Consider the following 72,089-nt stretch of genomic DNA (forward strand, 5'->3'; position numbering starts at 1 on the left):
CTGGGTGCTGAAGATACCTTGCAAAATCTTGTGATCCATTAAAAAAACCCCATAATATCTGACTGGTATTCTTTTGTAGCCGAAGGCTGATTCCATCTCAAATGAAGTCATTACCAACTAGCTTCAATACGAACATCACCTTACTCTATCAGGTCATTAAACAAGCAGAGTGCATTAGGCCAGGGTTAAGAATTCCTCTCTTTCATCATCACATTACACAGATCCAAAATGAGATACCAGATCATGGTCCAAAGCCAGGATTGGCCAAAACACAAGTGACCCAGGAAGATACTACCAAACTTTCCTCTGGGAAAGGGATACTGTGCAAATGGAAAACATATCTGTGTGCTGAACTGCCTACATCTGAAGCGATTAACCAAAAAGAAAATTATTTGGTTGTGGAAGCTATCCTAAATTTATGTAAATTAGTATCCTAAGTTCATTCACTTTTCAGGTGTTTATTCACTAGCTGATTCCCATCTACTATGCGTGAGATCAGAACCACATCTATCACACCTCTATTAATAGAAGCTAATTTTGGTTGTCTCTTTTACAGCTTGGAAAAAATTAGTAAATGATCACACACACAGCATAAAGAGAGTGCCATTAAAAGTATTCAACACATCTAGTTGCTCAACTAGGACAAAAGCAGTTCCTTTTAACTACAAATCTAATTAAAACCAGCTTATACAGAGCATCTCCAGGGCATAGTGAGACAATACAGAAAACATGCATATTTAAAATCTCTGGATTTAAATCTAGCAGAGCCAATAATGCAAAAGAATTTAGAAATATTTTCAATTAAGTTTAGAATCCTAATTATTTTTTATTTCCTTTTCAGGTAGGGTCTTAGGTTAGTTTGGCACATTTAACCATTTTATTTTTGGTCTAAGAGACAAGTTTCCTAGTTGGGTCACAGAATCTGTAGACAACACTCAGGATGAGTAATCTGGTTGTTATCATCACAAATATTACTTGATAGAAGAACTGAAGATTTACATAATTCTCCTCCTTCACTGGAAGATCCAGGGAGATCTCATGATGAAGCACGTGCTCCATTTAAGCAGAGGTGACTGAAAATGCACCCCTAAATAAGGATCTTCCTCCCACTGTTGTCCACAGCAATATCTGAACAGCATCTAGCACCAGAGAGAAAATGAAATCACAGAAATAACCTCAGCAGCAAAGATGGAAACTCCAGATAATAAAGACAACTCAAAGAAATCTAAATCATATTCAGTACTTTAAAAATGGCTCCTGGTGAAAAGAACCAGCAGAGAATAGTCTGATAGTAGCTGATTCCTGTGCTCTTAATGTATTTTGGTTGGCAATCACATAGGGGCAGCTGACTGCGCAGATGCATTATGTATGACTGAGAAGAATCATACCTCAGGTAAGACCAACATTTGTTTCAAAACATTTATGTCTTGTGCTTGGTAACACAAGAAAACCTAAACTTTGAAAATGTTTGTTTCTTACCTAGGACTGAAAAGCAATTTGCAACTCTTAGAGGATTAGCTGATATAAAAGACCAACTCTTGGTCAGTCTAAAGGACAGAAATGTCATAGTGAGATTCAAGAACACTTAGAATGAGCTCCTTACAGGGAGATCCTCATTTGCCCAGGAGCAGCCCCCATGCTGATCAGGCTGTAGTTTCTGACCACACAGGTGAGATTAAAAATACAAAGGTATCACAAGGAAGGGCTGGAAGCAAAAAGCAAGGGGGCTAGTACAATGTCTTTTTTATAATGCCTGGAGATTGCCCAAAGTGCCAAAACTGAGAAAATGTAATAAGGCAAAAAAATAGAAGGGATGCAATTTATTTTTAAGAATGAATACCAATATCCAGATTCAGCTGAATCACAGAAGGAATGGTGACAACACTGGGTCTATATGACAGCATACACCACCTGCCTACAGTATGCTAGGGACCCAAAATAGGCATATTTGCTCATTTGCAGAAATGTATAGTCGAGAAACAACTCCACTCCCTAATGACAGAATGGATACAGAGAAACACCTTAGTCTGTGGGGGGTGTCTACTACCTAAACTTGAGTGCACCTACCCCCACCTAAATTCTCCACGCAAATAAAGTCAGTTGGTGTGTTTAGAACAAATCTAAAATTTACTAAGGCAACCTTCCCTGACAGAAAAGGGAAGCTCACACAGGGCAGACAAAGCCAAGCCTACCTTGGTGGGACATCCAGTAGGTAGCACAATTGCCGACAGAGGCAGGACCCAGCCCTTCCCAGCCTGAGAATATTTGTAACTCACTGCCTGGGAGTGCCCTGCTTATCTGACAAGAGGCACAACTGAGAGGGAGATGCCTCTGTTCAGAGCTGGAAAACCAAGAATGGTAGAGGCAAAGAGCTGAAGAGAGAATGAGCATTTAAAATGTTGATATGGTAGCTTTATACCTATTCACAGACCATTGCATATAGCTTAGAAATGGTTTTCAGAACTGGGACCAGCTTCCTGAATTCCAAAAGCAATTTGTTCTTCACTGGGCTATAAGTTGCATACTTGACATTTAACTTTAAATATATAGTCTACTATTATAGTAGGCTGTAGCTTGCAATTTGCTACTATAATTTCCTAGGAAACTATCACAGTAACTTATGAAAGTCTAAGCAGCAAGTCAAAGTGCTCAGTCTGGTCTGCCTAAGCATTTGACTATATCAACAAAAAAATCAGCAGTTTATGAATGCTTAAATTACATAGGGTGGGAGAGGACGGGTCAAGGTCATACTTCTGTACTTTACATTTCTGATTTTTTACAGAAACAAAATATGCAGGGCAGCTCTCCAAAGTTTTACGTGTCATTCAATTCTGGTGCTGACCTGCTTAAAAGCTTGAACTTTATCCTCATGGAATGACTGAGAAAACTGTGAGGCTGCATTTGCCTTGATAGTTCAGACCTCATCAAGAAACATCCAATTGCTGAGTCAGTAAGATTTTTAAAAAGCTTCTCTATAATGCAGCTCTAATACTGGATTACTTCCAGTCTACTTTTTTGACCCTTTGTTGAATTACGTGGCATGGATTTTTCAAACAAAGCCTTCATTGCCTGCCATTAATCCTTTTGGGTAGGCAAATCAGCAAGCCTTTTAATCACTGTGATTGATGCAACCACTCCTAGAAAAGCACCACAAGCCATCTGCCAATTTCACAACTATCAGATCCATGAGTGAATGAAAGTACAAAATAAACAGCATGGTACAGAATGCCATGGCTGAATAAAAAATTAGAACCACCACTGGAGAGATGAATTTCTACTTTGTTGTACTGCAATCCACAGAGCAGTTAAATCTCAACATATAATTTCTATTATAGTAGTCTTTGCTCTGAACTGCAAGTCTAAGCACAAATCCTTTTCTGTGTATTAAAACAACAGAAGAATGCAGTCACATATGCAGCAAATATGGATGTAGGTTTTCATAGGTTACCTTGCTCCTGCTGCCTACAATCACACTTTGTCTGAAACAATACTTCAAGTCTTTGTATGCTTTACACTTTAAAATGTTGTGATTTGTGTCCTATACAGTTAAATAAACTCAAAAGTGCTTAATGGGATATGAGATGCCCCTTCAAAGTGATGACAGCCCTATCAGCAAAGGCTACTGCAGCAAAGCATTTGATAAAACTAGGTGCAAAACAAAACTCAAGGCAGGTATTTTTTTGAAACAGTTGAAGATGGAGAGTTACAGTGGAGACAAGGAAGGGTCACCATCCTCCTCCTCTGCATATATGGATTAGAATAATTTATCTTTGTTTATATATATAATTTATATTTGTTTTCTTTTAACATACTTCTTGAGAACATAATGGAGAAAACCCCTTAAAATACATTGAAATATGAAATCATTGGAAAAAAAAAGTCTAACCACCATCACAACCCATTGGAACTAATAGTGGCTACAAGCAGAAAAAAAGACACTATTTGATTCTCTGCTCGAAAATGCTGGCAACAGCACAAGCAGCTGGGGCCTCTTTTAAGGCTCCCTCAAACTTGCAAAGATCAACCCTTTTCAGCATAAGTCCAAAATTCAGAGAACCAATTATTTAACAGTACCAATCAGAAAAAAAGGCCAGCAGTAAACAAAACCAAAAATTATAATTATTGCTGCCTTTCTCTTCTCTCAGGGCAGAGATTTCCACCTCCAGGAACAGCAGTTGCATTCAAAGTTTAGAAACAGAAGTTATTTGAGCATCAGCCTGTTGTCATCTTATTGAAGGGGTTCCATATTGTTGTCTCCTAACACAAAAGTTTCATACCTTCTTGTTGTTTTCTCGTGGGTATGTCCTCAGAGCACTGACTCTTCTTCACAAAGCAGCCAACTGACCCCAGTTCCCTTCTCACCCAGCCACCCCACTCTTTTATAGCACTCTTCTTCTCACTGGTTACAGCTGTGGCCTGTTAAAGTCAGGCCTGTTCCTAATCTTTGATAATTGGCCCAGCTGCAACTCCTTAGGGGTAAGATTACTTTCTACACTATCTTTATTTTCTTATATTCTATCCCTCTACATCAACCACTGGTTACAAGTGGCACAAATAAACTTGCAGTAGGAAGACAACATAGTGAGAAGGTAGAGACTTTCCTGCACTGGTTTGGCTGATTCCCAAGCCCCCCGTTTTGCAAAAAAGGAGCTGCTCCTCCCTCATCTGGGCAGGCTCATATCCAGTACTGTTCCTCAGGCTGAGGGAAGAGCCACCACTGGCAGGGTAGAAGCAGGCAAGAGTCTCTTAATCTGATGCTCAACCAGTAGCAGCTTGGGAAAATGAGGATCAATAACCACTTTACCTGAATGCTGAGAAGGGAGTCAAGCTGACCCTGGCAACTTCTAGATGGATTCCTAAGGTGAAAGCAATCAGTAAAATGTCAGGAGATGAGAGAGACCTGCAGTCCAGCTTTTGTTACTGGCATGTGGTAGCTTCAGTCACCTTCAGTGAAAAGCTCCACTGGCCTCTGGGCTCTTCTGAGGTCTCAGTGGTTTATGCTTCTCTGAGTAGTCAGGGAGAGGACAGCCTCCTTTTTGGATCCTCACTTAGAACAGGGACCAGATGAATCACAAAGTTTCCTGCCTAAGGGTGAATGGCCAAAAGTTGCTCTATTTATGTTCCCATTGCTTAGGAAACTTCCACTCAGCTGTGTCTGAGGCAGAACAAACTGGAGAGACCAAAACAGTGCCTTTGTTTGGGGCTCTTTGTAAAGCAGTGTGGAGGCCTTTAGCCAAAACCATGTCCCAGACCTCTTTATTACCTGTATCCATGTACTAATAGAGAGCACAGGCACATTCTTACTAAGGAAAAAAAAAAAAACCCCAAAAGCATTAAAGATTTTTTTTGTTTACATTTTTTCTAAAAAGCATCAAACCATTGTTGGCATTGTGAAAAAATTTGATCAGTGTTTTCAAATTTGAATGGCCAAGTTCTACAGAAATTAAAGCTGCCTGGTTGACAGAAATAGAATTAAATTTCTGAAATCTGGATCCTTTGGCAATCAATTTAAGTGTGTATTTCTGATGTGAAAGTGTGGATTTGGATGTCTTATTTAAGTATCTCAGTAAGACAATACCAGCATTCAATGTCCAAAGAGAAGATTTTAATTGAAATTATTTTATCTAATTCCATGTCTTGAAGGACATTTATCTGCAGAAGTGATACAAAACTTAAACCCACTAAAAACTGGTGCTATTCACTTAAACATATCTGTAATTTTAATAGCAGAAGTGATTCAGCAGGCCATGTGGCAACATTACTACAGGAGAAAGCAATCCAGAAATAGATTTCTTTCTTGGCAATGGTTTTGAATTTGTGCTGAACAAAGGGTTGATAATGGAGAGCTGTTTTTGTTAGCGCTGAGCAGGGCTTGCACAGAGCCAAGACCTTTCCTGCTTTTCACACAGCCCCATTGCTGAGGACATTGGGGGTGCATGGGGGGCTGGGAGGAGGCACAGCCAGGACAGGTGACCCAAAGTGACCAAAGGCACAGTCCAGACATGTGACATGATGTTCAGTGTGTAAAGTGGGTGGAAGAAAGAGGAGGAGGGGATGCTTGGAGTGATGGTATTTGTCCTCCCACATAGCTGACTAATACTGCTGACCCTGTTTATTGCATAGCTACAGTTTTTAATAAGAGTTTGCTATATTTTAAGTTCAACACTTACAAGGTTTACATTATTTGTTTATTATCTTACTGGTGGCTTCAGGCTGTTCCTGGAAATTAATGACCAATGACCAAACAAGGACTACTGTGAGGTGTTAACCTTTCCAGATGTCAGCAGTACCCCTATGAAGTAATTTACACAAGTTTTATTCTCATAAGAAATGCAGAAATAATCTCTTTCTGTTTTCTAATGTAACTGTTTTTGAGAAGAGCTACAGGGTTTTTTTTCCTTACTGGATCCCTTTCCTAAAACCTTTCAAAGATGTTCCCAATGTGCTGGGTCTTTCTAAAGGCTTTAAGCTTTGAAATTTGGTGCATTCAGTCTCATTCAAATGGCTAAGGTTCTGCCAACAGAATCTGGTCTTTTAGGCATCAGGGGGGAAATATGCTTTGCTAAAGTGGGCCAGCTGGCCTGCTCCTACTGGGGCAAAAGCTTTAGTGTATTCACAGAAGGACCAAGCTATGATCTGGCTTTATGTTTGCTATTATCTCTTGAATCAAAGAAGTCATCATTACTTTTAAATTCTGTGAAATATGTATTTCATTCATATTTATATAAGAAAATCCAGAAGGTTAAAGTCTCCTATAGGCAGAGCCTCCGAGACTTCCTGAATGGTCCTTCTACTTTCTATAGATTCTCCCTATTTGACATTTTATCAGTGCCTTTTAGCTTCCAAATCCCCCATTCAACCACCATCTCTTATATTTTCTGCATAAAAAGGGGCAAATTTTCACACTTTTGAATTTGTATATTCAGTTTTAAATATATACCCTATTTAAGACTCCCTTGAAGCATGAGAAAAAATGAATATGTGTTGCAAAGTTCAAGAACTGAAGTTCCAAAGAGTTGAAGGCCAAATCAGCTAGTATTCAAAAAACCCCAAAAGAGATTACCATTGTAGACATGGACCAAAAATGTCTTGCTCTTATATTAATATTGAGGCATTGCTCTAACGACGGAATCTAGTCTGCAGTATAGGGTGGTTTGCTGTATAGCAATTGCAACACTTATAAATATTACAGAGGTGTAAACTTTGCAAACCCACATGTCAACAAAGTCTTGTCCTCAACTCTAACAAGAGGCAGGAGAGACAGATAGACAGATAACCAGTGTAGATTCATCACTTTTGCCAGATTAAACCTGATCTAATCCAGACAAGCACTCCTGTCCACACAGCTGCATTCCTCTTTCCCCTCCTTCATTTGATGGGACCAAATATCCCCTCAATCACCTTATAAGTTTTGCAAAGGTTCTAAAAAATCTTGAAAAAAATTAGAAATAACAGTAATCCTGATCTAACTTAAGAAACTAAAAAAAAACTACAGGAAGAACATCAGTTAAAGAGAGCATATTTTCTGGCTGGTTTGAGAAAAATTCCCACATAGTTCAGGAGGCAAGTAGCAGAACCAGAGTAAGAATATGCAGGAAGCTACCCAAGACAGCCCACACCTGCAAAACAGCATCCTGGTCAATGTCACTTGTGGTCACAGCACTTTCATATACTGATCTAAAACCATGCTGTTTTAGGAAAAGCAGTTTGTCTTATGTCTGTCCTCTCTGTTTAGTGCTTCTATCCTCCACCTCCACTGTTAGTCACATAAAGAAAAATAACTTAAGTCAAGCACTTAAAATATATATATTTTGATATCCCTAGTTCCTATAATGGACAATTACAAAACTATGATTAACAATCACTGTCTCCACATCTCAAGAGACTACTATGCCTTTTACTCATGATTACTACTGAATAGTTACTTAGATGCTGAAAGGACGCATAAAACCCAATACAGCTGCTTTGTGAAGTCTGAGGTGCTGTTGTAAAACCATGAAATGCACTTCCCTATAGTTACTGTGAATATACTTGAAAAGAACACAGTGTATTTTTATGATGGAGTACACCATGCCAGAAATAAGGAAGATGAAAATTGCTATCAGATTAGAATTCTCATAATCAAGCAGTCTAGAAATTCAAAGATAACCTATATGCACGCAGAGATGTATATTTTTTTACATTTTATATCTTAAGACTATTGAGAGGATGAATTTTGTGAATCAACTCTGAATCCTTTAAAAACTTTCAAACATACCCTTATAGTAACTGTATGACCTTGAAGGTTTGTTCCATTTTACAATAGTCATTTTCAATTGAAGATTAGACTGAGTGAAAGAACCATCAGTCAGTGCAATTTTAGAACATTTTAAAGCACTACATAAGCAGGAGTAAACCTGGTCCTTTCATGATGTGAAACTGAATAAGACGTGACACTGTGGTAGCTACAGAGCATTCCCTTTACCTTCTTTTTGAAGGCTTTCCTCTATCATAACTGTGTTTCCATAGCCTTTTAACCAAGCTGCTGTAAAAACATGGAAATTACCTAGTCAGTCCTCTCTTGGGTAGACATTCCTCCCCACATGATCTACTGAGTCTGCCACTGAGCCTATCCAGTGGCTTACAAAGTCCCACAGTTCAAGTGCTGTCGACTGTGCTTATCACTCCTGGTATCCCAGAAGTGATAAAAAGAGGGCTCAGTCATCTCTGTGAGTCTAGATAGAGTATCTCCTACTTTGTCACTTGAGATATTTACGTATTCTAACATGTATGTATAATAGGCTGGGGATAGGCTCCAGCACTGCTCCATGATCATTTACTGTCAAAGCTGTAATTAATACCTTGTCTGGTGCTTTTTCACACACCAGGAAGCATGGGTGTGAGTGAATAATAGTCTGGTTGTAGCAAAATGCAAGGGCTGTTCTTAATAGCCTGTGTAGATGAGGACATGATATTTTTTTGAGGGAAAAAAGTGGTACAAACTCTGTTGTGCTACTTGAGCTTAAGGCCAAGGAGTGGGGCTTTGACCATAGATGCTTTCCCTACATAATCTACTTCCCTGCAAATGTGCTAAACTCCTGGTGAAACATGGCAAGAAAGCAATAACTGAGTTTCAGCAGTCAAGTTTAACCTCTGACTGCTCTGCCTGTGATTACTTCTCATTGGACAATTTTAGGGCTTTGCCTTCCCCATACTACCTCCCCACAAACATACACATTCTCCTCTATTTTCTGCAAAGATGATTAATAAATGAGAAACTGTCATTGTAATAGGGAAATGTCTCTCAGGCTGAAGGCGTTTATGGCACAGTGACCACTTGGAGCCTGTCACTGCAGCAACTGCCAAGCATCAATGGCAATTGTTGCTGTAAGCCACCCCAACAGCCAGTGAAGATGACACTGCAGAAGGAAGATTGCAAAGCAGAGCTGAGCCCTTGAAATAAAGTGGCAGTTTGCCAACCTGACACATTTTATTTAATTTTTCATAATCCTGCATGGTTTTGTTCAGTACGTCTTTCTTAACCTAAGACTCAAACAAATTTGTTGTCTTCATTAACCTTTCTTGATACTACTCCCTGCTCATGCACATAGTTTTGATTGGTTTATCAAGCACCTTGCAGGTATGTGGCACACACTATCCTCTTCGGTTATACTTTTTTCTTAATAGAAAATATTAAGATGTTCGGTAGAAGAACTAGTAACCAAGAACAACCCTGTTTCATGAGTACAACAGAAGCCAGCAACTGTTGGTGTGCTCAGAAAGAGCTCTTGGGGATTAGTTTTAATATTAATTTTTAATTTCTATTCTATCTTCCAAATCTTCTATTATGCTTCTAAATAAACCCTTATAACGAACACATCACTCCACTCCTGCAAAACTATATATCAGCAGTCAAGGAAAACACTGTCAGAGTCTTAAAATACTCATTGCAGAGCAGCTAGATCTCTGAAAGTAGGCATATACACTAACCTTCTAGCATGAACAGAGAAAAAGCAGATGAAACTTCAAAAACTACACCTTCTTTTAAAAAACTAAATGAAAATTGCAGCTCAAAGATCCAATGTACAGCTACGTACTGTAACTGAGGCAAAGGTTGTCATGAGTCTCTGTCTTCAGCAAATGAATATAGATTTTAAGGATTACATGTATATCTTGCCTAGCAAGCACCTGCAGTAATTGAAGATGCCGCTGTTCCACAGCAATATGTTACAGCCTTGGTGCTGGAGGTTACAGCATCGACCTGATTCTTCAGCCACTTTGTCTGAAATCCAGCAGCTCAGCCCCAAACCACATTTTCATGACAATATAAAATAAAACCACTTAATTTTGCACTGTTGATGAACACTTTTATAACCTGTTGACACATCTGTCTTAGAGGTTGTTGTTAAACTTTTGCAGCTGATTGCCATGTGACATGCACTTAAGATTTTAATTGTAAAAAGCTGAAAATTAAGTACAAGATTAAAATTTGGACCCCAATTTTCTTCTTAAGAAACCAGGCTGATCTCTGAAGCATCTTTGGTCTACTGTGTAATTAGGATTGCTCACAAGTCTAGCACTGGTGCTTCAGACTTTCCTACAACTAGCCCAAAGTTAGTACCCAAATTAAAATCTTCCAATGAGAAAAAAATCCCTTTTTTTAATACAGCTAGGTTCTGAATTTCATTACTCAGTCTCTTCCTGCAATACACTCTAAACAAACTAATTTAAACAAGGAAACATGACAGTTATGGTTTGCCCTGAGGCAAAAGCCCTAAAGAGATATGGGTTGCAGAACTAAAGCTGTGACAATTTGTACAACATACAGAACTGTAAAACAAAGTGATGGGGTAAAATCATCAAGCATCTGAAAAACAAAAAAAAAAGTCCATTCTCTATATCAGAAGTTATCAGTAGAGTACAACCAGCATACCACGTTTGCATGACTGAATTCAACACACATCACATTTAGACTGATGGAAACAAAGATGCTTGTAACCATGTTCTGAATTGCCTGAACAGTAACTCGAGACACAGTTTTCTAATAGTCAGAGTGGAGAAATGTGCTTGTGGCAGGGGACCTGAGGGAAAGAAACACCATTTTCAATTATTTACTTGATGACAACCTACACTTCACATCATAATCACTTCTGTAAATTACAAAAGCCTTACTCCTGGGGTAATGACTTGGTAATAAGTCCAAATGCATTGGAGCATGATACAACATCTAAACTACTACATAAAGTGTAAAAGATCATTACCTGGCTCAGAAATTGTTATTGTAAATAACATCTTGTGCAATTAACAATATCCACTAAATTTGAAAAATGACAAGTCATTTTCAGGCCACCTATACATTGCTTCTCTAACATTTGCATATTACTGTGAAACAAGGATATCTTTATAGTTAGAGCCCAAATCTTGAGAATTTGGAATGCATGTGTTTGAGCAAGAGAAAGCAGGAATGTCTTCACTGGATGTCTGTCCTCTGTTTGCTGTATGTTTTGAACTCCAGCATGTGATAACCTCAGACACTGTCTGAACTGGATAAACATTTAGTAATTTTCTGCTTAGCAGAAAATAGTTCAGATGTAGATTCCAGCTGTCATATTCCATCCTTATTCTTCTTATCTATAATCAAAACATAATAAGCTTGTTTCATCATAAAATAAATTTGGTGGAATAAGGCTTTCAGAAGAGTGCATAATGAAAGTTGCCTTCTATGATCTCTTCCTACAGGGCACAGGACAATTTCAGTTTTGAACATCACACAGTTGGTTTTTTATAGGATTTCTGAGAATAAAACATACATTTTTGTTTTGACAGTTTATGGGTTTGGATCTAAATCATCAATGTAATTGTCCTTAGTGAAAAGGTAATGTGATTACAATGACTGTGTCCAACTGTTATCAATAGGATTCTCTATTTTCAAAAGTGACTGCCTTATTTAAATGATAATTTATGAAAAGAATAATAAAAAAATCCCTACCATTTTTCAACCCTTTTATGTTGAGCCCTTTAAAGTCATAACTTCATAAAGTAATCAAAGTGACAGTTTCAACTTCCTGTGCTTCACCAGAGCACCTCATCAATAAAAAAAAACAAGAAAGGATTTTCTCCAATAAAAGAAAAATCTACAGCAAGTTCTCCTGCCCTTTTCCTAAGTCCAGGGATGCATTACTCAGGGAATACTGCATAGGTGCTCATTAGTGTGTTACTGCATTTTGAGATGTTTCAGGAGCCCCTTGGTTTTCCTCACTTTCCTCTCCACCTCCTTTTTCCTGATGTGTCTCCATCTTTACTCTCAGTGTATAGAAAACACACTAAAAGCAATTACACCCACTGCTGAGGCCTTTTGTACTGTATTTCAATACTTCAACATATAACTGTTTGTGAAACAGAATGTTGGTACTCTAGTTATAGTCACAATGATGGAATAATACCTTATTCCTTTAAATAATTTTTTATTTAAATATTTTATGTCAGACATAAAATGCAGATTTGGGTTCCTAAAGAAACATGGGGTGTTTATAGAACTATATGTGTTTCTTACAAATATAATGCAATGATCTTTAGATCTTCATAATACACAAGGCCCAGAAATAACATGAAATCAGATGCACAACAAACCCAGTCTTGACAATAGGGAAACAATTTCTTTTCACTGTTCTTTATCCAAAACCCAAATCACAGTCAAACTGAACATTTTCTGAGCTTTGAAAAACTTGGCTAAATTTTTCCCATAAGGATTTTCTTCTCCTATGACCACCAGATCACAGTTATTGTGGTCAGACTGATGAAAAGCAGAGGTTTCTTTTCAGTTGTGCTGGACTCGTTTGTGCAGTCAGTATATGCAGTGACTGAATGTTCACCTAGATTTCTGCAAACTTATTCAAATTGCTTGAGATTCTTCCAGAAGTAACTCTTGCATTCTAGCAAGTGCCACTTTTATTAGCTAACAATTCCATTCAAAAACAATGAAGAAAAACAACAAGACCTATTTTACATAAATTTATGGTCTAACCCACTCCCCACTTTTCTTATCATAAAGTAGCTATTCCAGAGACTTTAACAGTCCTTTTAATATGTAACATGATTATTAGCAAGACTGGGTCAAAGCCCCCTTAATGTCTTTAAGGCATTTCCAACTTGCCAGTTCCTACCCCTATAGAGTAAATACTGCAGAATAGCTGAAATGAAATCTACAAAGTAATTAATTTACAAGTGCACTCTTAAAATCCCTCTGACAGGGTCACATGAGGTGTGTGAGACACCAGACACAGTCAGTACACTTTTGGCAGTGAGATTTCATGAGAAAGTGTGTGACTGGACTACCTCCCAAAATGGAGATTTGCTAAAGCAAAGTTATGAAACTGATGAACAGCTGATAGAATCAATTCAGTAACCTTCCTGGAGTCTCCTTTCAGAGTGGGTGCTAAAACCTGGTGAGTGCCCTCTTCACTGAAAAATAGCCCAAGATCACAGCAGGATCCTGTGTGCAGAAAAGCTGGGCACTGCACCACCTAAAATATAATCAGTATTCTTCTATTTACCACCTAATATACAGTCATTAGTCTTCTACTCTTTGAATCTACAATTCTAGTTGTCTTCTGAATCACATACCACATTGTAATCTAAATGACCAACTGTCCACACCATATAGTTCATTAGGAACAGAGCAAAGCTGAACTCTCCTTCTTGCTCTATTTCCATAATTAACTCAAAATCTGCTCTCTCTTACTGTTTTAATGAGATATATTTTATTCATCTACTAATTCATTACAGAACTTTTATTTCAAAAACTGGATTCTGAAAGAAAGACTCGCAGTTTGTTGTTTTCAGAGTTCAGGGGTTTGATCATCTGATAGTCAGGAAACACAGTAGGAGATGCTTTGTATCAGGGAGGTAACAAGGGACTTAGGAAATCAGAGGATTTATTTGTAGTTAGTTGTGCTATCAATAAAACAACAGAGCTCCTGCTAAGGAAGCAGTTTGTTGGGGGCATGTAGCACAGTAGGAACACCATGTCTGTCTTTAAAGGTGACCTGAAAAAAATTATGTTATGCTGCTGAGCTGTTTATTATGGGCCTGTTCCTTTCACAGCACAAAACCTGTCACACTTAAAACTTACTCCAAAATGTTACTCCAAAAATTCTTCTTTGAAAAAACATTCAGGAAAGGCATAACATTACACAAAGAAAGAGTGTCAGAAGACATGCACCATACAAGTTCACGCACTGATAAATAACAAACTTCACCAGGAAATATCACTGATCTTTTGTTGTGCCCTTCATTTTTTCAGGAGTGACACATTTTAGTAAGGCCTGCTGCCATAGAACATAACATCTTCAAACTAAAAGATGGTAGATATCAGCTAGATACAAGGAAGAAATTTTTTACAATGAATTTGTTGAGACATTGGAACAAATTGGCCAGAGAGATGATAGTTACCTCCCACTGATGCTACATTAGGTGAGATGACAGTACTTTCCATAAACAAATAATAAAGTATGTAAATAACTATTCATCTATCTTAATTGGCTACCTGGTTCTTCCTTAGTTTAAATTCATGATCAATCTCTTCTTTGGCTGAAGATAAATATTGATAAATATCTTCACCATTCAGCTTTTAATTTGCTCAATATTCTACTATCTTCTCCCCTTCAACAGGGATGAAATTATTATTAGAGATTAAATAGCTTTCATATGCACACCTATGTAAAAATAAATCCTCTCTCAATGATACAGGCAGGTTGGCTGAATGGCAGCTAAGGTGTTTTACATCCCAGGCTGAGGCTGGCACAGCCTAAGTTCCATTTTAAATTTTTTCCTTTTAAAAGGGAAAGAGAAAGATTATCTCTTGAGGGATAATTTCAACAAAGGAGAAAAACATATTTGACAGAAAATGTAAGGATAAATACAATGTGATCTTACCAGGAGCTACAATACATATCTTTTGCTCTGTATTTTGATAAATGCATAATCTGTCTATGAAATGGAAAAATGTCTGATGAGAGCATATCCCTCCCAGAATGAGGCCCTCCCCACCAAGGTCATACAGTTATGAAGATGTTTTTCCTCCATTACAGCACATTTTCATTATGATTTATGACTGCAAAAACCTTTTCATATTAAGATTTGTTTGATTGTCTGTTTCTATTAAGGGTATCATAATAATATTTTTCTATTTTCCAAATAAATGTTCCACACTGCCTAGCATCCGCCAGACTTGCACAGGAATGTGACAGTGATTAATTTCTGTTGCTGAACTCTTTATTTCCAATAGCTAATTTGGGAAACTCACTGCTTTTAAATAACTAAAAGGTATAAATTCTGCAGGGTATTTTTGCTTATGTAATTGATAAAACATCTTCCTATAATACCTATAAATTATGACTGTATTGTATAAATCTATCTCCTCTGAAGTGTCCTGTAGGACATGGCAGTATAGGCAGGTGCTGTGCACTGAGGTATAAAATTTATACTATGAGGAATAACACATGACCACAATACCAGAACTTCTCTGAAAAAAATATAAAAAACACTTTTTCTGCTATAATTTTATCTGGATGATCTAGTTCTGATTATTTAATACAGAATAGAAATAAATTATATATAAGGTTTTTGAGACTGCTAAATATCACCTTCCCATAGGAAATAGCAAAAGCACAATTTGTATTGGGTTTTAAAAAGCAAATTAGACAAACCACTGGAAAATTGTTTGTGGAGAATAAGGGTGCAGTGGCATGCAAAAGGACAGGTCATTTAATAGAACTTTCCTAATATCTTAGAACTTCTCAGTTGCTGGTCCTTCCTTAGGTAAAACTCTAATCATGCATAGACAAAGTTGGAAGCAATTGCAAAAATAAATGGTAAACTAACACTCCATTTTTAAAGCAAGCTCATCAAATTATCCTTGCTTCCACATAATCCTTTCTGATAGCTGAGGCACACATTAAAAACCAGGAAATTTTCTTGTGTAGTATCATATATTATACGTGCTTAAAAACACTTTAATGTTTAGAAAATAATTTGGTCCTGGTATGACCTACTATGTTTGAAGAAGCGATAGGAAGTTTTTTCAGGCAGTGATGAATCCAAGTCATAGTACAAACGGATAATCAGACTTTTGATCAAAGTAGCTAAGAGTTTGGTTTCACCATTCCATTGAAGTGCAAACCACTAAAGCCTCCAGAAATTGTCAGCAGCCAAAATACACTGATATTTCATCAGGTTTAATATCCATATATTTATGTTCAATTTTATTGCACCTTACAGGAAAGTACAGTCCAAGTAGTTGGGTTAATAAAAGTTAAGATGACTTCCCATGCAAACATCAGGCTGAAAGTTGTGTTGAACAGAAACCCACTCCTCTGAAAGAGTCTCTGCTAAGAACATTGTCTTTGGGCACTTGACAAGACTACGGAGGGGAGTAAAAGCACGTTCTTAAAGATACTCAGCAGCTGTTCCTTATTGTCTATTTTACTGGAATTCAAAGACAACAGCATTTCAATAATGCATATAATCATAAGTATGGTACCTATATAGTGTGCAGACAGGGTCATCACTTATTCATTCTGCACTATCTTTGGCTCTAACTCTGCTATTCTTGGTAGTTGCACAGAAAGAGCAGGAGCTAAGGAGGATACGAGGACACTGACACTTCACCATACCATATTGGAAAGCCTCTCCAGATTTTCTATCCACCTAGCCTTATATCACTTCTGTGCATGCTACAACCTGCCATATTATGTACAGGATTTTACTGATTTGTCAAAAAAACCCCCACTAAGATGTTTGTGCCAAACAGCTCCTCCTGGACAAGACACAGGACAGCAGAGACTCTGCCTGTGAATATGCAACTGGATATTAACAGCCCTGGAAGAGAAAGGGTTGAACACTCCTAATCTATTGGCCAGTATACAAAAATATTATTGCTAAAGGCCTATTTCCCAGACATATTTTTAATAGCATTACTGTGTTAGTCAAATCTAACAAGAAAGTGAATTCAGCTGATGCTGTGAGGAGAATAAAGTCCTTATATTTTAGCATTCTGTCCTTTTAGAAATTATCATGGGATTTATTAAGTGCCAATCAATCACCTTTCAGGGGCTAAAAGTCTTGTATATGACAAAGGCAATGTGTTACATTATTTCTGTATCATAAAGCAATTTACCAGGCATGGAGTAGTGTAGTAAAAGAAAATTACAGTAATTCTCAAATTGACCAGGATGAATGTGCTCCTACCTTAAGTACACACTGAGCATCACTGAAAAGAGAGGTCTGAATTCCAAACAAACCTCAACATGCCTCAGCTTCCAGCTGAACACACCCCCTTTGCTCTTTCTCAAAGGTGCTATGCTGAAGTTATGACAGGCTGGACACTTTGTTGGGGTCAATTTTGTTTTACTCCAGCCAGGCTATTATGCACGAAAATTATAGTTTTCAAATTGCTGCAAGTACAAACACCACCTTGCTTGTGCAAACAATAATATAATTAGAGGCTATTATAAAATAATCAACTCTGAACCATAATTCTGCATGTTTTCACTAAAAATGCACAGACTATAATTTAAAGTACTGTAATTATTTTAACATTCAAATAACATTTCATGGAAATGTTTTGTCCAATGCAGATTCAGAAAGACTCCTTGAACAGTTGCAAAGTCATAAATGAATTCTCAGTTCCTGCTCGTGCCTTAAGATTTTACAAAGGAAATGAGCTAAAAGCTTTGAAAAAGACACAGATGGTATTTAATATCAGAATGGTACCAGAAGTAACAAAAAAAAAAAAAAAGAGAGGAAAAAAAAATCAAGATAAAACCCCACAGGGTAAGGAGTGATTTAAAGGGAGTAGCAATGCTGGTAACAGAGATCTTTTCCAAGGGCAAAATCTTTGGCTAGACAGTGGACAAAACTGAGTATATTATGTCCTACAAAGAATAAAAATACTTGAAAACTTCCTCACATGCCAATCTTTACAATATTTAAATATATACCATATTTTAGTTTTGCTTATAGGATTTTATATGAGAAAGGACATTCCACCTCCCCACATTGCTTTCTTCTTTAATCCAGTACTGAAAAACAATGGAAGAAATGCACCTATTCCAAATCAAAGTAGTTAACTAGAATGAAACTTCAGGTCTGATAGGTATCTACAGCTGAGGAATGAAGCAGTTACACAAAACACCAAATGTAAGGAAATACTACAAAAACCATAAAACTTCATACAAATACTAGAAATTCTGAAGCCTTCTCTTTCTAGGAAAGCCTAACAAAGATAGTGAAACATCCTATAATTTACACCTATAACTTAATCTAAATTTCAATATGTGTGTTTCTCTTTTAAGATCATATGATTAATTTTACCTTCAAAATAGAAAAGCAGTTCAGAAAAGTGCTTCTTCACAGTTAAACCCTAACTCTTCTGCTTTTAAGTGAGAATTGAACAGACAAGAACTACAGTCTCAGAATGCTACAGCCTGAGGCAGATCTCCCAAGGAAATAATTGCCAGAGCTCTTTGCTGACAAGCAGCCAACATAATGGAGAAAAGAGTCACTGTGAATAACTGGAAATAGATTTGAGATTTAAAGGAGAGAGAAATTAAATAAATGTGTATTTTTTTACTTACACAAGTAAAGCATGCATTGAAAATAATTTAAAACACATAAGCAAAACTACAGAAAGTGGATTTGAGAAATATGACACTAAAAATTATTAATACTGCCATTAACAGGAATAGAATTAAAAATATTATTTAATTAAATTTATAAATATTAATCTAAAGTATTAAGACCAAAAGTACCTCACAGCATATGTTTTCCTTCACTTTTTAGCAGCATTACCTGGCAGCAACATGAACAGGATGTTTTGCTACAACACTAGGCTTTATTTATTAATAAAGTAATTCATCCATAAGCATCTTGTGCTGTGACTAAAAACATCCTGATCCTTTGCCTACTTGTGACAATGAAATTCCTGAAAAACTGAGAAAAAACAGAAGACATGAAATTTTCCATGACAGTGCACTAGGCTGCTGGAGCAGTGAGCTTGCTGCTCACCATCCATGCCGTGGCTACCTACCTATAGCATGGGACAACCTTGAGGCTGACAACACAGCTGAGCCTTCTTAATCCTGGCAGAGCAAGATGAGTTCTCAGAATATTTTGATCTCCATGACTAATAGCAGTACACATGGAAGAGCTACCAGAGAAGCAATATAAAATGCTGTGTTAGGCTTCTATAGTGCACTGATGTTCTACACGGCAGTAAAAGCTGGTTTTAATGCCTTCCTGTGCTTTTTGAGAGAACATTTCATAACTAGTAATTTGATAATAAAATATTAACACTTTATGTATTTATGATGTAAATATATTAATATTCTTGATTTAATTGAAACCTGGCCAAAAGCTTAATTCTCCATAAAACTAGACACACAGTTGTCAACAAAATATATGGCAACGTGGAAAGAACTAAGCATGGAATAAACAACAAACCCTCACTTGTTTTCTCCTGAAAAGGACATCACAGCATGACATGGTGCATGCACACAGGGACAAATTACATCTGCTATTATCATGTTCCTTTTGCATGTTATGACCTTTGTCTGACTTGACTTTTTTTGGTCACAAGTGCTGTCATCTGTTGTCATCTTATTGCAAAAGTTCCATACCTCCTCACAGCATTGACTCCTTCTCTTTCTTCTTCACAGCACAACCAACAAACTCCAACTCTCTTCTTACCCAGCTAACCCACTCTTTTATAGCACTCATCCTCACTGGACACAGCTGTGGCCAATTAAGGGCAGGCCTGTTCCTAATCTTTGGTGATTAGTACAGCTGCAACTCCTCAGGGGTGAGATTGCCTTCCGCACTATCTTTATTTTCTTACATTCTATCCCCCCACAAGTGCAAGCTCTGAATAGACCTTCCACCAAAGTGTGTGTAATAAAGCTTTGGATAAGACCACTGCACTGTTTCACATGTGGTTTGACCTTAAAAACAACTTTATCCAGAAGAAACTTGATCACCAGGAAGATAGAAGAATTTTAGAATATATAAATCAAGAATTTATAAACCTAAGAATTTAGGAATTTAGAAATAAAACTGGACATTGCAGAACAGCTGCTTCACATCTCCCAAAAATACTGCCACTGTTCTGTTTTTAATGTGCATCCACACATTCTAATCCAAGTTGTCCAATTCTTTTCTCTTTTTTCTTCAGAATCATTACAGTTGAGCTGCTTAGTAGTTTAACATTGAATGTGGAAAAAATTGGGTTTCATTTCCTGCACATTCCCTTTCTTTTTCTTTATGTCCATCTTATTTGAAATCTTCCTCCATTCTAACGGTATTAATTACAGTTAGTTCCTCTTATTTCCCTTTGTTATGCAAACCTTTATTGGTCCCAACTACCATTATTTTCTCATGTTGTAATTCCTGGGCCTATCATTAGACCTATTTCTACCTCCCTCTGTGTTTCTCCAGAAAAATCCCCATTGTTATCGAGTCTGGTCCAAATTCTTCCTTTCTTCCATTTGTATTCCTAACACTGAAAATACGATCCCACTTTTACATCATTATGTATAGCTCCTACATTTTGGTTTTCCCAAATCTACACCAGACATCTCTAGCCATCTTCAAAATAATCCCCAAATGTCATGCTGGTACTTACACCTGCCCTTACCATGGGCTAGAGTTTAATGCTTTTCCTGATATCACTCTCATGGTGGTTGCACAACCAAAGGGAAAAAAGTACCTCAGCAATTCATCAGGAAAAGTGGAAAAGAAGAAGGCTGAATGAGCCCTTCTCTCACCATGCCAGGCTGAGCACATTCTGTGATATCCCATGAGGTTCACAGAGAATTAAAGGAATAGACAATTCAGTAGGACAAAATAGGAAGAACAAAAAGTAGTATGAATATTATTCAGCAGGCTGAGTAAACCACAGACAAAGTATTTTGGGCTACAGAAAGAAAACAAAAAGGTGACACTCTCTGGCAGACACAGAGGAAGAAGTTATTTGAATATAAAGGTATCTCCTTCCAGTTGTGAAACATAAAATTACACTAATGGAAAAGAGCACAGACTGTCCTTGTCAGATTTCCAAACTAAAGGAAGAAAAAGAGCTTTTGCTTCTGTTTCTGCTTTCAGTGCATGGACCATCACTGACATAATCTGGAAAAGGACAATGAGGGCAGTGTCCTGATGTATTTTAACTGCTGTTTTCATGCAGCTGATGAGAATATTTTCCTACAGACATAACTGAAGATATTTTCAGAATTATTTGAGTAAGATGCTGCTGTGCACACAATTCTTATTTCTGATTTAGAGCATAAACAGAGTTCCTTGGGATCAGCTCAGAGAAAACACAACATTCTCAGAGTTCACCTTGTGGCCTAGCAGAGAGTTAAAACCTTCTATATTTACTGTGAGGAGTTTACAACTGTCATTTAATAGCTCCCATATTTCAGTTTTTACAATGGAATGTAAAAACATCAAAATGAAGCATAAATTTACGTTTTCTACAGGCTTCTCATCTCAAGAATTGTTTCCAACATTTCTAGAAATGCATACTTATCTGTGGCACATGCTTATCTTTCATTTTCCTTTTTATATATAATTGAGGAATACTACATGTTTCTGCAGCTAAATTTTTAAGCACATGTGAAAAATACCCCTCAAATGCTGTACTACAGTACATGACGACAAGACATTGTAGCCTTAGAAGACATGACAAGCTAAGCAGAAGGAACTTTGGGATTGGATTTTGCTTGTTTTACTCAAAGGACAAGCATAGTAATATTTACAAGCTGTGACATGTGACTTAATTTTATTTATTGTTGGCTAGAAAGAACAAATTGCTTCATTTCATCTTCAGCAACCTAGAATTTGATTCACAAGATCATAGGACAGCTGCAGCACATTCAAAGAAAGTGTTCAGCTTCTAAAGTGAGTTTTAAAAATGTAATGGGCCCTTCCTTGTAATGAATTTATATTTTCATTTTTGAGTAAATTGTACCACCACAAGAGACTACAGAATGCACTGTTGCATCAGAAAAGCATAAAGATTATTTCCTTTCAGAACTTAGTTCACGTAAATATTAATGAACACATGTAAAATAAAAAAGTTTGGGAGTCTGGCTCAAAGCAGAGCTGATCCATAATACAGTCTATGTGTGATTAGAAGAAAACAAGCATGAAAATAATAAAGAGATGGGTATCCAGAAAATGTGTCCTACAGAGCACCAGCAATAACATGTATTTTATTGAAAAATGTGTAAAATGTTCATCATATAAAAAATGTCAAGTTAACAGATGGTTTTGTGAGGTTTTTTTCATTCATGTGTCACAATATTTGCATAAGTAATTAATAGCATCTTTTTTTTTTTTTTTTTACAAAATCAACTTTTTTTTAAGGAGCCCTAGGAGAAAGATTTAATGACTGAGACCTTGAGCAATGGCTACTTCATTTTTAGATATTAGCTTTTGAATAGATTTTACAGCCAAAATAATTCAGTTTTTTCTGCATTTTTTTGTCAAGGATTCTTGTTTCTCTGCCTTGTGTCAGATAAAGGGAATTATACAACTACGTGGTGAGTTAGTTCAGTTGGCTCATCCTTTGGAAAACTAACTCTGCCAGCACAGAAAAGGCAGAATGCAAGTTTTCTGATGATTTAACAAGATCTATTGATTCACCTTCTTGTGATAAAATCACTTGATCTAATGCAAAGTAGAGAAGTGGGAATATGGTTTTGGGAAGGAAAGCACACAGACTGTTCCATTAAGTAGCCTCCTGCCACAGAATCAGTTTTCAAATCCTTCATGTACATTTCCCAGCATACATTCCAGTGTATGGGGCATTCCTTAAATGTTGCCATCTGAGATCTCTCCTCTTTCTTGGAGTCCTTTCAAACTCCTTTTTCTGGGGAAGGTGAGATTGTGCCCCATGACTTCATTGTGCTTACGCCACTCTGTCAACAGATGAGTTTTTCTAATGCTGTTGTATGTCATCAAAAAAATTGTGATACCTCTCCCCAGTTGTCCATGTCGACATATCTTTGCAATTTATCCTTTCATGAGTGCTTAAACAGCATTTTCAGAGGCAGACTAAGCATGGAAAGCACCTGATGAGGAGTGCCACATAAATTAGAAGAGGCACTGCCATTGAAAGAAGAAGTACCACTATTAAATTTCTGAAGTACTTGCTTTCTAGTAATTTTCTGAAGTACTTCTTGGTTTCTACTGACTGACACTGGAAAAACAGAGGTCCAAAAGGCAAACATGGACTGCAGTTCCTCTGACAAAGGCCTTGGAACAGTAGGATCATTTAACTTTCTTCTAAAGAAATTCATGGTGCAGAGAGCTTTAGAAATCCTACAGAAATCCTTAGAAGGCCTATATGGCTCCTGAAGAACCTATATGGTTCTTCAGGAGCCATATAGGCCTTCTAAGGACACTGTGAGTAGATGAACTGACAGTATGAGGAAAATGCCTCCTTTATTAGCTCTAGCAAATGGCTCAGTGCACTGGCTATTTCTATGAGATCTGTGACAGAGAAGCGCCTGGAGCGAGCACTGTGGTTTCTTTTCAAAGAAACAGCTGAAAGAGGAACAAAATATCAGCTAAGGGCCTGGGGATCTGCAGAGTGACAAATTTACCTAATGCTGTTTCAAGTGCAACTAGAGCTGCCATCTTCCTCAATTTCATATCTTTCATGAAGTTTAGTAGTGCAAAATTCAACACAGAACTAACTCATAAGCTTGGCCAATACTGTGAGCAGTTTCAGCCATGGCATGTGATTTTTGAGGTTGTCCTCTGCAGGGCCAAGAAGGATACTCTGATCCTTGTGGGGCCCTTCCCACTCAAGATATTCTATGATGCTCAGTGCTGAGCTGCGTGGCTGGACAGGAGATGATGAGTGTTAACACCAAGCCTGTGGAAATCCCAGGGTCTGAGATGCTGCAGAGGTGAAAATGCCATCATAACCATGGTGAAAAAGAAAACATTCAGGCCTTGGAATAATGAGCCTAGCATCAAGAACAGCCCTTGACAATAGCAAACTTGAAGCTTTTCCAGGCTTCTCAGCTTCTCTAGCAGTAATAAATCAGTTATTCAACTGTGTCCAGAGCTGACAAAGCCAGAGAGTGTTAACAGCTGGAGAACTATGCAGGCAGCCCTAAAAGCCAGGGAAGCACTGATCTGCCACAGCAGTCTCCTGAAAATTACAATCAGTAGGGAGAAGTTAAGTCTACAGGGGAATATAAAGTCACTTTTTTCCCTCCGAAGTATCAAATTTATAGAATTCAAAGAAGAGGAGAAATAAAATCTGGTCACAAAATAAGAGTGCATCTGTCCATCACATAAGTAAGCTCTGACATGGAAGAGACAGAGCACATGGCTAGCATTTGGTTTCACATTAAGCTTGACTTGGTCTTTTGTTGTGGTCAACAACAATTTCTTCACTTGATGTACTCTTACATTCTATGAGACAGCAGAACTCTACACTCATGGGAGAACAGACAGACATTTGAGGAACAAACACATATACAAGTCTACTAAACTAATTAGTAAAACTGAAAGGTAGTGACTTATTCTCTTTGAAGTTTTTCCTTCTCCTGAATACATCACCTACAAACAGTACAGTAATCTTGTAACTGATTTGTTTGCTCAGATCCAAGCTCTGGTTGCTATATCCTGACACCGATTTACCAAGGTTAATTCAAAGGAGCATTTTAGGATGACCTAAAGATATTTTGTAGAATACCCTGCAGGTCTACTTTTAGTTATGCTGTCCTTGCATAATTTCATCTGCTGAGCTGATCAAACATCTCAGCTCCTCTTTTGTTATTTAGGTAACTGGCAGCAAAAGTCCCATTTGGGAATCCTGGAGTGCCGCCTTCTGCGTGTGCCCAGCCAATGCAAATGAAATCCAAGATCAAATGCAGTACTGAAAAATGTCTTGGAGGACTGCAAGTGAGAAAGCCCTCTGGATTTGACTTTGTTATTGTAGCAGCACCTACAGTCACTGAGGCAGCAGCTGAGGTTACAGGATAGTGCAGATGAGGAGAGGCCAGTTTTTCTGAGGCTCTTTCCAAGACACTGTATCTTCTGTCACAGTGTCTAGCTAGAACTAGCTTATCAGAGATTCTACAGCCAGTACATGACTGCATTTGCTCAGAGAAAGTACTTTGTTACATAAGCAAAGCCAATCTTATGCCAGGAATTTTCAAATAACAGCATCCAAGGCCACAGCCTGTAGAGCAGAACCCAGAATAAATCTTGTCTCATGTACATCAGTCACACATTAAACAAATATAGAACCTTTGTAGACATTTATTAAAAGAGAAAACAATACAAGAATTGGACTGTCCATATAGACTACCATAAACATCAATCATTGGTTCTCAATGCTTTAATAATTAATTAATACTTTCTTAAAAAAAAAAAAAAGGTAGCTAAACCAGCTCCAAAATGTAGAGGTTGAACAATTTTTAAAATAAAAGTATAAAATCAAAAACTATTGAAAAATTTGGATTGACTAATCAAGAATAATTATTGTTTAAAAAATACCAAAGGTCTTTCACAATGCTTCCAAGGACATTAGCATTAACATACATACCTAACCTCATATTATGAGCCTTAAATTTAAATTACCTAACTCACTGCTGATTGTATAATATCTGCAAGGTGCTCTTGTCATCATTCTACTCCTTTTCTGAAAGTTAAAGGAGAGAAAATCTAAAAAAAGGAAGCAGGAGTTAGACATGGGAAGCTGCAAGCTTTTTTCTATATTTCCTTCTACAAACTTTTTTCATTATTTGCATTTATGGTATTTTAGATATGTAATCTTAGCAGACCTCCTGAATGCAACAGGAAGAATTAGAGAAAGGAGAGCAAATTGTACAAAAAGCAGAGCTACAGACAATAGTTAAGGAAAGCACAAACATTGTAATTGTGCTACATATTAGTGTGAATCTACATAGAAAAAAAAATGGAATAATTTTACATTATATTAAACAATGCATTTGCTCTTCCTACAATTATTATTTTTATTGAGGAGTCTCTCTCCCAAAAACATTCCCTACTTTTTAACAAGTCATGCCCACTTTCCACAGGAATTCTGAGTTTGACCTGTTCTATTGCATTATGTTATCAGTGCTGCTCTGGAACAACAACAGAGACTACTTGTGTGTCCAACAGTTTGACAGGGCACTGCTGTCATTTCCCTCGTGCCTCAAAACAGAACCATTAGCTGGATGCTGCAGGTAACACTGCTAAATTAAACATGGTTTTCCTGTTGTAATGAATGTACTGCAGCATTCAAGTTCTGCTTTTAGACAACAGTATCTAACTATGAAGGTGGTAAAGGTAAGGGAATAATATGACTAAATAATTGTGGGGTTTTTTACTTATTTTGAAAGCCCACAATATTCAGCAGATGAACAACATACTTATGGAGAGAAAATTCTGTTCATAAGAAATATCAATACATCTTATTAAGTGAGAGTGCAGTAGCATGTCTCTGATATTATTAAATTCACAGCTTTGATAAACAGCCTACAAATTACCTCTTGAAGGGAGCTGCATAATAATACCTGAAGCGTTAAGAGAGGAAATGGTGTTTAATTAAGTGTTGCCCAGCTAAATCACACAGATAAAAGCTTAGAAAGTGGAAAAAATACTGAGGACTTCTGCATGGAGGTGGTAAGACAGAGTCACCAGGCAAAAGGCTGTATCTGGAAATATACTGAGCTATAGTGGGTTATACTCCATCACTTACTGATGAACAAAAGCTCCCATTCTCATTCCTCCCTCTCCATATGCAATATTTATTTTCTCACCCTTGTACTCAAAGGAGAAAAGCAGTATCATAAAACAAGGAAAAACTAGTAAGGATGAACTGCACGTATCCAAATTAACATTTAATACTTTAAAAATACACAAAGCTGTAGTGCAATGCACATTTAGTAGCCCAGCGGGAAAGTCTTGGGGAAATAAAAAAAAGACATAAACACAGATGGAACCACCATGGAAAAAAGGTACCAGGATTATACTGGGGTTGGAAAGCAATGGTATTCAAACATCTTTTGCAGAATGTATGGATTTTAAAAAAAAAGGTTGGGTTTTTTTGCCATGATGCTAAATGCTAACATCACACACTGCTTTCCCTAAATATCACAATTAATATGTCTTTATTAATAATAAGTAATACAATAATTAATAATATAATAAATAAAATTATTTAAAATATAAAAACTATTATGCAATTATGTAGTATATACCAATTTTTAATGTTTAATGTATTATTACATAGAATATTATTTATTAATGATAATTAATAATAGATTATTAAGTACCATCTATCTTCTAGAACTATATAGGTTCGCACTAAGAAAAAAGTGAAGTAACCTAATACTCTTGGAAAGTATACACAATTTTTATTGTATCAAGAGTCCAACATCTGTAGGAACAGGGAGAGTATCAAAAAGTGTGTTGCTGCAGAGCTCCAGTACTTAGTCACATCCCGCAGGTTACAAAAAGCCTGCATTTGACTTTGCCTCACTATGAATAATCCTTGACTGAAACCATTTCATAGAATCCTAAAATATCTCAAATTGGAAGGCAGCCACAAGAATCATCAAGACAAATCCCCGCTCCTTCCAAACCACCTAGAAGTAATCCATATAGCTAGAAGTTTCTGGATGATGCCCCTCAATATACGGTTTATTTCTATTGCCCTAATTGAACAAATGAACTTTCAGAAGCAGAAGCACAATAAGAGTCTCCTAAATTTACCAAAATTTTTAAAAATTACTTGTGTAAACAGTAATTCAATCACTTGACAGGATATAAATTTTTAGACATTTATGACTGTGAGAAATAATTCCAATTCCTGTTTTTCTCCACTCTGACTCCTAAATTAAATGTGCTTTCAGCAAACACAAAAATATTTACAATGCCTAATACTTTGAAAACAAAGACCAGACATGAATTTAGAAGGGAGTCATCTTTGTAGGAAGACCATCTCAACTACATCACACACAAATAACCCAAGCAAATTTACATTTAAGTTAAGGACTCCAAAGCAACACACCTGCCCTCCAGAAACAAGTTCAGGCAGATATGCTAACAACTCCTGCAGTTTTGTCTTTGCCTAATGAATAAACAAAGATTCTTTAAAGTGTTTCATGTAACATAATCCCACGGAAATATTTCTTCTGAGAAATTTTATGTTTCTTGAGAGTGTTGGCTAATCCAATGCTAACCTAAAGCTCCAAGAAGACAAGTGCTGGTGCTTCTCTAGTGAGTCAGTACCTTAAATGGAGACTCAGCAGTCAAAACAGAGAGGAACTTCTGCACAAATTTCCTGTACTAACAATAGAGACAAGGTGTCATCTCCTAATTAGCACACCAACAATTGGATATTGATTAGAGTTTGTCACTTTCAAAATAATTGAATCCATTTTGCCTCTAACAGCCAAGAGTGTTAAAGATTTGTAATAAAGAAAGAATCTTCAGTTGAGGAATGCTTTGTCAGCTTTCCTATTGTGTTCTGTATGCTGAAAGACACATTCAAAATATTTCCTCCTATTTGATAATTTTCCCTATTTTTTTCGTTCCCAAAGAGAAAACACCTGGGATATGCTGGGAGCATAGAGTTAATACATATCTTCTTGTTTCCACATACAAAAACAGTGCAAAGGATTTAAGAGATTAAAAACCTAGAATTAATACTGCTAAATGTTACATCATTTACTGGAAATTGGGATACAATTATAAGGGTTGTACAGCAACCCTAAGAAAGCCCAGTAACATGAAACAGGAGGGGAGTTTTCCTGCTGGATTTCCCTCCCCCCACCAGTTATATTTTTTTGGAGACAATTAAATCTTGGGAAATAGCAGTACTTGAGATAAACTGGAGAAAGAATCTCTGGGAAGGTATCTGGTATTAACAGCTGAAACAAGTTAAAGGCATAATCCTGCTTCCTGACTGGGGAAAAAAAAGCCACTGACCTTAAAATGTTTTCTTATTGGGAGTGACAGGAGTATAAGGAGATGTGACCAAAATCCAAGTCCTAAAAGGACAACTGAAATTACATTGAATACTACTCAGAAATATCCCCTTTGAGTGATTTTAGTTCTTCTTTAGTTCCCTCTGTTTCACATGTATGCCTCACAAAACATAAGATTGATTATAAAACAGTAGCTTTAAAAATAATAAGTAATCTTTCCAAGTGCCACCTCGTTTCTATGATTTCATGTTTACAAGAGAGATTACTTTATGACTTAAAAGTTCACATGTGATAAAATATGTCATACATGCACACGTGATTTTCCAAGACTAATTTTTTAAGAATATATATTATTTTAATATAATTTAAATTTATAAAAAGAGCTTTTTTCCTACAACAGGGATTCAAACAATGCATTTAATTAAAAAACCCCAAATCATCCTGATTCCATGATCTTATACTTAACAAAACAATTTTGTGATGTTCGTTTCCAGATGTTCAAGTAACCAGAAAACTACAACTCCCTGTTCACACAAATGACTTCTCAGTTCTACCTTGTCCACCCCGAAAGAAGTGCAAGAACTTAAAACCATTAAACCTGAGAAGCAATTTCTGTGGTTAAAAGGCAATTTATGCATAACAAAATGAGGTGTTGCTGGTCAAACAAATAGAGGTATTTATTTCACCTTATTTAACTAACAGGGAAATTCATAGGTATTCCTTTCTATTCTACCTTCCTTTCAATATGGAAGTTGCCCTCTGCAACTTATGCGGCAGCTGGAGAGAAACAGTGACACATATCCACCAAATACACCTTTTTCTCTCACAGAAGGTGCCTTCTGTGCTTGGATTTTGAGGGAGAATATTCTGGATGGAAAAGTCAATTTCTCATTAAAAGTCACTGAAGCTTATCTTTAAATCATGGTTCTTGCATTGCAACCTTTTGTGTCCAGATTCATTATGTAGGGAATTTTTACAGAAAATTCCACACCTCCTGCAAAGCATGGTTTAAAATGGAAGCTCCAATACAACATTAGCAATGTCCATGCCATGATAAGAGAGAAGAGAATACAATAATTGTTATAGTTTGCTAAACTCCACCTGGAGGACCTGGTGGCTAAATGGATTACTTGCTGACTTTTCACCTCTGGGATTCCAGCCCTGACTGGAGTGACTGAAAATCATTCTGATCAGTCAAGTGAAAAAAGACCAAAGTGAAATTAGACTGGTGGTTTCAGATCAGTTCCCTCAGTGCTGTACTTCCAAATCACAAAACCACAGCACGTTGAATGCTGCTAGCAGGGGAGAAACTGAGAGGCTTTGAGGCTTAATGAGCATGAATCCAGCTGCCTATCCAGCTCACAAACACTTTAACACAGACTGTAACCACCCCATACAAACAGGCACAAAGTAGAATAAATGACTCTGGATTACCATACAAATTAAGCAGGGGGAATCCCTCGTGAACTTGTATTGAAATGCCTGCACTGCAATCACAATAATAAAATTGTTAATCATATTAGATTAATTCTGACAGCCAGATGATACTTTGGTAAATGTTTAAACCAAGTCTCTAACAGTATTTCAATATTTCTATTTTAAAAAAGCAATGCCTTTCTCTTTTCATTGCACTCACAAAAACTGAACAATCCTAGCATATCCCATAACCCATGTGTACAAGAATTATTTCAATTTGAAAAGGGGAAAACTGGGGAACAAAGAGGTTGGAGTGTTTTTATCCACAGATTTTTAAGGCCAAAAAAGGACAATGTGATCGACTAATCTGATATTAAACCTTCCACCATCTCTGTACAAAGCTGGACAGTGAAAATCAATCAAGAAAACTGCTGTTGCCATGCTAGAATGCAAGATTTCAAACCCCAGCTCAATTTCCTGTTAATTTATGGAACTAGGCATAGAAAATTTGCCTTGAAGCCAGTGTTTTACTGCAGATAAAACAGTCTTGCCCCGTGCTGCTGTCTTTGGTTGTAGCTCAGCCAGCAAAGACAGAAAAAAAATCCCACTTTCTACAGTGAGACAACTTAAATGGGAAAGAGAGCCGACATACATTACATGTGTTTTAATACTCCATTAAATGACTGCATGGAACCAGTCAGAAGAAAGATCTCTGTCACAGTTTGAATATTTGAGGGCTAGGTTTTTTCCCTTTGATAATTCCTTTTTTTCCTGGGCTAAAATCATATAAGGTTGCCTCATTATGACAGAAGCTGCAGAAAATACTCATTTGCTACACAAGTGACAGGGTAGGTATAGAAGAAACTGTGATTTTTACACTGGGACTGAGATGTCTCACAAAGAAATTTCATCAAGAATGTTGCCAATAAAAAGGAACATTTTTATTAATGAGATTATTATTTGGGTGCATCTAGTACATTGTCATAATTTTCATTAAATGAAAAATCAACTGATTTGGTAAAGGTAAAAACAGAGCCTGTGAATTTCTCTAGGGCATCAGGCATCATTCCTCACTCAAAAGTGATGTTGGTTTTGCACCTCAGAGCATTCTCAATTCTCACATCAGAGGAACAAACACAAGTTCTTATAAAGCAGCCACAGCAGCCTAGCTTCAGTTTACAGAATTCTGACATTATTCTTCTCCCCAACCAACCATCTTCCATGCTCTGCTTAACGAGATTAGGGAATATTAGCAAATATTCAACATTTGACTGCTGTGAAAATGTGAGAGAAAAAATCAGAAGTCGATTGAAACATCCTGTGTATGCGGAAGATTTTCAAATATGGTTCACTGCAGAAGGCTTGATTAGCTATACATGATTGCAATCACTAATTCTCTTCTTTAGGGTCATATGTCTGCTCAGATGCCCAGGAAACGTTTCCCTACACAGAAAATGTGCTGCATATGCTCCACAACTCGTTCACTAACCTAATACTGAAAAGCCTTCTTAAACACTGTTTCTGACCATAGTTCATGCAAGGACTTTCCTGTCCGGAATTACTTGTCTTTATTTATTATTTATTGCTTTATAGGATTTTTCTTAATCTATTCTAAAATGGTCACAGCATGAAAGTGTTTGTAGAAATTTTGTAAAACTTGCATTTAATCAAAGAGTATGCCAAAAGATCTTCTAGAAATCCAAAACCAATTCAAATTTCTGGTAGCTATTTAGTAATTGGCACAAAAATATATGGCTCCAAATTAATTTGTTTCATGTATCAGAGGTGCATTATACTGCAAGATCTCTCTGTCTCTACTCTTCAGCTTCCTGTCTTTAACACTGTAGAAAGGAGACTCTATCCATATCCTGGACCTTTTTTTTGGCTCAGTCTCTGACAACTGGAACCTGGATAACTTAATGTAGTCTGTTGAAAACCATGTGACATTATTTTTCTCTGGCAAGTCATATGCATTATAATAAAAACTTTGTCAGTGAGAACCTTGGTAAAAACTCATCTGAAATTAATTGGTCTCCATACAGACAGCAAAATAAGACAAAGGAGCTGATTCACTTTATCATAAAGGAAGGATCAGAATTGCTAATGGCATTTACTGCTATGCAAAAATAAGGGGTTAGATGCAAGTTAATTGCATCTGATGTTTCATCTATTTCATTATAGAGACTCATGTATTCTGCCTTAGAAGAATACCACTACAGAAGATGATGTTATCTTTCTTTTGATGCATCACCAGAAATTAAAAATGGCTTTTTAAAGAGTCTATTGGGGAACCAACATTTTCCACAATTTTTTCATCATTTATTTCCCCAAAATGGATTTTCTTATTGATTTTGGAGCTATCATACATTTTAGTTCACAGTAGCCTAGCACACTGAAAAATTGCTGGGCACATCTATCTCTTTTGCTCTCTGCTATTTAGATTTTGGATTATACAGTCATTCTTCTCCCAGCGTGAAAGCCTGCATCATTTGCCATCTGTTCAACCTATTAATAATATTGAGCTATACTTTCACATCAACTCTTTTTCTTACCAGTCAGTCTTAATTAAAAATAAAAATCTACTTATACTTGTTTTAAATAAGCCTTTACTGCTTTGTTTCATGTAAAGAAGAGCATATTAATTTGATTCCTATTTTCCTATTTTGCATGTGCAGCAGTATCTAAAATTGCTGCTGGTCCAACAAAATATAGGTAATGGAGAAAAAGATGTTCTTAGAACATTTTTTGTCTCAATACATTTTCTCTGAAGAGTGGCTATCATAAAGTCTAGTTTCATTTAAGAGCTAGTCATGAGACAGGTACATTTTTCCAATTTAAATGCACCCTTGTATTAAGAATCTGTGCCTATTTGTACACAAAACGTAGTTCTTGGAGGATAAACAACCTAATCTGAGACCTACTGTCTGTGAATCAAATGTAAGGATCTACCTTAGAATGAGCTAATATAAATGCAGGGTATTTCTACAATGCTGAGACCAAGTTGCACGTTCTTCTCTCTGCCTGGATATGAGATTGTAACGTGATGTCACATCCAGGTTTGCATTTCTAGAAGCTGGGCACTGCATTCAGTCATACTTCTTATTCTCTGTCTTCTGTGGAAAAGCCATTGAGGAAAGAGAAGGCAACAGCATCCTTGGCACCCTAGCTTGTCTAGGGTGGACAAACACAGCATCTTCAAATCAGGACTCAGTGAAAAAGACCTAGGAGCAAGAATCTGTATTAAGAGTGAATCCAAGCTGTGATGTCATGCAAGTGTCCTAATTATGTGTAACAAGATGTAGTAGAGAGAAAAAAATCATTAAAAAACAGTTAACCAAAAGAAGAGGATTGTATGACCTTGATTTTCATGTATTTTGCAATCTCACATGCTAATATGTGTTAGTGGTAAGTATTAAGGTCTAAATATTGCCATCTAAATTCATACAAACATTCATGTCTAAGGATAGAGTTTTTTATTCATTCTTCAATACCTGCAGCTAAGGTTAGATGAGAAATCAACATATCCAACACCAAGGTATGGGAATCACAAGCAGGAGGAAGGGCAGGAGTGCTCAAGGTATCATTAAGAACATGCCTTCCCAACAACCAGCCTCAGCCAGAGTCCTTAGCAAGCAGGGAGACAGGGAGAATGCTTAAATTCCTGTCTTTGTGAAAAACATTTTACCTAAGGGAGCCCTTTAGCTTATTTAACAATTCTTAGCTTTTGTTATATTGATCATAGCTTTTGTCCAGTTTTTTTGCACAGTGGGAGCTGTATGCAAGCAGTAGTTAGAAGTTCCCATTCCCTGAGTCTCCCATTACTGGGATAAGTTTATTCAAGTGGAGGCATTAAAGTTAGCCCCTATTACACAGCAGTGTCACTCCTACTGGGCTCCTGAGAGGTGGAATTCTTCTCTCTCACAAAAAACCCCCCAATAAAACACATTTCATATGCCAGAGGAGACCATCTCCCTACCAGCTATCTTTACTAGAAGGGCCCTTGAACACCCTTGAGTTCATTTATGCAGCTGATATTGGCAAGGCTTGTTTTTTCCTCTTACTGGTGATTGTTGCTATTTTAGGGGAAATGCTGCTGGAAACAAAAGCACCTGTAATCACCGACACTTCATAAAGTGTCCTCAGGCACAAAAGCAGCCAAACAATGGATGCCTCCTCATACATTTGCATATATTTGGTTTCTTTATTCAGAGGAAGTTTTAGACATAAAGAATGGTTGAGAATGCTGATATATAAAGACAACTGCATGATATATTTAAATTAGCCTTTCCCTCCACCCCAGCAAAACTGCTTAGAATGGTATTTATGACATAGCACAAAAAGAAATTTCCACACAACTACACTGTCATGAACTGAGATTATAGCAGCATATCCTACAAAAACCACCTCAGGTAGGTAGACTCATTAGGTCCCTAATATTTCCACCAATTAATTAATAAATATTTCCACCAATGTAGGTACAATTGTAGGTACAACCCCAGACCCCAGGTGATACCCTGAAAACTTAAGTTTCTCTCAGTAAATTAAAAATTTTTCTTTCAAAATTCTTGCAGTGTTTGCTGTTTTTTGCTTTCCTAAGGAACAATACATCTGTACTTTGTTAGAGACCTCCTGCTTCTGGAATTTGTCCAGTTAGCATCATATCACTGTACAGGAAAGGAAAACATAACTGGTCACAAATTTTCTAAAAGCAAGTGTTCCTAAATTCTCCTCTTCCTCAAATAATATCTTGAACACCTAGTAAGCCCCCATCACATAGTATAAACACATAGTATAAAAGTACCAAATTAATTGTAGTGTTGAATATTATCTTATTACTAAAATTTCGTAAAAAAGTTTTTTATTTAGTAAACTTTGGCTAACTTAGTATTATTATTTTAATACCAAGATGTATTTCTGAAATCAATCACCAGAATTACTGTAAATGAAATAAAATAGTGAAGGGAGAAACAGAGCATTAAGTAGTCTCATATAACTAACAGCCTTCCTTAAAATAAGACTCTATTTGCAAATATGTAAAATATTAATCAACTTCTAAAAAAATAACTAGAAAATTTTTGCAAGCTTATAGTTCTCATGCAGCCTATAAAAGCATTACCATTTTGTAGTTGTAATTAATTCTCCCAAACCAAATATATTCAGGAACACTTACATTCATTTTGCCCTCCTGCTACTACCACCCTTTATGTGAAACAATTATTTCACTTTCTTCTCTGGTGCCTGCTCCCAAAGCAGTAATCACACTCTTCAGCATTAATTGTACTGCATTTAACAAGCCAAACTCTCTTTGTACCCTGCACATGGTAGACTTTCTGTTTTTTAATTACCCTAGCTTCACCTGTCCCAGTTGAAATTCACTTTCCATGAGCATGGCCAAACAAAACTGTCAGGTGAGTCCTTACACCATGCTGTACATGAAGAATGCTCACCTATCTCTACCCAAATTCAGTTTTTGAGTGGCTAACAACATAGGCTTTTTATGGACTCAGCTCTGATACATGGGGCTCTCGTAGGTTTGGGTTTTTTCTAACTTGTTAATTTGTCATTGAAGGGACCGGCTCAGTGCAGAAACTGGTGTCCTATAAGGCTAAAAACTCCCAGAACTTCTCTATTCCTAAAGCCATGTACACAGCACACAGCATTAGAGTGTAAGGCTGGGCCCATATTGTATGTCCTTGATCCAAGGACACATGTTCATGACAACAGTGACAAAAATTGCTATCATTTTAACTATTAGTATTATTATTGCTAGTGTGGGGGGTTTTTCAGTTCAACATACTCGTACCAAAACCAAAAAAAGAGCCCCATGTTGCAGTCCACCACTGTAGCACTTTTATGCTACAAAATGAAGTTTATCTGCAATATGCAGCACACAGATGCCATATGAAAGCATATGGGACTGTTTGAAAGTGCAAAGCCTGTGGGACTTAATTGGTACCAGCACTGTCCAAACTAGTATTGGTTGGTATTTGGAGCTCTCTGTTTCCGAAGCCATTCGTGACCATTGTCTTGAAGAGGGCATCAAAGCTCATCAGAAAGCAGGCTATAAATTCGAGACCATGCTAAAAATCAAGCAGTACAATCTACACACGTACTTAGCAGTCTACAAGTAATCCAAAGGAATGATCCTGCACTTCCTAAAACTAAGTTTCATTACATTTTTTGTTATTGTAATCTTTAAGTTCATCATATTTTCCTCATCCTACTATCTCTTCCTCTGTTGACAGTAAAGAAACTTCCTAAATTTGTGTCAACTGCAAAAACAAAGTACTAAAATTTACTAGAATTTAATGATAAATACCAATTACTCCATTAACTTCCTGATTTTTAGGAAATCCCATTTCTTTTTCACCCTCAAACCGATATTCTTTAATACAATCCACTATCACATCCTATTAGCCAGGTCTTACGCTTCCTAACATTCCATATACTAATCTTCATCTTCCCTGATTTAATAAGTAATTTTTGTCATTCCTCTCTACAGATAACTTGTTACACGTCAATATTATTCCTGTCATTACAGATTCCCTTCAAAATTATTAATTCCAAACTGACAAACCTATTTGCAAATGTCCTCTGAAATCTGGGGTATACATTTTGTAGTTCTCCAGAACTGAACACACTAAGCTCTGTAAATTCAGATGCAGTAATTCTCATTCTCATACGATCTATAACCCTTGTGCTTTTGATCAGCGCAGTCTTATAGAGTAGAAAATCCAATTCTTCATTACTCCTTTATTCACACAGGTAAAGAAAGTTAATAAAAACTTAAAGTTTTATAAAGATTTAAAAGGAGTGTAAAGTGTAAATCAGTCTTTTACAGTACAACAACTTTTATTACACTTTCATGGCAGTCTCTTTTGTGCTGTCTTAATACTCTTCAATTAGTTATTTAAACACATGCTTTGGTTCAGAACATCACAACAGTGGTAATGTAGGCTGATGACAATAAACACCTGAAACTTTCTGAGTTTTTCAAATTTTGATCTTAGGGATGACCTGCTGCTGAGTCCACAGTCTTGTTAAGTCAATCACTTGGATGATCACAGATTATTTTTCCTAAAAAAACCATTCTATTCAAAACTAACTTCTCAGCTGGTCTCCTTAGCCACTTCCAAGAGCTCTGAATTTGACATATCTCTAAGAGAAGTAATTGAGAAATGGAAGGTAAAATACAGCCTCTACCAGGGGAGGGAGCAGATAAGGTCATACACTGATAAGGGATTTTACCTTTTTGCATTTGCAAGCTTGCCAAAGGACCATTGGCTGAAACAAAGTTGTGAGCTCTTGATTCCTTCCAGGATGTACTCCATGTCCTGGCAGTTCAGGCAGATATTTTTTTCAATAATTTGCTTAGTGGAAAAAGGCAAACATATTTGCTCCCTTTTCCCTATTAAGGGAATAGGTTCAACTGTGGCATGTCTCCAAGAAGCACTCCTTTCCTCCAGCAAATCTCAAACCGGGACACCAGATTCACTGAAACTTTTTACTGTCCTCAACTTGTTTGTGCCAGACACATTTGGAAACTATTCAAAAGCGAATTTAAAGAGTTTTGTGCCTCTAGTTACCTGATAGCGCTTTGGGTTGTTTTGGTTTTGATATTTTTCCTAAAAGGAGAGGATTTGCTTTTTCTTCATTCATTGAAATCATAAAATACCTTTAAGAAGATATTTTCTCTTTTTTTACCTCTTGTTCTATTAAAAGACAGTATAACAAAAAGCATATCCCAATAAGTATTCCACAAAATAACAAAACCTCTGATCTTATTCTCCTCTCAAAAACTGAAAGAAAATAATAGGAGCTAGAGACTTTTATGATAAAAAAGCTTTATCTCTGTGCAGTCTACGAGGCAGTTTATTCATTATTTATCCATTCGTCTTCATCCTCCCATCCCCTTTGACTGTAATAATTACATCTGCAAGACTAAAAGAAAAGATTACTTTTTAAAGTCAGTTTTGATCCTTTTCCTTTGCCAGAACTTCTTAACCAAGTTTCCTCTGTCTCTCTGGAATTAAATGAAAGCCATATGCTGAAAACACATAACTTGAAGACTCCTTCAATATTAGCAACGTTTTCACTTGCACTGGGAGAACAGCACTAAGAAGAAAAAAACTCCAAAGAGCTACTTTTCAGAAGCAACTCCTGACCTACCACTATTTTGCAGAAGCACAGAAGAATTGGTTTTGGAGCCAAATCTACCAAGTAATCAGATGAATATTCCTTCCACTCTCCCAAAGACAGCTAATTGAAGAACTGTGGAGAAAAAATTCCCACATTTACATTTAGAGAGGCAAACATACAGTCTATTTATGGTCTGTCTGAAAATATCCATGTACACAGAAACATGCACTGCACCTTGCCAGATTTAGTTTCTGATATCAGATGCAAAGCAATATAAACTGAGCATGCAGTTTACACTGGAGGAATGCTTTCATAGGAAAAAACCCAGCAAATCCTTCAATTGCTCCATCTCAGCAATGCAGTCCTGCAGCACAATGATTTCTGAGAAGTAGCCCTACATTCTCTCAGAAAAATAACTCATCATATCAGAAAGCTCTGGCCAGACTGAAATCCCTCAATCTCAGGATAGATTCAATCATAAACTCCTAAAGGGAAGTTATGCAAGAGATTCCAGGAAAAAAAAAAAAATTCTACTTCAGAAAAACAGCTATTTAGGTCTTCTCTGTATATCACAATATTAAGTTCCATTAAAGAAAAGCCATTTTATTCTATAGAATAAAAGAAGATAATAAGTGCTAGAATACACCTAGCAGGTGTATTAGCACTTATTACTTTGAAATACTGTTTCCTAAATAGTGAAAATTCACTCCACTTTTACTAGCACTTGGTAATGCTGGTGAAAATCTCAGGATTTTCATAATCTGCACCTATTTTTAAAGAGTGTTAACAACTCCCCTATTATGGTAACTACAGCAAGCAAAGTATTTTTAAAAACCAAGCTGGTTTTGTTGAAGATTTTATATTATTTTTTCAAAAAGAGATGACTAGAGAAAATTCTAGAAAAGATATAGAGCTTTTTTTATATAGACTGTGTTAATTAATGACTGTGGTCATTACCACCTATAATTCTTTTTCCGTGAGTCTCTGCATCTCAGCTACACTTCCTAAGCTACTGAGGATGGATTCAGGTTCACTTCCCCAGTAGGAGACCAAAACATCTCATTTTCTTTCAGTGAATTTCATCACAAATTACTTTTGCCTGAATGCTCTCCTGTAAAATCTCACTAAAGCTTTTCACAGGCAAAATTATTTCACCATTTATAGTTTCTCTGCTTTTAATTAATAACCTAGGATATAATTGCAATATGACATTTCAGAGAGTGCAATTACAGTTTAATAAACCATGCAGGGCATTTAAAGGCAAAGGGCCCTAGGTTTTCAAGTACTCTGCATTATTTGCATACTCTTTGACATGCTTTGTGGTTTAGTCTGATGTGGCTTTTCTAATTAGAAATAAACATAAGTTAATAATTCAAGAGGCAAAGGGAAAGGCAAAGTCAGAAAAAAACCCCAACCTATTTTGCAGTTATACATTTATTCCATGCCATAATTTAGACACAGTTTATCCCCCCTTTCTTTTTTTCTTTTTTTCCAAATGGACTGAAGAACTAGAGTGACATTGACAAGGAGAGAAAAAAACCCAACAAATAATACAGAAACCTTAAGACAGAATAACATTCTGTTAATGTTTTTTCAGGAGTCTATATATCACCTCTGTCCACATTAGGTTTTCTGAGCAGTACCTTGTAGAGTTCTTCCACAGAGAACAATAAACACAGTTAGTTAACCAGATGATTCAGAAAGGAAGAATTTGATAAGGATATCACCCAAGTTCTAAGTGGACTCCATATGACTCATTTGTCACTTAAGAAAATCAATGGCATCATTCCATTACTCATTCTCTAATATTTTGGGACTATCTCCAGTGGGGATAATTACTTGGGAAAAGAGTACAATCAAATTATCTAGGAACAAGGTCAGATGTTCATACAACTGAAAGATTTTATTAAATAAAGCAAGTGTTTGGCTACTGTCTTGCAGGAAGCTGAGAGAAAATATAAGGAAGCTGTGAGCATGGGAAGTTGTTGACAGACTTGATAGCATTAAGCAAAAAAAAAAAAAAAAAAAAAAAAACAAACAAAAAACAAACAAAAAAACCCCAAAAAAACCCCAACAAGCTAAATAAAGTAGTCATAATACTGAATAAATGCTGGCTTAAAGTATGTAATTAGCCTCCACTTCCAAACGACTATTTTCCAAAGTAAGTCACAACCAGAATTGTCAAGATCTTCGAGTGCTCTCAGGACATCAGGCATCTGACAGGCATCTCAGGACCTTCTCAAAATTACTACCTTTGATAATAATTTTCCCTTAAAATATGCTATTTTCCTGCTTCAGACCACTTCTTAAGTCAACTATTTTCACAATAAATATTTAATGTGATGAAGCATGCCATGAAAATTATTATTGGAAAATGAAGAAACTGGATCAACTTCCTAAGGAAAAATCACTAGGTATTTTTTCAAAGAGAGAGAAAATAAATTTATTTTTATTCTTACAGTAGTGACAGGATAGGAAATGATGTATCAACTATTTTTTGCAGTTCTCTATTTCCTTTTGTAAAATCTTACCTCAAAATATTGATTTTCCACTATTATCCCAATAAGTTGCTAATTATTCTAACTAAATGTGGGTAAATTAGCAAGCTAAGGGTTGTGAGAAGCATGCAGTGTGTCTTCCTTCTTGCTGTGTCTATATTCCAGGTACCTTAATTATTATTTGACTACTTCATTCTATTTCTTTTTTTCTATTTTTTTTTGGGGGGGGGAGTTTTATATTGTGTCATTTAACTGTTTGCTAGAACGGGCCGCTTAAGGAATACCAATTGTTCACTCAGACCCTCAACATTCTTGGCGCTAATTTAATGGCCTTGAAACACAGAGCTACAAGTTATGTTTAGTTATGTTCAGCACTACACGCATTATTTAACCTTAAAAAACCTTCACAGTAGTGTACCAGACTGGAAAGAGCTTTCTTTCCTTTCCCCCCCCCCCCACCCTTTGATTTGTTACTCTCACCTAATAAAGAACTTTTCAAACACAATGTCTTTAAATCCACAGCTGCTAGAAGAACCACAGAAAAGCCTGTGACCACCAGGTGCTTACCTTATGCTTGTACTGGGAGATTTTCTTTGCTAATTTCCCATTAAACTTTTAATGAAGAATTTTTGTTCAGAAGGTGGTCAAAAGTAGTTGGTATTTTTGTAAAGAGCAAACAGACACATGCTCTCCCCCCCAGTTCTAGTAAATGGAAACACGTTGCTGCTTGTGCTCATGTCCCCAGCACCTGTGGGAACTGCCACCAAGGCAGATGGCCAAGAGGAGGATGAAAAGAAGACGGATGAAGGGAATAAGGAACCAGACGGACAATCCAAGATGGTATTCATCTAATTCTTCACGGTTCTATTTTTCTGTTTCTTCCCTTCTGTCTCTCTGTCTGTTCCAGACTGAAAATCAGTTGCCCCTTTTCAAGACATTTTACAATTTCACAAGCAAACGAAATAAAAACATTAATTCTGCTATTACGTAGCTCAAAATGGTGAGCAAAATAAGAGTTCATTGATAATAGTGAAAATGCTAAACAAAACACTTTTATTCCTGAAAAAAAGGGTTTTCTGGTTATGTAACTCTCCCATCATACAAGCAATTCTTTTTTTCACAACAGTCCAACAATATTTGTAATTTATTTTCCTCAGTTCCTGATCACTCCTGCCTTTTATCTCTGTTGCTCAATCTCCTTACTCCATTCCTGAAACCTGTTCTAATACGCATGTAAACCATTACTAAAAAAGCATATAATTAGACTTAAATCAATAGCTGGATATCTGGATTGTGCAGTGGCAAAAGTCAGGCAATTCACAGAAATAGCCCCTGAGGGATATCCTCTGCTGCTCTACAAGGCTTTAGGTTTTACTTTCTGCCTTTTGACTGATTAATACAAAATGTACCTTGGCATTTTTGCTGCTTATAATGAAAAAGGTTTTCAACATTCAGCAAGATAGACTTACATTTGCCCAATATTTCTAATACAAACACTACCTTAAATTTTCAGAATTACCACAACAGATTTTTATTATTTCACATACACACATTCTCTGTTGGTAAAAGCAGTAGCTGTTTAATGTTTTTTAATGAGAATTAAAAATCTGTTTATTTGATTTAATCAGCTCATTGAGCATTCTCTTTGTTCCTCTAATCCCTTGAATGGGGATGTCAAGGCATGTGATAGCACACAGCCGTGACAATAATCTCAGGAGGTTATCTATCGCTGCCATTTATAATAACTAATGCATTTTAGTGCTAACGAGACAGCCATACTCATTACAGGGGAAATCTACTCCTCCCCATGCATAAGAGCAAGAGCAGCAGCTGGCTTTGGGCAAGGAATTATGGAGGTCTTTTGTGTATAGAACCCATTTACAAAATGGGAGCTGGCTCTGTAGCCCTCTGGAAGGGCCCAGTCACTCCATCACATCTTTTTGTTCAGCATCTAGACTAAGGAGCAAATCCTTAGTCTAATTCCTAATTCTTCCTGTTATACCACATTCAGAAGCTGCCATGGACTCACTGCTCTACTCAGCCACTGAGTCAGAATGCTATGGGACTCACCAGGAAAAAGAACCTTCCATATGCAGTCAAGGACAGCTTTCAGGATATACCTGCACATGGCATATGTAACATTAGACTTTGAATGAATAGGTGTATGAAGTAAAAATCATGCCCATTTTTACTTCAAAGATTAGAATCTTCAATTAGCCTACCCTGCAAAAGAAACTCTTTTCAGGGTTGTTTAGCACCAGCAAAGACCATCAGAACTTTAATCAGGGCAAACCTCTTGTAGCCATTTCAATCTAATTTTAGTTTCTTGCACAGAAAACTAAATGATTTGTCCACAATCAGTTGATACATCTATGTAGGGTAAAAGATTCTACAACAGCAAAGAAATTTTTTTTTTTTCCTGGAGATGAAAATATAGGCTGTCTCACTTATTAAGTACACCTACTATGTGTTTTTAAAGTTTCCTCTTATTCCAGTTACTACAATAATCTTCCCTGATAGTCACCCTGCTTCTCTTTACAAATTCATCAGTGTCTGAAGCTGTACTTTATGATGAACAGGAAAAATCTGCAAATGTGCTTCAAAGGATTGTGCAATGCTGATTAGCATTCATTTGAAGGATGTGTGCACTCAACAAGGCAGGTAAAATAAGTCAATATGGTTATCATGAGTTTTCAGTAAATCGGTTTCTCAAGAACTACATAATTGTTTCAGGTAAGGCCTCTTTTCTTAAGCTATTAAGATAGAAAAGAGTTGAGCCATTATCCTTCAGCCTTGAAGAGAGATGATGACTTATTTTTCTCACTAAATTGCAGCTCCAAACTTTCAAAGAACAAAGGAAAACTAGACTGCAAGGGCTATCATAGAAGGACCATAAAGTCTTTCAGGGTTTATCACTGTCAGGTTTGAATTGTGTGGGGGGTTTTTTGTGGTTTTTTTTTTTTTTTCCCAAATCCAACAGTTACTTGCATTAGTAAAATTTTATTTTCTTTTATGCTTTATCTTATATGGAGCATGTGGTTGCCTTTACCTACACAACTGAAAACACTTCTGGGACTTCTACTGAAGCTTAAGTCAGCTGCCATTATTTAAGCATTCATATTCATGTTTATGCTCCATGGCTGCAGAAACTTTGTGAATCTCAATCACTAAAGTCCCATCTCAAAAAAGCAGCACAATATAACCTCTGTGAAGAGACTAGGTCCTTGCTCATTGCAGCTCGAGGTAGCAGGACAAGTTCTGTTCAGCAATATGTAGAGAAATAATAAATTTAAATTCCTTAAATGCAGCAGAGATACCTGAGAGCTGTATGCAGTGTCACTGACATCAGAACATCACCATAAATAGCAGCAGATGAGAAAGCACATGCAGGGATGCTTATTGCTTTTTCCTAGAGGTGACATCTAAAAGAGCTATTACTACAGAACTGAAGAAATAAGTTTGAAGAAATATGATATCCAAATCCCTATTAACTTCTCCTAGAGATGAACCTCAGAGGCTGCAGAATCAGACTCCCCTTTTTTGACGTGGTTAATGGACATTTTTAAGCCTTTATTTGCTAAGTACAGGAGGATCATATAGCACAATGCAGCAACCACATATACCACAAATTATTTTAAAAGAAAACATAATTACCATGCCACATTTTTTGAGTGGGACATCAGACTGCTCAGTCTGATGACTTGGATATCCTGTCCCATCTTTGAAGAGTGCATCATTCTGCACAGGTGATTGCACTGACTAGAAACTGCATCTCCCCATCAGAACTGATTGAGGAATTCATTCACTCCATTTGGTGGTTGGTTTGGAATCAGCTTGGGTCCCTCACTCACTCCATTAACTAAAGTCAGGTCATCTCCTGGTAAAATATTCAGGCCTTTTTAAGCAACAGAGAAAAAATACATAAGCAATTAAAGTTAGCATACGTGTCAATTTAATCACAATGTAGTCTAGTAAGAATGGAGTTATTTCATAGATACTGGTTGTACGTCCTCAAAAGAACTCACATGCAAGAGGAGTTGTTAGGTAACAAATCCAGGGGGTAGAACTGACAGACTCAAGATTTGCCTTGTGCAGTGAAGTGTGAAGGGAGGGAGAGCTTCTTTTCCAGCTGTAATGAATTCCATGCAAGCACATTAACAAGCCACTTCTATTCTGATTTATCTTTACCATCAATTAGATAACTTTTATTTATGCCTTAGGGCTGTGCTGTGTTGGCACTTGCTGTGCACTCTTACCCCTGTGAATTTATTAGCCAAAGATGTAATTTAATCAGTGATTTCAATTTACCACTGGCAAATCACATTTACTGTCATTATTTCTGATAATGTTTTTCAACCATGTGGTGCTTTGTTGTGTTTCATTTTTATATAGTGTCTTTAGTATTGTCAGCCTGGTCACATTAGGCCTCAACCTGTGCCAAAGAATAAGCTCAAATCCTGAGTTCCAACTCTCTACTACTCCACAACATATCACACATGTTAAAAACATAATTAAATTTTAAATGCCTCAGGACAGTGGCTTTTCTACCTCATTTATAGTTCTGGTACTTTCTGGATACTGGTCCCAATGGTCTCAACAAAATGATATCAACTCTCTCAATGATATCAACTAAACCTGTGTGACTCGGGTAAGAATGACAAAAGATAACAGAGCCACTGCTTTGAGCTTCCCCTCAGGCACCTTTTATCATGACTCTGCAATATTAACATTCCCAGTGAATCACTGGCATGTCTAGGACAGGATCTGAAGTAGCCAAGGAGCAGTTACCACAATAAATATGCCATCTGATTTTTAAGTTTATTCAAGTTGGTTATGCCAAAAGGTCCCTCACGTGGCTTCCACTTTGAAGTTCCTGCAGGAGGAAAGACTTAATGAAGCTCCCACCAACCAATGCTGCTAACAGCCTTGCTTGGGGGATGAACTGAAAGAGCTGAGAAGGGCCCGAAGCCACAACAAAAGAGGCCCCTACAAGGGATCCTACAGGCTCTGTAAATATTCCTCAGATATTTTCTAGGCCTCTGTTTGGAACTTAAGGGTAATTTCCTTAAAGGCTTAATTTCTTTGTCACCTGCTTTTCTGTGGCATGAGGAAACAAGGATCATTGTGATTTTTTTTGATACATAAAATAAAAAAAACAAAGGAAGACTGAAGCACTACTTCCATATTAAAATGACAATTTTAAAAATGACATCTATAATATTCAACATGAATATCTGCTTTGCATATAAGCTCAAGGCACTGACAAAAGGGTGCTGCAACAACAGTCTTCAAAAGAAAATAAAGGAAAAACAAGAAATGAATGGTGAAAGATGAATAAATAATGAATCAATTAGGATTTAAGAGGTGTACTCACTTATTAAAACCAGGTTCTCTCATCCCAACTTTTCATGATTCTTTTTGTTTGATATGAAAATTAAAACATTGATTACAGATTATTATTTCTAGACAATTTGCAATGTGTATAAGCTGTAATGCAGAAGTTAAACACCAAGCTGTTACTGAACACTATTTTGTGTTTTATTGGCTGTGTTGGGCAAGCATAATTTTTTAATGTGGTTTCATTTACCCTACTAAGGGTTAAAAGCTGATATATGGTCAATGCATCTCAAAATATATGAGAAATAAACCTCTGAATAAAGTATTTTATACCTTTTTTAATGAGTAAAGACTGTTAATAACAGCTGTGAGTGAAAGTACTTGTAAGTATAATGTCTGTTTGTTCTACAGTATGTCTGTAGGGTTCACATGGCTCAGTCTTATTAATTTAAATAACCTGAGTCAAATCCTCAGATGCACCAACCTACCTTTTTGGCAGGTCAATAGGAATAGATTAGGCAGACTGTCCTGCCTGGCACTCCTAAACTTCATCTTTCTATCACCCAACACAACCAGTATATTAAAAGAAATAATATGGTCAGGGCTCTGCTTTACTAAGTATTGTAATCAATTCAGACACAGAACAGACCCCAAGAAGGATGACTAGACCCACATCAGCACAAACTTCCATCAGAATCAGGAGCTGCAGTCAAGCCATTTTTAGCAGTTAGAAATCCAGGCTACTGTCTTTACTGGTTTTTGTCAATGACTTTGGTTATCTGCCAGCTATCATCACCAAACTGCAGTAAACTCCCAAAATCAATTAAGGTCCCAGACTAACATTCTTTACAATAATAGAGTAAAAAGAGCTTTCAATTCCATGGAGAAGTCTTTAAGGTGAACTAAAGCCAGTGGGGTAGGAATGAAAAGCCTTAAAAGTCCTCAGAGGACAAAACATGATTCTCTCTAAAGCTTACTTAGTTCACAGTATACAAAACAGTGTAAGGGAATAGTGTCTGATTTGCTACATTTTAATTCCTTACTTGTTTGATCTTTTATCTGTAACACACCACAAATAAAGACCCATACAATATATTTAATTTGTCCAAGCATTCATCTTCCACTTGGAAAACAAAGTAATCTTTTTCTAAGTGTTCCTAAGGTTGAATCTTGCTGTATTTAATAAAGGAACAATGAATTAAAAAAAAACCAAAAAAATAAAAAAACAACACAAAACAAACAAAACACCAAAAAAGAGTGTCAAACCCACCACCAAAACCAGTTTCAGATCTTTCCAGATATCAAGATGGCACTATCAGCTGGGCAGCAAAATTTTCCCGCATTATGTGCCTTCAAAACTCAGAAGACCTAGGTGTACCACATCACACAGTATAGCCAGAATAATCTCACTGCTAACCAATAATAAACTGGGTATTACAGATTTCAGAGGTATTACCACAAAAATACCCCTTTGTACTTCATCACTGCAATCAAAATAACATTCAAAGAATTAAAGTTCTCAACCTCTCAGAGGAGTGAAAACAAATTCTATTCCATTCTCAGAAAAATTTTGCCAAGAGAATCCATTGTTGATCAAAGGCCCTATGTATTTAGGATTTGCATACATATTATGTGTTATCTGAGGGAGCTACTAATGCTAGTAAGATCCATAAAGCACAGACTAGTAAAAGGTTATCTCCTTCAGTACTTAAAGAATAAAAATGGCTTAATCAGAAGTCATCAAAATGCAAAGGCAACTCAGCAGCTAAATAGTGCATGACTTCCACCTGCATTCTGCCTCTTAAATGACACATTTCTAACACAATTACTAAAATAACAATATACTGCAAGGCAGCACAAACTTCTTGAAGACATGAAGAACTCTTATCTCCCACAGAGGACACTGGGAAGTGGCTGTGCTATGCTCTGCACCCTGAAGGATCGTGCCTGGAAGTTTCACTTCAAACCTATGGGACCGGGCATGTCCTAACATGGTGATCCTTGGATGGTTAAAACACACATAGATAGGGACACAGTGAAAAAGTTAAGATGCTTTTTTGATAAGAGAAATGAACTACTGGCATGAAGGCAAGCATCTGTTCAGAGGAGGACCATGCACACAGTCAGCCAGAAATAGAGAATATGTAAAGACAGCATGCTTGCTTCTGGATGACTTTTTTTTTAAATATGGCACTGCAAATCTAAAAGCTTCACAAAATAGTTTCCTTGAAAGGTCTTCAAAAACTTGGACTTCCAAAGCACAATATCTACAAAACATTAAATGCTCACACTTACAAAGTTCTTTGTAAAGATGTATGAAAAGGAAACTCAGTCTAATTCACCACTTAGGCAGTTAAGGAGTGCTTCTTTCAGCATTCCTCTGTGGCCTGTGTCAATCCCATTATTCTTAATAAGATAAGGATGCCTTGACACATGTTTCATTTTCTGTAATAGTCAAAATTGGTGATGCTGGAAAAGCTTTTCAGGCACATGACTTTCCTCTGTCTAACTGCAAGTCAGCTCTTGTTTACAAGTGCTGGTATTGTGCTATGCTGGTATCATTATCTATATTATCTGCAGCACAGTTTGCATTATAGATTTCTTTTATAATGATTTTTTTTTCCTTTAGATGAAAATTCTGTTTGCATGGGACCTCAAAAAAAGCCTCCAGACAAAACAATATTGGCATTTTATAATTTTCCAAACTGTTAACACTAATAGTACTTCATATTTCTGCCACGACTCATTCATGGGTACCCAAGTGCTATATGAACAGTAATTAATTACGTTTCTCAACATGCTGGTAAGGTACCATGGCTATTATTTTTATCCTAACAAGAGATTAAATGACTTGTTCAAGGATGCAGAAACAAATCAGTGATTCAGATGGAAGGTATGAATCCAGGATTCCTGCTTCTTGATGACCAATACTTCCTCTTCTTTTGCTGAAGAGAAATAATCATAAAAATTTTAATGAATTATCTGTTAAACATCTAATTGTGCGTTGCACGGACTATCAGTATCAGTGTGCATAAATACATCGCCACCCAACAATTTCATCTTCACTCCAAGACAAGTAACTTCAGAAATAATGAAAAAGGAGATGTACCAGAAAGAGATCAAAGGTTAATTGTTATCACATTAGACTCTAAAAATATGCTCCTCTTTAACACCTCATGACAGATGCCAGAAAAAGAGACAGAATCTGCCAAAAGGGAAGAAAAGATGCTAATTTGCAGATAAGCCAGCTATAGTCTACAGTAATAAAGTCAGTTCTTGTTGTTTCTTAATAACGAGCTGTCAGACAGTGGGATTACAGCATGGTTTGACACCAAACTACTTACAGAGAGCCACAGTGTTGTGACGACACTCATCTCCTTCACTCCTCTGGGACATTTCAATTCCATTATGTTTAAAATGGAACCCAATTTCCTTGGTAGAACAAACCAGCTTTGAAACCCTTAATGTAATTCTGTGGGGTGAGTGGGCATGAGGGAAACCACTTCATAAGGAAACAAAATCACATTACTAAATCATCATTTCTCACAAATACACTGCCTATTCTGCCTGGTACCCTCCCTTCTTCTTCCCCTTGCTCCAGGGCACAACACAGTACTGTGCAGTACATTGCCTTATGAATCTTCTTCAAGTACCCAATTATCCTGGTGCACCAGACTTGTCATTACCATGACAGCTGTGTGCAGCATGCAGCACATGCTGTCAGAGGTGAAAGATTGTACACGGGCATCCTGCATTTCCATTACAACATGGAAAAGAAGACAGACACAGACATGTGCACACCCCAACAAACAACTTTGCTGAAGATGCTGATTAAAAGCAGAATTTAAGATCCTTTTTTTTTAAAGTGGTAATATAATTGCTAGGCATTTCAGCTCTGTCTGTGCCTCCAGCAACAGTCCTCCTGTGTATTTTTTGTCATGATAATCAATGAGGTGGCGTAAGTACATTTTGAGCCCTTTTAAAGAGAGTCGAATAAAACATTCCATCAGCCTGAAGTTCCTCCATAAGAATTAAGCTTCATTTTTTCTTTCCTCTGACCAATTTTCCTCTTTTCAAAAAGTAAATAACTCATTACTTTTCACAAGCAGAGACTCAGTCACAAAAGCTCACAGGATATCTCCACAGTGCTGGATTAGTTGTGCTGGTTTAAATAGCCCCCCATGTATAGAAGGGTGCTCAGAAGTGATATGGGACACTCACCCTCTAGGTGAATACTGGCTAAGCACAGACATCTGACCCAGGACACATCTGGCAAACTGAATTGTGATGGATCAAACCTGGCACTCACATGGCTGGAAGTAAGCCCTCTCAACATATGTTCATGCAAGGTGACATATGCCCTCAGTTCCTACTAATGCCAATGAAAACCATACCCTGGAAATATCACAGTCAATCTCACTGCATCAGGCCTTTTAAGGACAAACCTGCAGGACAGATGAATGGTCGCAGTTCTTAAGAATGTACTGCAGATTTTCTAATACACAGTGTTTGGCACTTATGTTCTGCAATGTTGCACATTTTGGTATACACACTTCCTCCTTCTTGAATTACCCCCAGCAATCCCTTGCCAGCTCTTCACTTGATCATGCAGTTCATTACAGCTGTAAATACAAACACCCTTTTTCCACAACCCATCATTATTAAGAAACCAGATGGTACAAAAATACCTAGAATAAACGTGAGATAGGGAGATTTCTTTTTCCCTGAGTAATGGTTTTTCTATTTTAAACCAATGTATAATAAGCTTGTAGAAAACAATAATTACAGAGAGTTAAGGACTTTTTCTACAGACAAGCAGGCTGAAAAGGCTGTGTAATAACTCCTAATTCAAAATTAATTTAATCTAAATTAATAGACACAAATGGAAGCAACCTGAACCCCCTGGTCAAGTATTCTAATACCAGCACTTGAGAAGATGTATCTTTCCAGTCTGAAATGGAAGAGAAAGGGAGCAGCTGCAGAGAGAGAAGGGAAGTAAGCAGAGAACTCCCACCTCTCTCCTTTGCAAAGTGGGAATGAGGTGTTTGTTACTCAGCAAAGCTGCTTGCTTTTCACAGGATGATATAACACACAAAGCTTCTGAACACAATCTAGAGGTAATACCCTGTGCAGAGATAGTGCATCTATGTTTATTGAGGACATGGGAGGCTGAGGTTGTGGGGAGTCAGTGCAGAAGCCTTTCATTCCGTGCTGTACATAACTAAAGGACAAACATCAGTTCCTTGGAAGAGCTGTACAAAATCTGTGCTCTGAAATCAGTGTCCTGTCGTGAAATATGATAGTGTTCTCCTGTTTGGAAAACACCCCTCCTTACTGAACAATAAGCGCTCAGAAAGCAGCCTCTCTCTCAGAGGCAATTACACAGAAGACAAAAAAAATGTGTAGACAGGGAATAAGCACTGAAAGGTAAGGATTCAGAAAAATGTTTAAAAAATAGAAACCAAAGCACTCTTCAATATCAAGCATTTAATCCTTCATAACTTTTCTCCACTGCAAAGGCCCAGGAGCATCACTCTATCACCTTCTTAACAGCACAGTCACACCAATGTCAACAACAGACTTAAGCCTGTGTGAAAAAAGATGTTTGGAGATGCTGTGAGAATTATGACAGTGAGATAAGGGAGTGGAGAAGAGTGGAAAAACAAATAGCAGCAATAAGAAAGTGAGTTCTAAAAAGCTAAACTTGTTACTTGTGTAGTATCTTGTAGGAACAGGTCTGACAAAAACCATACCAGCAGTTAATCTGACAAATACAAAATATGCATAATTTTTACTAGTTATGAAAACTGCAGCTGTTTTATAGCAGAAGGTTATGAATTTCCATATGGTTTACATTATTATAATTTCTTTTAAAACCTACATCAAGCTAACAACCAATTATAATTCTTATCTCTCTGATGAGAATAATGACACTTTTCTACGCAATGTGAATTGCTTTAATTTTAAATTATGCATTATCATTTTTTTTCACAAAAAACCCCTAATACTTATAAAATTTTGCAAATGCACGGCTTATCACATATTCCTAAAGTAAATATCCTCTTGTGAAGCCGCAAGGTCAGAGGCGTAGAATGCACACATGATCATGTTAGTGGTAAGAAGGTGCTATAAATATCTTAATTAATTTTATTACTAATCTTACTCTCAAGCTCCTTTCAAGTTAGCAAATCATCTTCACCTTGCTGAAGCTTTGTGAGTGGGAGCACTACACAGCTGGAGGATGTCACAACTTTTCTGTCATGAGGATATGCTGCATAATATCTGGACAGCATCTCTGTGAAGCTGGTAGGAAGGCAGAGAACACTTCAGCTTTTCAAGGGCATTTAGTGCAACTAAGTTCTGGTTCAGCTCGGTAAAATTATTCTTATGCTTAAGATTTTTTTTCCCTTAACGTTTATTAGCCCTCTGAATGTTAAATCATCTGCAATTCTGGTGTTAAAAATAATTTGGATGCCTGGGATTAATGGTCTTGAACAATGTTGTACATTTTGGAAAACACGTACAAATCTCTTCCTAACGTGCTGCGTAGGAAACCAGAGGTGCTAAATGCAACTTCCATTTTGAAACACAACACTTTAAAATTAGGTTTTATGTCTGAGTTTTTCTGAAAGTCAAAAAATAATGTACTATATCTTAACAAATAAAATGAGAAATTCAGAAATCACTTGGTGATAAAATGATCAATTTACTTGAAAGGGAGAGGAAATTACTTGCTAAATATTTATTCCCTTGCACCTCTGCACATACTCATATACAAGACAACAGAAATTAAAAACACCACACTGGGAGATGAAGACCTCAAATTACCAGAACCCATGGGACCATTCACAATCTGTGAACCACTGATATTAGCAGACTTTCCCTGCACACCAATAAAGATCTGTCACAGCTCACTTTCAGAAAGTTTTCTTACTTTAATGCTGAGTACAATTGAGCCTCTGATTTTTGAAGACAAGCATATTATACCAAGCCTGCCCTTGCATTACTATTACCATTGTTCAAATTACTTACGGCATTTTAAAGGCCCAAAGTAATTCCTAAAATATACTCTAAATTATTTCATACAACAAAAGCAGTTTACCAATGGAAATAACTGTCTCTTTGATTTGAAGAGAAAAAAAATCCCCACATAAGATTAAATTTTAAAACTATCTAAAATAATATTCCCCCATTAGACACATTTTCTTACCTTAAATTAGGAGTAATTATTATTGCTGTCAATGTTAAAAAAAACCCCAAACAACAAAAACCCCAAAACTAACAGAGGTTAATTGAAAGTGGGAGAAAAAAGTTGTAACCAAGATGTTATACTTCATTAAAACTGATAGTCAACACACTGTTTTTTAGAGAATTATTTCAAGCCTTTCAAAATTCTTCTGCAGAGCATGCAACCCTGGCAGACCATGGTGCTGTTGGGTGCACAATGTCAGCTGTTCGACCTGATACTTTACTTCAACAACAAACAGCTACCTTTTGCCATCTTCCAATTTCCTTCCATCTATTATGTTTTATTTTAATATTAAATTCCACTACATATATCCACCCAACTGAAACCTGTAGTTCATATTCAGGAGACTGGGATGTAGTCTGAGGAGTGTTTGCAGAACCAAATATTCTAATAAACTTGATATTCACAAGTGAATTCATAATTTTAGCTGATTTATCAGACTGCTAGAAAAAGCCTCACTGTACCTGGAATACATCAGCTATGTTCTAAATAGTAAAATTCTACTCCCATGAGAAGTGTAAATTCTGCAGATGGTGCTTGCAGAAGTGATACCAGCAATATTTTGGGGCTCTAACAGAGCCAAATTGCCAAAGTACCTACTGTCACAGAGGACTAACAAGTGAAGAGCCTTCACCCCCATGTGCCACTGAGCCCAAAGAAGTAACACTGTAAACTACCTGTACTACAGGACCATAAGGGAAAGTTCCAAACAAGGACTTGGGTCAATGGGTCAGGACTTGGAAAGAGCTTCTGGTGTTCAGTAGAAGAAGCTGTATACTGTGACAGCATGTGCCTTCAAATTGATGCAGCCATCTTCTACTACAGAAATAGGAAAGTTTTGTTCACTAACCCCATGATAACCCCCATGATAAAACTATAGGTGGGTAAAGCCTTAAAAAAACCAATTTATATAACTGTGGAGGAAACACTGCTGCTACCTTCTTCCTGGGATAACACACAGCACTGAAAAAGTCTTCATTATTTTATCATATCATTGTAATAATTTGAATTGGCAGAAGTTTGAAAAATAAAATTCAGCATCGTATTAGAAAGATTTGAATGTATTAGCAATGTAAGTCTTCTGGAAAATTGCCTTCACGCACAGACAGTCTTGTAATTTCCAGATTCTCTGTTCTTCTCTTATGTGCCTTTTAATAATGCAGCATATTTATACTGTCATGGCACAGGAACATTTATTAGCAGAAACATTTGATAGTAATAAAGCAGGAGGAAAGCCACTTGCCTTCCCTGTGTTGCAGAGCTGCAGCACCTTGTTTTTTCCCATGGCTAGACTCTGTCTCTGATCTGTGTAGGAGCAGACCTACTGCTTTTCTTGATCTCCTTCTGCTCATTGTGGCCTCCACCTCAAATCTTGCTCTATAGGATTGCAAAGCCATGTGAAAAGATGGTCTGTGCCTTGCAGGGACACTCTGCTTAAGCTCCCCAAACCAGTTTAATCTTCTAATACAGGATTATAACATAAACCTTTATCAACACAATCAAATAGGGGGTGGGAAAAAATGAAGAAATTGCTTTATCTGCAGTACAATTTCACTCTCAAGGCCACAACTGTGTTATCAACATTATATTTTAAAGTTTTTTAATTCAACCATCTAAGAAAATACATTCTGCATTTGTTTCCATCAGTCTGGCATTCAAGAACACTCACAGGGCAAAAAATACACAATTCCATTTGGTGCAACTGATAGGCAATAAAAGTAAAGGTAACTTATGAATTTTCAATCTAATCACAGCAGATCGCTAAAATGACTGACATAAAATGGGATATGGCTTTTTGAGATACTTTTCTACTCCATTTACAGTAAGCAGCAGAAATGCCTTTAAAATTTAGGGAATGCTAAGGCTGTCCAGAAACCATTCTCAATTTAAATTCTATTGCCATTTAAAAAAAGCTGAGGTGGGAATATAAGATAAAATGTCTGTATCAGAGGAATTACATCCAAAAAATAGCAAAACAAATTATGACATGTAGCACAGGTTGCCCAAGTGCTTCTCAGTCATGGCTTAGGGCCAACCATTGCTTGTCCGTTTCACACTAACAGCTGGACACTCTTATGCATGGTAAATGGCTTTCCTAATGAATTATGCTTAACAATATAATCTACAAATCTTCTCCAAAACCAAAACGGAGACACCACAAACACTTGAGACACTTTATAGGCTGAGATTAATCTCCTTTTCTTCAAGGGCCCACACAATAGAGGTGTGCACAGCAACTATTTCTGGCCACGTAAAAGGAGATGGGCTGTGCAAATCCTCTCCAAAACTGGGGAGGGAAAACAAGAAGCCGCCTAGCAGGACTGGCTTCATCACAGGGCTGCACAAGGCAGCACACACAGCTGCAGCAGAGTGCAGCAATCTCCAGGGTCAGATGCAGATGTGTGAGCTTCTATCACTGGTGTGAGGGGTCACAGACTGAAAAAAAGGCGAGTGCCATCCTTCCAGCCTGCAGGATCTCATCCTAGCTTGGGAGAAACTGGACACAGGAGCCTGTCGCATGCACTGTGCTGGGCAGGAGGGGAAGGTGTGCATTTAAATGAGTTTAAAGATGATATAGAAATGGTGCTCTGCAAGTCCTGTCTCAGTGCCCTTGCAGACTCTGCTTTGTCTTAGCTACGACTCTGAGTGATATTGTTTCTGGCATCCAGTACACCTTGAGGGTTTAATATCCTTTTCTCTCCTCTCCTTGTCCTGTCCATGTATACTCCTACTTCACTGTGGTCTGTAATTTAAAGATATACTTTAAGATATTATATCTGTCTTAAAGAAGAATATGGCAACTCTTCAGCTTTCTTAAGCATATTTTTCAAATATCAAAACTTAACCTCATCTACTCATCGGAAGCTTTTGCTCCCTTTTGCAAGAAATAAACTATTATTATGCAACATCAATTGTTATGGGGCTTTTTTAGTTAATAATTTTAAGGACATAATAAAAAGAATAAAAATCAAGACTTATTTTTAAAAGATTTTGAAATTTTCAACTTGATTGTTGCTGAGTAATCTGAGCCCATCAAAAATTTCAACACAATCCATTAGCCATCTGATAAAAAGCAATGTTGGAAAGCTCTCAAAGCTCAAAATCTCCACAGAGGTTAACAATGTGCACAGTGATACAGGAGTTCTTGTCTATATGTGTGCTCTGAAAAGAGGCCACACTCAGTGAGGAGGTCTCTTTATCCAAACAACATTATCTGTTATCTGAGCAATAGTCTCGAAAAATAACTCAGAATAGAGAGACAGCAGTAGCCTAGAAAAAAAAAAAATATCAGTAGAAGTACTCCTTGGTTACACCTAAAGAGTAAATTTTTCCTGTACCATAGAAGGTTCCTGGGTACTAAGCCTCAGTGGTCTTTACTACTGAATCACTAGGAATATGCTTTTGGGCTGTGATGACCATTGTGTTCCCTAACAATTTCCTGCCACGGTTCAGGATTTAGCACACACTGGAGGCTGGTTCTAACAGGCAGTCTGCCTACAGCCATGCTGGCCCTACTTATGAGAACATGAAAAGTGTGTAAAAATGTATTATGAATGTATGGATATACCGTAACAGTTCTGGCATGTTTAATTTAGTCATGACAGTGTGTGTCAGTTTTAGCACATCCCAGAGGCTGATCTAAAGCTATTAATAGACACTATGTTCAGCAAAAGATGTTTTAATTTTTTGAAGTACATGTTCAACTTTTCACAGCTGCTATGTCTAAATAGCTGCCATAAATGAAGACAAAAGATATGAACCATACTAAAGAAGCAAAATTTACTGAAAAATTTGCTGAAAATTTTAAGTGCATTAGAACCTCTTTCTGGACTCAGCCAGTGAAGGTTTATTTCCAAATGTAATTAACACAGTGGGAAAATATCAGTTCAGGGTAAAGATCTTTGTTAACAGAAAGGAGGTTCCTAAAGCAGCGATCTTTTTATATGGTTGATGCCCAATCAAAGAAAAAAAGTTCATTGCATTTGTGTGGAATAAACCAACTACTGTAACACTGTAATTGGTATGAACCCAAGGTCACTACTTTCTGAGCAGTGAGTGAAAATAACCAGTATAAAAACAGAGATTTGAGTAGGGTGCTGCTACCAGATGTATACTGTCTGTGTTGTTTTTACTTGTTTAGGATATAAAGGGAGTTTTGTTCTTCAGAAGAGAAGAGAATTGGCTACATTCCACCCAATGTGCTTATGTGCTGCACCTCAGGGGGCCAGTCAGTAACTTTATTTTGCTTTTGTTTTGTCTTTACATAAGGGCCTCCATATGCTTTACCAACATATCCATATGCTTTTTCTTTGTGTCTATGAATAAAAAAATGGGGTTTGATTTTTTAAACTAAAAAAGATTTTAACATTTATCTGATGTGAAATAAAAATTTAAAAAAATCTAATCAGTTTTATTTTCATCTCTGGAAGCCCACAAATGGATAATTCTTTGCTACTGTTCTGAGTTCTCAGAAGTCAGTTCTATTACTTAGAGTGTAGCACATGATGTGACTTAGAGACTTTGGGACAGAGCCCTCTAACCATTTTCTCCTCAGTACATACAGCTAAATTCCTCTTCCAAGAATATATAAGCATTTTGGAAAAGCATGTTCATCAGAAAAAAAAGGTATACAGATTTGCTTGAATGATTGTTTTTGTTAATACTGTTTTTGCTGAAACATTTAAAGCAATGGAGTTAAAGTTATCAATAAGTACTATATTAGTAGTTTATTACATTCAAGTGTACTTTTTCCAAGCCATGCATCTTCTGTGCATTTCTTTTTTGCTTAGATTTTACTACTAAATAAGAATGTGGAACTAAAAAATCACAAGTAAATTCTTTTCTTGCCAAGTCTCTCTTTACTACAGCCTCTTTCTTAAGTACATCCAAATAAGACTTGTTTGGACAGAGAGGAGAAGGTGCCAAGTGCTTATCAAAACATAGAAATAATTGTAGATTTTAGAATTTGATAAATAAAATAAAGATGTGATACTTGGGAGACACACCTTCTTGTATGGAATAAATTCTCATATAATTGGGGTATCTGTTTTACACACATCTAAAGTCTGTTTTAATATATCTACTCCTGTTTTCTATCCTTTGTGTTTCTTTTTTTTCTTTTACAATCCCTATATAGATACAACTTTAGCTATCTTACTACCCAGTGACTTTTGAGTTCATTATGTATTTATGTATAACCACTAAAAGAGCTACATTACATATTAAAAAAGGATTTCCTTACTCATAGGTGGTGAATGAAGTTAAAATACAAAGAGCTTTCCTCTTGCATGATTAATAATATCTTTCCTATTGTAAAAGAGCATTATGTTACATAGCTCTGTTACAGTCTGCCTGTGTTTTGAATGCTTTCTTTTCCAAGGTTAAAACCCCTGCAAATTACAATGACTTTGCAAAAAAATGCAAAATATATAAATACACAGAATATGACTTACTGTGACAGATACATATTTTGTTCTGAACATTGAGGCCCTTCCTTATGAGTTCTCCCTTTCCATGTTGTCTTTTCCAAGATAAATGCATGGAAAAGGATTTCGCAAAGGCACTGCTACTGAGTAACAAGACCTTGTAAACTGAAAGCTGGATTATGCAATCAGGCAGCTACATGGAGATGAGAAAAGAACAAGGGAGTTAATACTTAGAAATTTCACTCTGCAAGTTTTGAAGTAAATTAAGGACCAACATAAGGGAGCACCTACAAAACTACATTATTCTTGCAATGAAAACACACAGTGTATCTGCACCAATGCCTTAAACTCCATTTCCCCTTAAAACATAGTTGATGTATGCTGACAAAGTATCTCACCCATATAAAAATAAAAATACAACCAAACACATTCATGTTCAGCTCCTGCCCACCCATGATTTTTGCAGTATCTCCCAATGACTCCCAGATTTCCACCACAGTGAAGAAACAATCTCTCTTTCTTCCCTGTATTAAAGGACATTTTCTGTTAGTCCTGTGCCAGTGCCCACTTACTGCTGTGAAAGAACCTAGCACATTCTGGTCACCATGAGCAAGTGCAATGGGAGATCAACACTGCTTGTGCCATTACAGCATTAACGGGGTTATCTTGCCTCCTACATTACACTACCCTAAGGGTCATGTTTGTGGAATAAGGCAAACTTCTCTGCTTCTTACAGCAGCGATCCATAAATATCCAAGACAGCCAGAGAGAACTGCAGCACAATTCACCACAAGAGCTCAGCAACAAGTAGTACTCTGCAGTAACAGGAGGAATTATAAGCCTGTGTGAAAATCCATAGCAGAAGAGAGCATATTTTACTCAAGTCTAACATTCAGCAACCACGTTATTCAGATGGTAACATCAAATGAAGTTAAAATAAATGTGCTTCATAAAGCTCAAGGCTAGGAGAAGAATCACAAAAAATACAGGGTGGCAGATCATAATTTTTTATGCAGTGACTCTGGTTAAAATAATTTGGACTTGGCTTCCCATATATTTCTTTATCAGCAACAAAATAATAGTAACTTTAAGTGCTGACTGCTAATTGATTTTCGAAGGATTTTTTCCCACTTATTTTTTAAAATAACCTGCACAATTAGCCTGCAGCAGAATAATTTAGTCACAGACTTCATATCTTGCAAGCAAGTAAAATTTTATTTTGAAAAATCTAGAGAAAACAAACACTTCATAATTTTAAATACTCCTCTGACATTACCAAGAAGAAACAGTCCCGCAAACTTCAGAGAAGCTAAGAAGTGAGATACATATTGGATACATCTTTTCCATAGGTGCTGCCTCATAATTAGATATTTGCCCAAAGACAACTCTTCTGAAGTCATTTGGTTAGAAAACTCTCCTGATAAGAGCAACCTATGGCTTTGAATTCCAGTCGTCTATTAGGATGCATCCAAGAAATTCTCCTTAAGCCTTGATTCCCCACACAAACAAAACACAAAATCCCCTAAAATTTCATCTACCAGCAACAAGAAAAAATAACTTTTCAAATTACTGTCCTGCTGTGATTTGTATCAGTTCTCTGTGCTTGGATTGCTCTTTCCTCCTCAGACAAGGATGGTTCCAGCTGGATGTGGAAGAAAACTCAAGTATTTTAAACTTGACATGAGGTACTAAAATTATTTTGCTTCACTTTGAGTCAGACTTTAGGAGGCTGCATTTCAGATGAACACAGCCTCTCTGTATCTCACTGACTTCAGAGACCTGAAATGAACTTTTTCCTGTCAGTAAAATTATTCTGACTTTGCTTTGAGCAGTTTTTAACCCAGTTCATGGTGAATTGAATTTTCTTTGTCTAAACTACTCCTGTACTTTTCACAGTATACATAGTTCTGCTCTGCACTGTTGACAGACTTCACACAGTGGAAAATGTCTTGTGCTTTTGTCCTGCTGCATGGAAAACTGAAGGGAAAGACGTTGAACATCCAGTTAGATTTTTCAATGTCCACTAACAAAGCGCATGGATATTCTACAATACTGCAACAGTAGCCACCCCTTTCCCTGTAACACCTTGTTTCTGCTTTTCCACTTTGTGCAAGATGACAAATCAACTGATTCTCACCATTACTGATACTTACAACCTCAGAGTTAATTATCACTTCACTCTTTCCCCTACAACACAGCTGAGATGCTCCAATTCTACTGCTACCTCATTCTTAGCATCTCAAAGACCCTGCTTGTGCTTCCTACAGACAAGTCTATTACTCAGACCCTTAATAACCCTTAAGAATAGATAAGTCCTGTTCCTTGACCTGTCAGAAGACTCCCCTCATTCATGCAAAACACAGCTGCAATAGCCATCTTCCTCACCTGTCAATTTGATCATGTCAAGTCACTCCCTCCTAGAAGCTTTCCATTTCTATCACATCAAATTTAAGCTTCTTATCATCACATTCAAAGCTTTAAATTGCCTGTCCCCTTGTTGCCTTGGCCAGTTTTCCTCATGCTTTGAGTTCCCTAGAGCAAAGAATGTCCTGCTTTAACACTTGTAAAATCATTAGTTGTATGACAGAGGTTATTACCAAAAATAAATCACAAACAATAAAAGACCCCAGCAAACCTCATTTTTTATTTCACTGTTAACCTTGCAAGCTAATTCCTACAGCTCAGACACTAGTGAGATAAATTTCACTTTCCCGTTGGCATCTGAAAAATTTCTAAATTATTGGCCTCAAAACCTCTCTTCCCAGAGTACCAGATAAAATTGCAACATAGAGAAACTGAGCAATGTGCAGAATGCACAGAAATGTTTTAAATAAAAAAATTGAGCACTAAAGAACCAACATAAATTCTCTCCAAGGGAGGCTTACACAACAGCACTTACACAAACAATACACTTTTGCTTCTAAATAAAATCCTATGAAGATTTTTATTACTCTATGCACAATATATCACATCATAAACAAATTCCTTTCCCATGTCACTCTGCAGATCAGCCCTCTTTCTCAGGTGTGTCAAACTTGGAAGAAAATTTCACAACTGCTTTCACTGTTTTATAAGATTATTCTGCATAGTAACCTAATGTACTTTTTCATCTACTTTAGTATAAAACCCGTATGTAAGTAGTACACTTGTGTGGTGCTTGACTGACTGCAAGGAGGCTTCAAAACTGGAAAAGCTGTGAACCTTGTTGCTGCACCTTCCCCATTTTTCATTTCCAGTTTCCCAACATCTTGCTACAGATTATGCAAAAAACCTATTTTTTACAGGGGCTTCCTGTGGACAACTAGATTCTCTAACATTACATTTTGAAAAAATAGAAACAATTGTGCACCATCATCCAGCTCTTCTCCAAGGGTATGCCATTCTGAATTTGAGACAAGGGCTAACTAGCTGAAAGGTCCTATATCTGCTCTGAAGCATTTCCCTCTTTATGTGTATTCCAACTTCTGTATTAATTAAGACAAGCTCGATTTCCACTTGAGCTAACTTCAATATGTCAGCATCTGTAGCAGATTTAATCCCTTTCTCTGTAGCTGCCTTTACATCAAATGCATGCTATATTTTTATCAATTCCTTGCTCTCTCATGACAGATTTAAACACCCATGACAGCTCAGCACAAAAGGATGACTCAAGCTTTTAAGAATTTCAGGAAGGGCCACTGGAAAACCTCCTTAGGCAACCACACTGCCCTACAGCCTTCACATATCCTCTGTGAAAGTAAAAGTACCTGTTGCTCTTATCACTACTCCCTCCTCTCTTTTTATTATTTAACCACTTCACTCTTACACTGAAACTACTCTTCAATGCTTATAGTTCATTAAAAAAAAAAAAAAATCAGCATCTGGTAAGTTCATGCAAATATTTTGGTCACAGCAGGTGAATTCAAATAGGAAAGTTATTATGCTTTTTTTTTTGCAGCAACAGCTATATTTCCACAATCTTGCCACAAGTTCAAAAAAAATTATCAAAAATGCATGATAGAAAATCTGGTGGATGCATCTGATTCCCAGATCTCTGCTACTACTCTCTTCTGTGCACCATTTTTTCCTGATCTTGACTCTATTTGCTCCTCTGGTTATGATTTCGGGACATTATGAGCAAAGATCTGAAGTACACTGCTACTGCAGGAGGAGCTCCCAGTGTTGCCAACTAGAGCTGGCATTCTCCTGCTTTGATCCTAGTAATTTCATTTTCCCCTCATCTTCCTTTGCACCACATCAAGTACTTTCTAATTTTGCACTGGGTAATCTCATTCCTCAGAAACAAAGTCTAAGCAGAGGAGCTAAAGAACTTCCTGCTGAATTAGCAGCCTAAACCTTTAAATGAAAAGTTATGAGTCCAAGCTGTGGCAAAGGAGATGGGTAGAACTGCGTGGTTTAGGAGCAGACAGGAGGAGCAAGGGAGGACTTGTCTCTACACCTCTCAATGAGCTCAGCTGTAACACGTAATTGCCTCTCTAGGCTGTGGCTCTACAGCAGGCTAAGCAGAACAGCCACTGCTTACTTGGACTTGTGCTTCACTGGCTCAGTGTGGTGAAATTCAGGTTTGGTGAAAACAAGAACTGTCAAATGTGAGTGGAATATGTGTGGCAAAGAAAGGGGCAGATTGTGACTGTGGAGACAGTGTGACCAACTTAAACTCCTGTTATGTGCTTGAAAGAGCTTCGGTTATTTTTCTGAGAGAGGAACTTGGGCCATCTGCATTCATATGATACAACTTTAAACTCAATAAGGCCATTAAGTGCAATCACACTGGAAAAATAATAAAACAGATAAAAGAAGATGTCAAATTGAACATGTCACTTTATGATGTTTGCTGAACTAGCCACATTCCTAGGAAGCGATAGCATCAGATGCATCACAGATTTGACTTAGAAAATACCTCAATATATTTAGCAGATCTCATTCAGATATTCAAAATGACAGAGTCCGGCATAAAATGCTTTCATTTTAAAAGATCTGTGAGCATCAGGAAGACAGCTATAAATCCTTCATTTTTTGTTTCCAGACTATTTTTTCTGAGACAGATAGAAGAGATGCATCAATTTAAAAACCCTACACTAATGTAGCAATGCGTGGGACCTTGTTTAGCAAACTGATGCTCTTTCTGCGACAATTTGTAACCCTTTTTAAAGACTCTTCAAAGCTTAAATAAAATCTGACAGTTTTCTTCCTACCATATGTAGAGGTAATGAATCTATCAAGTCTCTTGAGGCAGCCAGCAATTATCTCTGACATGAGATACAACACACTTGCATTTAGCCACACAAACAATTTTAACTATGGGCCAGAATAATTAAAACTTTCGGAGCTACTATAAAGTAAGGACAGAACAGCTGGCAAAATGAAAACACACTGCAAATAGATTTCAAAACTGCGATGTGCTGATTTTCTTCTGATTGCAGTTGTGGCACTTAAGGTATCCATCAAAAGATGTTTAGTGAAGCAGTTTGGCCCATTCCATCATTGAACAGTCTGTGCACCTGCAGATTCACTCACTAGCTCTTAACAGATTAAATTCTCTCTAGGTCTGGGGCACACCTCTGAATATTTTGGTGCTGCTTTGAACTCACTCTTCCTCGGTCCTTACTCTGACTGCAGGTTCCCCTTGTTCCTAGTTTTACCAATTCTGACTAAAGAAGGGGATTATTTAATCCCCTCTGTACTCTACAGGGTTTGGAAACCATAATTCAAATCATAATAATAAAGGTACTGGGATTGCCTACTCTTGTCTAATCCTAGTTTCCAGAATCTGAAATTTTCCAGTATTCTAGGGCAGACAGAATGTCTTGTTTTCTTGTTCTCCAGTCATCTTTGCACAGGGATGGTTAACCAGCTCTTGAATACACTGTCTCTCTCTGCCATGTAGAAAGGCTGGGAAGTGTCAGATATTATTAGTTATTCAGTGATGTTGTCTCAGAAAATTCATTGTCCCTGCCAATCGGGCCAATTTCAAAACACAGTCCAAATTCAGGATCACCTTGCAATGGCTCTCGGGGACAAGCTGTCAAATGTTCCTCTCAGCAGGTAATACATCTGCAATACAGTCTTGGGCAAGGTTAGATTTGTTCCTGCAGTAATACAAGATGGAGACCCTAAAGTAAGACAGTGACAGTTTGACAGAGATGAATCTTACCGTCATTCTTGAAAATTGGTAGTTTCAGGCCTGTATGAGTTACAGCTACACAGTGATCTCTGCTATGCAATCCAGTGGGAAGCTTACCATCTTTTCCCTTTTCACCTTCACCTCTCAGGTCCTCAAAACTACAGTACAGGAGAAATTTGGCCTGCTTTGTCCTCTTTTCTCTCAGAGCAGGTATTTACTGCAGATAAGCAGCTATTTGTTTCCAGATGACTGCATGAGCTAGCCAGACCTGCTTTGTGAGCAGCTTACACGCTGTGTGTGTGGGTCAGCAACTACCTGTGAGCAAACCAAAAGCTACACAAAACCTGCAGATGCTGATGTGCCCAGTCCTGCTCACATCACCTCCAGTGTACTTCAGCACAGGTACAAGTTGAGCACTAGACCTCCTCCACAGCAGTGCTCGGTCCTGCAGTGAAGGACTATCCATACAGTAAATTCCTTTTTGCTGTAGTGCTCTCATCTCCATATGCAAACTTTTGAATATATAGGGTCTGTTGTATAGGACTGATATAGATCAGAAATTTTTTGCTGAGACTGGAGGAGTGGGGGGATAGACTAAAAAACAAAAGAGAAAAAAACCCCAAAAACCAAATTCCACAGTGACGACTTGCATGAGACAGCATGTCTACACTACAGCAAAGAAACAGAGCTCTATTTTAAATTACTTTAATTTCCTTCACCAACTCCCTGTGTCATGAGCTGGAGACCCCTGAAGTCAAAGTTTCCTGGCACTGAAGATCAAGTCTGCTTGGGCTTTGCTCACTTTGGAAAATCCCTGTTGTCAACACATGGGAATTTTTCAGTCTTGTTTGAAAAAAGTTGCTTTTAGTCTCAGCTCTACAAGACCGAAGCCTCCCCCACCATTCTACAATTAGAATCATAAACCCACTACATGTTTGAAATAGACACATATAACATTACTAAGCTTTCAGAATGGCTATGGTTCAAATTTATTTTGATCACTGCTACAGCTTTTTATTGTTGGAGCATGATGAAAATTAACAGATTTGATGTATACTGTGAAGGTGCATGTTAACTTTTGAGCCTGACACAGCAACTGGAGGGAGAAGCAGAAAAGTAATTAACTATCTGGATGTTGTGGCAGTGTTAATTAGATACTGCAAAAGCTGATTTAGCTCCACAACAATTTTCACTGAGGTAGTCACTTCAAGCACTGCTTAAAGGGGTCTTTCTGTCAATCGTACAAAAAAATTCATGCTTTGCTTCTTTTTTTCCTCCAAACTGTCATAACATACTTAAAAACTTGGCACACAAAAGAATGAAGATCAAACTATGCCTCCTCTCATTTTCTCTGCAATCAAAACAAATTCTATACTTGAAACATCAGGCCTATATGACTTGTGCACAACGTGTCCCAGCATAGCCATATTTAGTTAGTGAATGATTTAACATACTAGGACAAAGCAAAAGTTCAGTCACTGCTTCCACTCTTCCTCAGAGGTGATCCAGATAAAAACCAAAAGTTTTAAAGAAATCTACCTATTTTCCACTGGTAGAAAAGGAAACAGATCTAAGAAAGCAAGACAGCTTTCTCCAGGAGAATAGAGTTTTCAGGCTTCTAGCTCTTATGTACCAAGCATACAAGATATGTCATGTCCACAAATTGTTGCACTTGTAGCTGGCATTTTAAAATGAATTAGGTGGGTGGATGGTTAAATGACAACAAGTACTGTATATCTTTAGCCCTCAAGGAAGAGAGTATTTAAGATCTCCTTAATATGTCTTTTTTTCCCCTCCTTCTTTTAAGTAATAAATTTTTCCAGGAAAAGGTCAGGTGAGTGTGACAGAAAATCTGATTTGAAGGCTTTTAGGAGTCATGAAAGTAACATAATCCTGCTATATTCAGCCAGCCTGGTTTTGTGCAGAAAACTGCACAATGCAAAAACACCAGAGGATGTGCAGTGGAGGGGAAATAAAAAAAAACAAACAACAATTGAATAAAAAACAGGAGAGGGAGAGGGATGAAGAGAAGAGGTCTCTGCAAAGAAAGTTTTACCAAAAACACAACCAACAAGAGAAGGAAAAAGGCAATGATACTTGTTTTTGAATACAAAGACTCCTATATCTACTCTAGCACAACTTTCTACCACTTCTCCATGCAAAAACAGGTAGTTCGTTAGATTATAATAGAACAAGCTAGGGTAAATCCATTTTTAATGGCAGCTCAAAGGGAGCTCAACTGTGAGGTGACTTGCACCTCTGTCCTTAAAATATGTTGACCAGAAGATGTGAGGTAATGCAGAGGGAAGATAAGCACTGGCAGGTTTAAAGCTCATGATAATTCAGCGATCTAGCTCCAAGACATGTACAATAAAGCTTCTTCAAGACTTATTTCACTGCATTCTTTACCAAACAAGGAAATCTCCTCTAATCTGCAAGTAAAGGAAATGACAAGTGTGAACAAAAAAATGAGCTGGTTACAGACTATTCAACCTTAGATTATATTATTCTGAACTGTTAATTAAACTCTTTTTATAGCTCTCTCCTGAGTCTGCCTGGGGCTATACCTTTAAATTACCTTTTAATGGGAAATTGATGTGAACAGCATGCAGCCACAAGACCAGGGAAATGTGTCCCCATTCTTAGGATATCTGCTGTGCACATCAATGGACATGAGGGGTTCATGTAGAACTGCTACCTCTATTCTTGGCTGAGTGAGGAGACAGCCAATTAATTGGCTGTCAGGAAATGCATACAGCACTGTAACAGTTGGACGGAAAAAGAGAACGAGCATACAAATCAGAGAAAAGAACACAAGATAAGCAGGTCAGCTATCATAAAAAGTGTGGAAAGGAAAAATAGCTATTGGAAATAGATGAACACGAAAGTGGCTCAAACTTGCAATTCACTGTATTTATGCTGATGTAAGCTTGGCCAACATGTTTATACAATGACATAAGCCACACTATGATATATTCTGGACTATTTCCAAAAGCTTGATTTACACTTAGAAGATAACCCCTGGTAGCACATGTCAGATGAATGGTGTAAATGAGATTATTGATATGATAAACTGTTACAAAAGAAAACTGAGAGAAATAGCAATGGCTTTATGTTATAGTTTTAAGTTAGGAATGTAGGATAACACTATTAGGGTTATGGGTTTTTGTTTCATTATTATGCCTGTCTTGTTTTGCAGAAAATACAGGTCTGATGCAGCCTATAGCTTTAGCATCTTAAAGCTCTTGTTAAACACAGTGTTTTCTCCTGGGTCTAGCCTGAGAAAATCCAGGCAAAATACAATGATATAAAATGCAAGGGATGAATTTATACTGATAAAAAGACAAACTGTGTCAAATAGGTCATAAATAGAAGGAAACAAAATCAACATAAATACTGCCCTCATGTTCCATCATAGAAAAATCATCTTTCACAAATGTATTCAGGGGAAATCTAACTGGGAATAAGAGGATTGGCAAAAAAAATTTAGAATTCTACAATCTAAAGACAGACAACTGTCCCCATTTTCAAAGAAAGACTTAAAAGAAGAACTACATGAAAAAAATCACTATATGACATAGAAATGGTCAAGGTGTTAATTGAACTTTAACAGTGATATAAATCAGAATAGCTATGATGGGATCTGAATTCATAACAGGTCAGGTCAGTGCCCCACTGCTCAGACATCCCTGGTGTCATGGTTTGACCAGGAAACAGGATTTCTGGGATGCTGTACATAGGGCCAATGAGTGCTCAGATTTGAATATTGCCATCTGGCCCAACCACTGGGCATTGGATCCACCTCTGAGAACACAGGGTAAAAGCAGGGCTCTCCCCCTGGCAGTTTCTCTTCGGGTTTCCGTCGGGAAGGAGTTGGGTCTCTCCCCCGGCCCAGTTGCTGGCTGGGCGGGGGGAGGGAAAAGCCATGCGGCCCGGCCCGGGAGAGGTAGGCCTGGCCCCCCCCGCCAAGGGTGGAAGGAAGAAGTAAAGAAATGCCGGGAAGCAATGTGCAGCCTGTTCCCCCCCCTTGGAGACAGACAGAGAGAGAGTGCAGCCTGTGTTTGTGGCCGTTACCTTGAAATTCAGTAAACATGTGCTGGCAGCAGGCAGCCCGGCTGAGGAGATGGGGGGTGTGCAGCCAGGAGTCCAGCCGCTTGGAGGAGTTTTTAACCCTTTTTTGGACAATGAAAACTTCACAGAACATTAACCCTTCCTAGACGAGTGATGAAGGTCTGGACCAGAGAGAGAGAGAGTGAGAGATGTTGGAAAAATGGAGAAGATGGAGTGGCATTTTATGCTGGACTCTTTTGTGTAGCCATGGACAGAGCTATGCTTCCGTGTGATACAGAGACTGAGTCCAGGGGGAGAAATGTCCCAGAGCCAAAGAAGATTCAGTGTGGGTACCCCTTGGCCCCAGGGGGTATATAAAATATGGGGGGGACAGATGTCCCCAAGGTGAAAGACTGTGCTTTTCTGGAACTGGAACTGGACAAAGCATCCTTAAAAAGACAACCCTGGGAGCAGCCCTGATTCTTGTTCGGTGGTGAGAGCACCAGAACAAGGATGGAAAAGGCCACCACGACACATGGAAGGACTCCCTCTCCTCTTGAGGAACTGGAAGTTGAGCATTCTAAAGGGTGGTGCTGGACCCAGAATTGGTGATTTTGGAAGACGTATTGTATTGGGAATTTAGGGGGGAGGAGGAGGAGAGTGTCTTTGTGAGGTTTTCATTTTCCTTGTGTTTTTCTTTTTCTTTTGTGTGTAGTTTAGTAATTGTTTTTGTAGTTTAGTTAATAAACTTTTCTTTTTTTCAAGTGGGAGCCTGCTTTGTTTGTTCCTGGTAAAAACCTCACAGCAGATACCAGAGAAAGTGTATTTTCATGGGGGCATTTGGCCTTGTGCCAGCGTCAAACCTTGACACCTGGGAATGGGGAAGTGAAAATATAATAGCTCCAAGGAACAATTACTGAAACAGTATTTTTTAAAATATGTATTTAGCTACAGTAAATTATTCTATCCTTACCTGATAAACTACTATATAGTATAAAAACCAAAAGCCAGAGCATTATTATAGAGTTACAGGACAGACTTCACATTTTATTAATAAAACCAAATACATAGACATAAAAATCTTAACGTTTGAATCACACAGAAGTTTATGTTTAGAAAGAAGTATCAGGAATAACTACATCAATGCAGCACCATGCTGTGCACTTATGTTCTTAGATATTTCTGAACAATCATCACAATTTCAACTAAGAAGCAAGAAGCTAATCACATTCAGCAGAGCAGAAACAGGCCTAAGATCACAAGGCTGGTTCTACAACAGCAATCCTTCTAAAATGACATTAAGGATATATGACAATGTCTACTTCATTAAATATTTCTTAAACAGTGCCCACATCTTTGGTTTGAATACACAAGGGCTGATCATGAGATTAGAACAGAAGGTAATTCAGCTTTTCATAACCAAAATCTTATCCTCCTTTTGCTCCTCTGTAAGCAGAGCCAGCAGGAGAGGAAGTAATGATTTGCTATTCCAACAGGTTATCAGCTTGATAACCTGTTGGAATAATTGATAGAGTCTTGTTGGGCAGAAGAAGCAAGGAGGGAAAGGTAGGAATGGGTCACATCCTGCTGACTCAACACAGCTCAAAAAAAGCCCTATATTTGAAAGAGGAAGGGAAATACTCATGATAGATAAATTCCTTTCTGTTTCCTCAGAGAAAAGGAATGGGATATTTGCATGCAAATAGCATCCTCATGAATGATCATTACCATGTATTTCCACTGTATTTCAGGATGTTGACATGTTACCTGATCTTTAAAACTCTTGAATATGACTCTGTTGAACTATATTTGTCTCTCCTAACATTATACTGCAATTGCCAAGAAACTGCATTTCTTGGGAGAACCTCAGCAAAGATAATCATGTAGCACATAATAAAAAGTTAGGGGCTGACTTCCCCTCCTAAGAAAGATGTGCTCTTCTTGAGAAGGTCACGGACCACCCAAAAGATCACAATAAATTATGGACAATTGGCTAAGGCTTTAGCCTTCCTAGTAATTTTGAAGCAGGTAGATGGAACATTTTACCACACAAAAGCTACAATGCACAGCTGGAAACAAAAGAATAAGTAGACAGCATTTAGACTGCCAAGTGGTTAAAGGCATACAGAGGCCTTTACATACAGGATGTAAACATACCTTGTCACAACTTAAATAATTTAAAATGGACCCCTTTCATGGAAGGGTCATTAAGAGTGGAGTAACTCCTAAACAACATGATTTTGCTGTTTAACTGCCATGCTCACTACTACTGATAAAATGCCACCCACAAGGGGAAAAGAAATCTGTACAGCGGACAAAAAGCTCTGCCAGTGGCAACACTGAGAAAGTGAATTTAAATAGTCAGTCGTTACAACTGAAACAAATTGCTGAATTATATATTTTATTTAAACTCAGCTCTAGTGTCAGACTACTTTAAAATGTAATCAAGCACAGTTAATTACTGTCAGTTACTTGTTCTTACACTGTATATAGGTGGCACATGTTGAAAAAAAGATTATTAAAACACATTCTCACTCCCTCTCCCTGGGAAAAACAAAAAACACTCAAGGATCCAGAAGGAAAAGAGGCTGCTGCTGGCTACTGTTTCAAATTGTACTGTGTCACTCTTCCATTCAGCTGTATAAATGCAAGATACAGAATGAAAAATATTACTGATATTCCCAGTGCACCAAAGTAGAACACACAATTTACTTGCATACACTTTCCTTGGGTTTGAATGCTGATGTCCACAGAGCCTTTACAATAAATTTTTCATTTGTTTTCCTTATGGAGAGAAAGACTGAAGGAAGGAAAATAAGGGAGAAGGGATGCACAGGCTACCCACAAAAATAA

This window comes from Ammospiza nelsoni, chromosome 3 (genome assembly GCF_027579445.1).
Source record: "Ammospiza nelsoni isolate bAmmNel1 chromosome 3, bAmmNel1.pri, whole genome shotgun sequence".
In the NCBI taxonomy this organism is placed as follows: domain Eukaryota; kingdom Metazoa; phylum Chordata; class Aves; order Passeriformes; family Passerellidae; genus Ammospiza; species Ammospiza nelsoni.